Genomic DNA, 72,089 nt, shown 5'->3' on the forward strand with positions numbered 1-72,089 from the left:
CCCTAAGTGGAGGAAGTGCATCAGGGAGGGCGCTGAGCAGCTCGAGTCTCGTCGCCGAAAGCAAGCACAGGCAGCGGAAGAAGTGTGCAGCAAACCAATCCCACCCACCCTTTCCCTCAACGACTATCTGTCCCACCTGTGACAGAGACTGCAATTCCTATATTGGACTGTACAGTCACCTGAGAACTCACTTTTGGAGTGGAAGCAAGTCTTCCTCGATTTCGAGGGACTGCCTATGATAATAATGATGCAGTGCTGAGGGAGTGCAGCACTGTCGGAGGTGCCGTCTTTCGGATGAGACGTTAAACCGACGCCCTGTCTCCTCTCTCAGGTGGATGAAAAAGATCCCATGGCACTATTTCGAAGAAGAGCAGGGGAGTTACCCCCCCCCCCCCCCCCCCCCCCCCGGTGTCCTGGCCAATATTTCTCCCTCAATCAACATCAACATAACAGATTATCTGGCCATTATCACTTTGCTGTTTGTGGGAGCTTGCTGTGCGCAAATTGACTGCCGGGTTCCCCACATTACAACAGTGACCGCGCTCCAAAAGTGCTTCATTGGCTGTAAAGCACTTTGATTCGTCCCGTGGTCATGAAAGACGCTATATAAATGCGGGTCTTTTAAAGCGTAGCCGCGGTCCTGTGGTAAATGAGGCCAGGCTTCCTGTATCCCAATGCTTTCCCCCCCCACTTTTGTCTCCCGACTGTTTCGAAGGTCAGTGTAGTGTGTGCTTCCCAGGCCCCCGCAGTTTAAGGCTTAAGGCACCGAGTGGCGTGGAGAGCCACTTGATACAAAATGTTTTATTTTCTTTCCCAAAAGCTCGTTAAGCCCCGTCAGCATTTGTTTAAAGCCCAGCCTCCTGCGGCTGCAATTGGTCGCTTGCTGCTTTAAGAGCGAGCAAGGAAGAGGAGGAGGAGGGCTGGGGAGAGAGAAGAAAGAACTTAAATGAGTATTGCTACCACATGGTAAATGGATTTATTATAATTCCATCTTAATTGCACAACCCTCTTTAATAAAAGAGCCTCTCCATTAGGATTTCAGCACTTTCCCTAATAGCTTTGCTATGAATGGTTTCCTTCCATTGATGTGCATGGAGTGGACTGGACAAAAGAGATGTGTATTCAAAGATATCTTTTTTTTGTTGTTGTCCTCCACCCTGTCTGCAAAAGAAAAAAATCAAGATTAGCGATGCACTGTTTATGCAGCTCGATATATCTATCTTCTGTTTTACTTCTCAGTCGTGGGCTTAGAGCTATTCGGCTGTCTCGCACTTTGTGGGCCTACTGGAGAGAGACAGTCGAGGAATGCAATTAGCCGGGTTTGGTCAGCTGCCGGGGCTGCTTTCTTCTCCTCAACAAAGGTTTAACACACACAGTGGAGCTGTCAGCTCCTTACCAGACTCCGCGCTGTACAATGGGAAAGAAAGACTTGCACCCCTTCGCCACCCCAGGACATCCCAAAGCGCTTTACAACCACTGAAGTACTTTTCAGAAGCGTGGTCACTGTTGGCAATACAGGAAACGCCAATCTGCGCACAGCAAGCTCCCACAAACAGCAATGAGATAATGCCCGGATGATCTGCATTTTTTTTTAATTGATGATGGCCGGGACACCGGGATAACTCCCCTGCTCTTCTTTGAATAGTGTTGCAATGTATTTGCTTCATGGGTGTAGGAAGTGCATCCGGGAGGGCGCTGAGCACCTCGAGTCTCGTCGCTGAGAGCATGCCGAAATCAAGCGCAGGCAGCGGAAGGAGCATGCGGCAAACCAGTCCCACCCACCCCTTCCCTCAACGACTGTCTGTCCCACTTGTGACAGGGACTGTGGCTCTCGTATTGCACTGTTCAGCCACCTAAGTACTCATTTTTAAGAGTGGAAGCAAGTCTTCCTCGATTCCGAGGGAATGCCTTTGATGATGATGCTTAAGAATTCATAGCAACACATTGCTATTAAGAACTAGTTGGTTTATTAACAAAAGGTTTAACAATCACACTACACATTACCAGTTCATCCACTAGGCTCACAACTGCATACCTCATCATGGTTGACCTAACTGACTGGGGTTTTATTGAGTCTTGTGAACGTCACGTGACTGGCTGAACCACTCACAATGCAACAGCTCTACAACTATTTTGTTGTGAACAATTAAATCAAGTGCCCCCTGATTAAAAGGGGGTGGGGAGGACACTCCAAACACTTTCAAACAAGTGGCCCCTTGTTTTTTTTTGGGGGGGGTGTTTTGAGGGCACCAATATACAAATTATACAAGTGCCCCCTGGCTAAAAGGGGGAGGGGGGCACTAAAACCGGCACAATAAACAAATTAAGCTTTAGACAAAAAACATCAAATTAAAATTTGGTTGGCGGGGGTGATGATGCATTCCAGTCCCTCCGGCATCCATCTCTCCCGGACCGTACCGGTGGACACCACGTGCTCCATCTCCAGGGACACCCTGGCCTGGATGTAACTCCGGAAGAGAGGCAGGCAGTCAGGCTGAACAACCCCCTCGGCCGCCCGTTGCCTGGACCGGCTGATGGCACCCTTGGCCGTGCCCAGGAGCAGTCCTACGAGGAGACCTTCCGACCTACCCACTCCCCTCCGCACAGGGTGCCCAAAGATCAGGAGTGTGGGACTGAAGTGCAACCAGAATTTGAGGAGCAGCTCCTTCAAATAATGGAACAGGGGCTGCAACCTCGCACACTCAATAAAAAAATGGAACATGGACTCTTCCAGATTGCAGAAATTGCAAGCTGATTTTGTGGCAAACCAGTCCCACCCACCCTTTCCCTCAAGACTATCTGTCCCACCTGTGACAGGGACTGTGGCTCTCGTATTGCACTGTTCAGCCACCTAAGGACTCATTTTAAGAGTGGAAGCAAGACTTCCTCGATTCCGAGGGACTGCCTATGATGATGACGCTTAAGAATTCATAGCAACACATTGCTATTAAGAACTAGTTGGTTTATTAACAAAGGTTTAACAATCACACTACACATTATTTACTAGGCTCACAACTGCATACCTCATCATGGATGACCTAGACCTAAGTGACTGGGGTTTTATTGAGCCTTGTGAACAACACGTGACTGGCTAAGCTACTCACAATGAAACAGCTGTACAAACCCGTGAGCATACTCACAGGTGCGTACATTACACCACGCATGAGCAAAACCGTGAATGGGTCGCGCATTGTGGTGTGGGGAGGGGCTGCTCGGCAGGGCAAGCCTTGCAGGAGACAGTGCAACTTACAGGGCGTGTTGGTCCCCTGTATATAATTGTCGGAGTATATATATTTCACTTTTTATCGTTTTTCACTGAAACCAAGGCAGAACGGGTAATTGTGGGTGTGATAAAATGTAGCAATATGGGTAAATGAATTGGGTCATTCTGAAAATCTTGACGCTGGATAAGAAGCAATACTTGGATTTATGTAGCGTCGTTCATGACCTCCGGATTTATCGAAGCACTTTGCAGCCAATGAAGTACTTTTGGAGTGTAGTCACTGTTGTAATGTTGGAAACGCGGCAGCTCCCACAAACAGCCGTGTGATAATGTCCAGATAATCTGTTTTTTTGTGATGTTGATTGAGGGATAAATATTGGCCCAGGACACCAGGGATAACTCCCCTGCTCTTCTTCGAAATAGTGCCCTGGGATCTTTTACGTCCACCTGCGAGAACGGACTGGGCCTCGGTTTAACGTCTCAGCTGAAAGACGGCACCTCCAACAGTGCAGCGCTCCCTCAGCACTACACTGGAGTGTGAGCCTGGATTTTTGTGCTCAAGTCCGTGGAGTGAAATGGATCGTCAAGCTGACAAACAAGAAACAGTAGTTCCTTAGTTTGCTACCAAACAGGAAGGCATTCCAGTAGAAGCATGTACAATGGAAAATCGTTAAGCCACTGCCTGTATCTTCAGAGAATGGTGCAGGATGGTGAAGAGATCAGAGCCCTAGAATAGTTTGTGTTCAGCCATCTGTACGATAGCCCAAGGGTCACAAGCTGAAACGGGCTGTCAAGTGAATTGTAGGCGCCACACACATGACCAAAGAAAAGGATGTATTTTTTAAAAGAAATGGGAAAAGCCCTCGATAAGTTGTCACTTTGGGAGAACAGGAAAAGCATCAAAACCCAGCCATTCCCACATTACACCAGTGGCCTCACTCCAAAAGCACTTCAACACAAAAGCAAAATACTGCGGATGCTGGAATCTGAAATAAAAACAGAACACGCTGGAAATCTCAGCGGGGTCAGGCAGCATCTGTGGAGGGAGAAACAGAGTTAACCTTTCAGGTCTGTGACCCTTCGTCAGAACTGGCAATAGTTAGAGATGTAACAGATTCTTAAGGTAGCGCCGGGGCCCTGAAAGGGGGAGAGAGAGGAAAGGACAAAAGGGAAGGGCTGTGATGGGGGGAAGGCAGGAGAGATTTGAGAGACAAGCGATGGGCCAAATTGCGATGGTAATAGCACAAGTTAGGAAACAAAAGATGAGTCTAGACAGGGTGTGAATGGCGGAATAATTATCAGCTGCCCCGGGGAACAGAGAGAAGTAAAATGAAAAGTACTTTATTGGCTGTAAAGCACTTTGAGACATCCGGTGGTTGTGAAAGGCGCTACATAAATCCAAGTCTTTCTTTCTTTAAGCTGAGTGTCCCAAGCGGGAATTTGCAGTCAACTGCTTAATTCCAGCCTGTATTAGAATCGGTTCGATTGACTCCTGTTAATGGTCTGTTCATGCAGTGTCTAATTAATTCTGCGTGGACGTTTGACTAATAAAGTAATACGTTGAACTGACGTCTCCGGGAGCTAATTAGTACTGAACTTAGCAATAATAATTATACATTAATGATTTGAAGGGAAGGCAAACAAACCTTCCAAGTTTGACAGCAGTACGGAACTACGAGGTGGTTGTACGAGGTAGGAACAAGAATCAATCAAACAGTGGCAGAGGAAACGGGACAGGCTGGGTAATTAGGCATGTTGTTTAATGTGGTGAGGTGCAAAGCTACGAAGCTGGTGAAGGGGGGGAGCAGTGCCAGTCCAAAATAAACAGCAAGTCTTCAGGACACAGCACAGCAGAAGATTCTTGGTTGAGGGTGGGGCTGGGTTTAGTTGAAAACACCTTAAACCGTCGGCACAAAGCGCAGTGATGGTGAAACGGGCCATCAAGTTTAGGATTTGAGGTTTAAAAGCAGCTTTCCCCCACACCTCCTGGGCCACAACGTCAAAATTGAAGAAATCAGCGGGCCTCAGTTTGACTGTGCCGGAAGTACTGGGCCCCGAGGACAGGGCCACAGGGACTTGGGGAGCGGGGAGCGGGGAGTGGGGAGCAGGGACTGGGGAGCGGGGACTGGGGCAGTGGGGACTGGGGACTGGGGAGTGGGGAGCAGGGAGTGGGGACTGGGGAGCTGGGAATGAGGAGCGGGGACTGGGAAGTGGGGACTGGGGAGCGGGGAGTGGGGACTGGGGAGCTGGGAATGGGGAGCGGGGACTGGGGTGCAGTGAACGGGGAGTGGGGAACGGGGAGCTGGGGGACTGTGGAGCTGGGACTGGGGTGCCACTGAAGTGTTTTCACTGTGGTAATGTAGGAAACGCCAATCTGCGCACAGCAAGCTCCCACAAACAGCGATGAGATAACGCCCGGATACTCTGCTTTTTTTTATTGATGTTGGCCAGGACACCGGGGAAAACTCTCCTGCTCTTTTTCGAATAGTGTTGTAATATATTTGCTTTGTGGGTTCTTTGCTTAAGAATTCATAGCAACACATTGCTATTAAGAACCAGTTGGTGTATTTGCAAAAGGTTTAACAATCACATGACACATTACCAGTTCATCCACCAGGCTCACAACCACCTGCCTCATCGTGATTCCCCCGAACCCAACTGGCTGTGGTTTTATTGAGTCTTGTGAACATCACGTGACTGGCCAAGCCACTCACAACTCAACAGCTCTACAAACCTGTGAGCATGCTCACGGGTGCACACATTACAGATTGGACTGCTGGGAATTGTCCACTGGGTCTGGGCCACAAGGACCGGGGGAGCAAGATTCCCTCTAATCTTTTTATGGGTGCATGGCCCATTCAGATGTCTGCACGATTTTGCCATTCAAAAGCTGGCAACTGGCCTGGGTGGGACCTCCCCACTTCCCCGTGGCCACGCAGCTTAACGGGAACATTGCTTGGGGAGGGGAGGGGGAGTGGGGGTAGTGGAGGGGGTGGCGGGCGACACAGTGTTTCAAAATCCCGGAATAATGACTCTAACCTCGACAGCTTGCCGCCTCGCTGTAGCGTATTACAACAACAACTTGTATTTCTATACCGCCTAATAATCCAAGGCACTTCACAGGAGCGTTATCAAACAAAACATTTGGCACCGAGCCACAAAAGGAGATATATGGGAAGGTGAGCAAAAAGCTTGGTCGACGAGGTAGGTTTTAAGGAACATCTTGAAGGAGGAAAGAGAGTTGGAGAGGCGGAGAGGTTTAGGCAGGGAATTCCAGAGCTTAGAGCCACGGCCCCTGAAAGCACGGCCGCCATTGTTGAGCGATTAATGTTCAAGGGGCCAGAACTGGAGGAGCGCAGATATCTAAACAACAACAGCTTGTATAGCACCTTTAACGTAGTGAAACATTCCGAGATGCTTCGCAGGAATATTATGAGACAAGAAATCTGTCAGTGAGCCACATAATGAGAAATTAGGGCAGGTGATTAAAAGCTTGGTCAAAGGGGTAAGTTTTAAGGAGCGTCTTGGAGGTAAGAGAGGTAGGGAGGCGGAGAGGTTTAGGGAGGGGATTCCAGAGCTTAGAGTCGAGGCAGCTGAAGGCAGGGCCACCAATGGTGGAGTGATTAAAGTCGGTGATGCTTAAGAGGGCAGAATGAAAGGAGTGCAGACATCTCTGATTGGGGTGGGGGGCGGGGACATTGGTGTTCTGGGGCTGGAGGAGATCACAGAGATGGACCTATGTAAAATAGAAGTTGCAGTGGAGTAAGCTATGGGCTCTAATACAAGCTCAGATTAGGACGATGTCCAGGAACTGTTTGAGTTTTGGTCCCATGGTGTATGACACCCTCTGAATGCTGAGTCTGTGCCAGTCTGCATCATACTCCAACCCAACCATCAGTCCATTTATGTTCTGCCAATTTTTCGGCTGGGTCAGCTGTTGTCAATCTTTGTGTGTGTGTCCATTTTCTATCTGTGTGGTATTTTCTGAATGGATTTCACACAGGAAAGAAATCTGATAAATATTATAACAAAGCTATTTTCAGACACAGGTTACCTTGAACCTTCCAGTCTGCAGCTGCTGAAACCCTCTGTAAATACAAGCTCTCTGTAAACGCTGCTGGCTGAAGGAACTCCAAATGCTCAGTCATCTTTTCCAGGCTCCCAGTCCATCGATAATACTTCCAGGCCACCGTATCCTCCGGTGGGGATTTATCCGTCGGAAGGCGCCATTTCTGAGTCAACTTATAGAAAATAGGTGCAAGAGTAGGCCATTCGGCCCTTCGAGCCTGCACCGCCATTCAATGTGTTCATGGCATTGATACTTTGAGGAAAATGTAACAACTTGGCTCTTTGTTTGCAAAGCTGCCCCAACCACCCCACCCCCTTCCTAAAGAAAGATCGAGCAGGACTTTTTTTTTATCCTCTCCTCATGTGTCCTGAAGTGTTGACTTATGCCAGGTATAAGAAAGACTTGTATTTACATAGCGTCCTTTATGACCACCGGACGTCTCAAAGCACTTTACAGCCAATGAAGTACTTTTGGAGTGTAGTCACTGTTGAAATGTGGGAAACGCGGCAGCCAATTTGCGCACAGCAAGCTCCCACAAACAGCAACGTGATAATGACCAGATAATCTGTTTTTGTTATGTTGATTGAGGGATAAATATTGGGCCAGGACACCAGGGATAACTCCCCTGCTCTTCTTCGAAATAGTGCCATGGGATCTTTTACATCCCCCTGAGAGAGCAGACAGGGCCTCGGTTTAATGTCTCATCCGAAAGACGCCACCTCCGACAGTGCAGCACTCCCTCAGCACTGCGCTGGAGTATCAGCCTAGATTTATGTGCTCAAGTGGGACTTAAACCCACAACCTATTGACTCAGAGGCGAGTGTGCGACTCACAGGTATGGATCAATTGGCTGTCCTTCGGTACCTCAGTCAAGTTGCCATTCATTCATCGTGTACAAGCCAATGCGTATCCGCTGGCCTGTTTGATCGGATAGCATCGCGGACAATCACAAACCTTTCCTCCCCAACATCTATGTCTTTCGGACGGGACGTCAAACCGAGGCCCCATCTGCCTTCTCAGATTAAACGATCCTGTGGCACTATTTCGAAGAAGAGCAGATGAGTTCTCCCCGTTGTCCTGGCCAACCAACACTTAAAAAAAACAGATGATCTGGTCATATATCTCATTGTTGTTTGTGGGAGCTTGCTGTGCACAAATTGTCTGCCTTATTTCCTACATGAAAGTACTTCATTGGTTGTAAAGCGCTTTGGGACGTTCTGAGGTTGTGAAAGGTGCTATATAAATGCAAGTTCTTTCTGTACACATTCGTACTTTCCAATGAGGCAGAGAGTGGGGTTGGGGGGGAAGGGACAGGGAGATTGTGGGATAATGACCAGGAGGGGGAGCCCTGATTAATTTCTCCCCTCCCTAGCTCAGGAGCACGAATGCTTGTTGTACCAGTGTGCCTGTTTAACACTATTTATATGATAATTGAATGTGACATTTTAAAACTGATTAAACTTCATGGTTTAAATGTCACTTGAATACCTTAATGTGACACTGACTGGTAACACACTCTGAAGTATCTGAAATATAAATATATTTATATACTTTAAAGGTTCTGTTGTTTGCTAGTTTCGAACAAATAATCTGTAATTTCGTGGCACTGGTCGCCTGCCTTGTTGAAACTGCTTTTTTTCTTACATAGAATTACTTAGAATTTACAGCAGAGAAACAGGTCAGCCCAACGGGTCCGTGCTGGTGTTTATGCTTCACACGAGCCTCCTCTCACCTTACCTCATCCAACCCTATCAGCAAACCTTCTATTCCTTTGTCCCCCATGTACTTATCGCTTCTCTTACGCAGTCCCTCAGAGTCGCTTATCTAGCTTCCCTTTAAAAGGCTCCCATGTTGGAGTTACTTTTAACATAAGAATTAGGAGCAGGAGTAGGCCATTCGGCCCCTCGAGCCTGCTCCGCCATTCAATAAGATCATGGCTGGTCTTCTACCTCAACTCCACTTTCCCGCACTATCCCCATATCCCTTGATTTCCTTAATATGCAAAAATCTATCGATCTCTGTCTTGAATATAAACGACTGAATCTCCACAGCCCTGTGAGGTAGAGAATTCCAAAGATTCACCACCCTCTGAGTGAAGAAATTTCTCCTCATCTCAGTCCTAAATGGTCGACCCCTTATTCTGAGACTGTGACCCCCTTTTTTTGAAGATGCTATTAACACCACGTACAATCCCCACCACTTACAATGGGAACCATCTATACCAGGTAATTAATGATAACCAATTCCATTACAATGGTAATGCTCACAATGTATTAAGCATGCCGGTTATTACAGACAGACTCAGCTGTTCGCACCTCAATAAAGTCTGATAGCCGTAAAACTCTGTATTCACCATTTTAAATGTTCTGCAAAGCACACTTCTTGTTATTCTGGTCCTGAGTAGGTCCATACATCTTATATTTGTCTTTAGCCCTGTCTGCCTTCTCAGGTTAAAAGATCTCATGACATTTGTAATGTATGTACCTGTGAGTATGCTCACAGGTTTGTAGAGCTGTTGCATTGTGAGTGGCTCAGCCACTCACATGGTGTTCACAAGACTCAATAAAACCCCAGTCAGTTGGGTCTAGGTCATCCACGATGAGGAATGCAGTTGTGACCCTAGTGGATGAATTGGTAATGCGTAGTGTGATTGTTAAACCTTTGTTAATAAACCAACTAGTTCTTAATAGCAATGTGTTGCTATGAATTCTTAATCAAAGAATCCATGAAGAAAATACATTACAACACTATTCGAAGAAAAGCAGGGGAGTTCTCTCCGGTGCCCCAGCCAATACCTAGCTCCTAACCAACACCTAAAACAGATTAACTAATCATTTATCTCATTACTGTATGTGGGACATTGCCGTGTGCAAATTGGCTGCTGTGCTTCCGACAGAACATTGAGCGGAAATGTAAAACTCGATATTTAACAGCTTGAACTCAGATCTCTTATCATAAGATTGTTTCGGTTTCATCTCCTTCAAAACAAACACTAACCTTCTGGATGATGCCATCTTTGCCCCAGTCAGGAACTGGTCCAGCTCTCTCTTGAAGACTTGGAGAGAGTCCGCACTCACCACACCAGCTAGCAATGTGTTCCAGAGGCTCGCTGCTCGCTGGGAAAAGCAGAACTGCCTAACATCCAGTCTATTCTTACTCTTCTATTATTTAAGCACATGTCCCCTCGTTCTCCCTATTCTGTAAAAGTGGATTAATCTCTCAATGGACACATTATGCAGCTCTTAAATTATTTTAGAAAAGAAAGACATTTATTTTTAATTATTTTATAGACTTCTACCAGGTCACCTCGAAGTCCACACTACTCGAAAGTAAATAGACCTCAAGTCTATTTAAGTAGCTGAGGTTCTTTAAGCTAGGAACCATTTCCTAGGGTATGGTTACAATACTCTTAGTGGTAACCCGAAATAGTTGGTGGAGAGAGGACATCGGGGTTTAATTCTAGATACTGAAGAGGCTGACAAACTCAGGTCAATCAAATTTAGGAGCTTCAACGTAACAAATCAAACAGATTATCTGGTCATTTATCTCATTGCTGTTTGTGGGAGCTTGCTGTGCACAAATTGACTGCTGTGTTTCCTACATTCCCACTCCAGGAACTTGAGCACATATATCCAGGCTGACACTCCCAGTGCAGTACTGAGGGAGTGCTGCACTGTCGGAGATGCCGTCTTTCGGACGAGACATTAAACCGAGGCCCCGTCTGCTCCCTCAGGTGGACATAAAAGATCCCATGGCACTATTTTGAAGAAGAGCAGGGGAGTTATCCTCAGTGTCCTGGCCAATATTTATCCCTCAATCAACAGCATTAAAACAGATTATCTGGTCATTATCACATTGCTGTGTGTGGGAGCTTGCTGTGCGCAAATTAGCTGATGCGTTTCCTACATTACAACAGTGACTACACTCCAACAGTACTTCATTGGCTGTAAAGCGCTTTGAGACATCCAGTGATCATGAAAGGCGCTATATAAATGCAAGTCTTTCTTTCTTCCCCCAACTTTTCTCCCCCCCTCCCTGCCTGTTGTCTTCCAATCCCATGGTAAAATGCCATGGGTTATTTTTACTGTACAAATGAGGAAGTGGGGGGGAGAGATGTGGTATCTAATGCTGGTTTCCTAATGGCAATGGATTGCTGAGCGGAAACGATGCCCAGGCAATGCCATGATGCCAGACACTCATTTTGTAAGTTGTTTCCGACCCTGGCATTTGGGATGTGGTCCACACCTGGGAAGCATGGTCATCGTGCGCTGCCCCGATCTGATAGGCTGAATAGGATGAGATGAAATAGAGTGGGAGGAGGCACGTGTGGAGCATAAACACCGACATAGACCAATTGGGCCGAATGGCCAGTTTCTATGCGATAAATACCATGTAATTTTGTCTATTCAACTCTACTTTCAGTCCACCCCCCCATCTCTCTCGACAGAAACCAGTGAACTTATAACGAGGGAATTAAGGGATATGGGGATAGTGCAGGAAGGTGGAGTTGAGATAAAAGATCAGCCATCACCATCATCATCATTATAGGCAGTCCCTCAGAATCGAGGAAGGCTTGCTTCCACTCTTAAAATGAGTCCTTAGGTGGCTGAACAGTCCAATATGAAAGCCACAGTCCCTGTCATAGGTGGGACAGATAGTCGTTGAAGGTAAGGGTTGGGTGGGACTGGTTTGTCGCACGCTCTTTCCGCTGCCTGCGCTTGTTTTCTGCATGCTCTCGGCGATGAGACTCGAGGCACTAGCGCCCTCCCGAATGCACTTCCTTCACGTAGGGCAGTCTTTGGTGTCAATGGGAATGTTGCACATTTTCAGGGTGGCTTTGAGGGTGTCCTTGTAACGTTTCCTCTGCCCACCTTTGGCTCGTTTGCCATGAAGGAGTTCCGAGTAGAGCGCTTGCTTTGGGAGTCTTGTGCCTGACATGCGGACAATGTGGCCTGCCCAGCGGAGCTGATCAAGTGTGGTCAGTGCTTCAATGCTGGGGACGTTGGCCTGGGCGAGGACGCGAACGTTGGTGCGTCTGTCCTCCCAGGGGATTTGTAGGATCTTGCGGAGGCATCGTTAGTGGTATTTCTCCAGCGACTTGAGGTGTCTACTGTACATGGTCCACATTTCTGAGCCATACAAGATCAGCCATGATCTTGTTGAATGACGGAGCAGGCTCAAAATGGCCTACTCCTGCTCCAATTTCTTATGTTCTCATTGTTTCCACATTGTTTACAGCAACAGCAACTTGCATTTATGTAGCTCTTTCAACATAGTAAATAATCTCAAGGTGTTGCACAGGAGTGTTATCAAACAAAATTTTACACCAAGCCACATAAGGAGATATTGGGACAGGTGACCAAAAGCTTGATCAAAGAGATAGGTGTTAGGTGCGTCTTTAAAAAAGGAGAGGAAGTTGGAGAGACGGATCGGTTTAGGGAGGGAATTCCAGAGCTTTGGGCCTAGACAGCAGAGGGCACGGCCGCCAATGGGGGAGCGATAAAAATCGGTGATGCACAAGAGGGTAGAATTGGAGGACTGCTGAGATCGCGGAGGGTTATAGGGTTGGAGGAACTCACAAAGATAGGGAGGGAAGAGGCTGTGGCATGACTTGATATGGGCAGCAGAGCTTTGGATAAGCTGAAGTTTACAGAGGACGCATGGTGGGAGGCCGGCCAGGAGAGCATTGGATTAGTGTCGTGCCTTGAGATATTCTCCTATATGACAGCAGCTATACAAATGTAAGCGCTTGTATAAAAGTTCAGTGCAACATGCCAGGTTGTTCTATTTATTCTAATCAGATTACAGTAACTAACTGAACGAATTGAGTTGAAAATCCAGTTGCGACCTATTAATTGGGATGTCATGATGAATTAAGACACCCTATTTAGCCAAGTATAATTGTCCCCATTAAGCAATTAAGTACTGATTTCGATATACGAGCAGTCAATAAGTGTCTGAGAAAAATGCCTGTTGAAAATCAGTTTCCCAATTAACCACATCCCTATTAATTGACACTTTGGACTTGTTCTTTAAAATGGGGATTTGGAGGTAAAAATGGTGGCAACACTCATCAGGTCAGGCAGTCTCTGTGGAGAGAGGAAGGTAGCATTTCAGGTCAATGACCTTTCTTCAGAACTGGAAGATGTTAGAGACCTGGCGGGGGTCTGGAAACAGTTGACACTCAGGATGGGCACATTCAGCTCCTGACCATGGAATAAACTGGGTGACCAAACGGTGCTGTCTGAACCCGCATGTGGGCAAGGGTGGCAGAAGGAGATCGTGCCCGCCTGCAGGGTTGGTTGCAATGCTGGAGAAAATCTGAATCTGCATGAAGGTACTACACCAGACGTAATTTCCCGAAGTAAGCGCTGGCAGTGAAGGTCTTCAACCGCCCTCGGCGCATAGCGGCAAATCACCGGCAGTGCGCCCCCTATAGAGAGTGAACGTACCACACACTGTGATAAAAGATCATAAGAACACAAGAAATAGGAGCAGGAGTAGGCCACACTGCCCATCAGGCTTGCTCCGCCATTGAATAAGGTCATGGCAAACTTTTAATTCAATTCCACTTTTCCGCCCTATTCCACATCCCTTGATTCCCTTCGTACCCAAGAATCTATCGATCTCAGTCTTGAATATTCTCATTGACTGAGCATCCACAGTTCTCTGGAGTAGAGAATTCCAAAGATTCACAAGCCTCTCAGTGAAGACATTTCTGATCTCAGTCCGAAATGGCCGACCCCTTATCCTGAGCCTATGCCCCCAGTTCTAGACTCTCCAGCAAGGGGAAACAGCCTCTCAGCATCTACCCTGTCAAGCCCTCGAAGAATTTCATACGTTTCAATGAGATCACCTCTCATTCTTTTAAACTCCAGAGAATATAAGTCCATTCTACTCAATGTCTCCTCATAGGACAGCCCTCTCATCACAGGAATCAATCTAGTGAACCTTTGTTGCACCCCCTCTGTTCCCACGCCAAGTATATCCTTCCTTGGGTAAGGAGACCAAAACTGTACACAACACTCCTTGTGTGCTATATACAATTATAGCAAGACTTCGTTTCTCTTATTGGGACATACAGACCATAAAGTCCCAGATTTGATCCATTCTTGACTCGTGTACCACTCTCACCTCGGAGTCAGAAGGACATGTGTTCCCACGCCAAGAACTTGAGCACATAATCTAGGCTGACCCTCCAGTGCAGTACTGAGGGAGTGCCGCACTATCGGAGGTGCCGTCTTTTGGAGAGAAATGTTAAACTGAGGCCCCGTCTACTCTCCCAGGTGGATGTAAAAGATCCCATGGCACTATTTCGAAGACAAGCAGGGAAGTTATCCCCGGTGTTCTGGGCCAATATTTATCCCTCATCCAATATCACTAAAACAGTTGATCATGTCATTATCTCATTGTTATCTGTGGGAGCTTGCTGTGCTCAAAATGGCTGCTGTGTTTCCTACATTACAACAGTGCCCACGTTTCAAAATTCTTCATTGGCTGTAAAACACTTTGGGATGCACTGAGGTCGTGAAAGGCGCTATATAAATGCAAGGTAGTAGGACAGGTAGATAGGGTGGTTAAGAAGGCATACGGGATACTTGCCTTTATTAGTCGAGGATAGAATATAAGAGCAGGGTGGCTATGCTTGAACTGTATAAAACACTAGTTCGGCCACAGCTGGAGTACTGCGTGCAGTTCTGGTCACATTACAGGAAAGATGTGATTGCATTGGAGAGGGTACTGAGGAGGTTTACGAGGATTTTGCCTGGACTGGAGAATTTTAGCTATGAGGAAAGATTGGATAGGCTGGGGTTGTTTTCTTTGGAGCAGAGGAGGCTGAGGGGTGACCTTAGTGAGATGTATAAAATTATGAGGGGCCTAGATAGAATGGATAGGAAGGACCTATTTCCCTCAGCAGAGGGGTCAATAACCAGGGGGCATAGTAAGTGGTAGGAGATTTAGAAGGGAATTGAGGTGAAATTGTTTTCACTCAGAGGGTGGTGGGGTCTGGAACTCACTGCCTGAAAGGGTGGTAGAGGCAGAAACCCTCACCACACTTAAAAAGTACTTGAATGTGCATTTGAAGTGCTGTAACCTACAGGGCTACGGACCAAGAGCCGGAAAGTGGGATTAGGCTGGATAGCTCTTTGTCTGCTGGCACGGACATGGTGGGCTCAATGGCCTCCTTCCGTGCTGTAAACTTCTATGATTCTATGAAGTCGTTCGTTCTTTGTGCTGAATTAACTGATCTGGGCTGGCCAGCGGTCTCTGGTCAACACATGGAGGGGGGCAGAGAGCAAGAGCTGCAGATCCTGATTGGTTTCCCAGAGACCCCCTGCTGGAAAGTGCGCGTGCGGACGACAGGTGTGGGCAGGCTCGGGGGTTAAAGGAGACAGACACCCCCTCGCCCTTCCCTTTCCCCTTCCTCAGTAACCTGCCAACAGTCGCTGTCCCGTCTCGCGCATGATAGCCAATTACCAAAGATACCAGATGGCTCCCTGGACCTGTGGAATTGCACCCTCAGCAAGAGTGGAGAGGACCAGACAAAACTATCGAACCATTAAAAAATGGATGTCATGTCAGGACAGCGTGTTGCTGCAGAATATGCGGCACTCTCTTTTCTTATCGTATAGGATTAAATTTCTTTTACCGTCTGATGAGGCACGATTCCAGAAAATATTATAATTTACTATCAAACATTGCAATCTGGAAAGAAATGCTGCACAGATTGGATTTTTGATAGCTCTGAGACTTGGAAAACCTTTTTTTTGTTGTTGACAGCCAGGTGCAACCCGACAACAGAGAGGATGCGTCAAATCCTCTCAGCGATTCTTGTAAATAGGCCGTTAGACCCGGCCTCGGAGACTGAAATGGTAATTGGAGTTCTTTTGCCAACAGTTTTGTTTTCAAATTAACTTTCTCGAAGAACTCCCTCAGCAATGAGCGTATCAATTTGTTGACAAACCTACCTAGGATGGGCAAACTAATGGAAACGATTCCTGCCTTCTGTTTAGCTGAAAGAATATAATTCGGAGTGAATTAGCATTTATATTGTGGCGGCATTAAACGCACAAAACCCTTCATCATCATTAACTTCTAATCAGGAAGTAATCAGTCCTAAACGGGGATAATATTTAATGTTTCGAAAGCATTTTGTGCTCTCAATTACATTTTGGAAGAGCTTGACACTGCATCCAAGTATAACAGTCGCATAGACATAATTCGCTAATACTTGACATCCACCTGCCTGCATTTTCTTTTACTGTAACGCCTTGCACAAGGGATGCTAGCAACAAGATACTGTTCTTCAAGCTATTGGAAGTTCCTCAGATGGCCAGGTGTGGCCCTGAGCTCGTAGCAACCAGAAGCTTCGATCCATTGATTACCTCTGGACCTGACGACTTCGACCCATACTTGGCTGGCCTCCCACGTTCTACCCTAAGTAAACAAGAGGTAATCCAAAACTCGGCTGCCCGTGTCCTAATCACCCCAAGTCCCACTCATTCATCACCCCCTGTTCTCGCTGACCTGCATTGGCTCCCGTTAAGCAACGTCTCGATTTCAAAATTCCCATCCTTGTTTATAAATCCCTCCATGGCCTTGCCCCTCCCTATCTCTGTAACCTCCTCCAGCCCCACAACCCCCCGGGATATCTTCTGTCCTCTAATTCTGCCCTCTTGAGCATCCCTGATTATAATCGCTCAACCATTGGTGGCCGTGCCTTCTGTTGCCTGGGCCCCAAGCTCTGGAATTCTCTCCCTAAACCTTTCCACCTCTCTTTCCTCCTTCAAGACGCTCCTTAAAACCTACCTCTTTGACCAAGCTTTTGGTCACCTGCTCTAATTTCTCCTTATGTGGCTCGGTGACAATTTTTAAATCTTTTGTCTTATAACACTCTTGTGAAGCATTTTGGGACATTTTTACTACGTTAAAGGCGCAATATAAATTCAACTTGTTGTTGTTGTTGGTCTGTGGTTGGCTGGGTAATCTTAGCTTCAGCAGTACCTGAGATGCTATGTTTGGCCCCGAATGCTCTTCGGGCCAGGGAAAGGCAAAACTTGAACATCGCCAGGATTCCTGCAATAAATCCAGAAAAGCAAGTTGTGAGGAGGACACAAAGAATCTGCAAAGGGATATAGACAGGCTAAGTGAGTGGGCAAACATTTGGCAGATGGACTATAATGTGGGAAAGCGTGAAGTTATCCAGGAAAAATAAAATAGCAAATTATAATTTAAATGGAGAAAAATTGCATAGTGTTTCAGTACAGAGGGATCTGGGGGCTCCTTGTGCATGAAACACAAAAAAATAGTCATCATCATCATCATAGGCAGTCCCTCGGAATCGAGGAAGACTTGCTTCCACTCCCAAAGTGAGTTCTTTGATGGCTGAACAGTCCGAGATAAGAGCCACAGACCCTGTCACAGGTGGGACAGACATTCATCGAGGGAAGGGGTTGGTGGGGCTGATTTGCCGCGCGCACCTTCCGCTGCCTGCGCTTGGCCTCTTCATGCTCTTTGCGTTGAGACTTGAAGAGCTCAACGCCCTCCTGGATGGACTTTCTCCACCTCGGGCAGTCTGCGGCCAGGGACTCCCAGGTGTCAGTGGTGATGTCGCACTTTACCAGGGAGGCTTTGAGGTTGTCCTTATTAACGTTTCTGCTGCCCTCCTTTGGCTCGTTTACCATGAAGGAGCTCCGCATAAAGCATTTGCTTAGGGAGTCTTGTATCTGGCATGCGAACTATGTGGCCTGCCCAGCGAAGCTGATCGAGTGTGGTCAGTGCTTCAATACTGGGGATGTTAGCTTGGTCGAGGACACTGATGTTGGAGCGCCTATCTCCCAGGGGATTTGCAGGATCTTGCGGAGACATTGTTGGTGATATATTGCCAGCGACTTGAAGTGCCTTCTATACATCGTCCATGCCTCAGATCCATACAGGAGGGCGGTTATTACTACAGCCCTGTAGACCATGAGTTTGGTGGTAGATTTGAGGGCCTGGTCTTCAAACACTCTTTAGTGTTTGAAGACCTGTATGCAGGTACAGCAAGTAATTAGGAAGGCAAATGGAATGTAGGCTTTTATTGCAAGAGGGATGGAGTATAAAAGCAGAGAAGTCCTGCTACAACTGTACAGGGTATTGGTGAGACCACACCTGGAGTACTGCGTGCAGTTTTGGTCTCCTTATTTAAGGCGGGATATACTTGCATGGGAGGCAGTTCAGAGGAGGTTCACTAAGTTGATTCCTGAGATGAAGGGGTTGAGTTATGAAGAAAGATTGAGCAGTTTGGGCCGATACTTGGAGTTTAGAAGAATGAGCGATGATCTTATTGAAACATATAAGATACTGAGGGGGCTCAACAAGGTAGATGCAGAGAGGATGTTTCCACTCGTGGGGGAATCTAGAACTAGGGGGCATAGTTTCAGAATAAGGGGTCGTGCATTTAGAACTGAGATGAGGAGGAATTTCTTCTCTCAGAGGGTTGTAAATCTGTGGAATTCTCTGCCCCAGAGAGCTGTGGAGGCTGGGTCATTGAATAAATTTAAGGTGGAGATAGATTTTTGAGCAATAAGGGAGTGAAGGGTTATGGGGAGCGGGCAGGGAAGTGGAGCTGAGCCCAAGATCAGATCAGCTCGAGGGGCCAAATGGTCTACTCTTGCTCTTACTTCTTCTGTTCTTAAAATGCTGGAAACACATAGCAGGTCAGGCAGCATCTGTGGAGGGTGAAAGAGAGTTAACGCTTCAGGTCGATGGTTTTTGTCAGCACTGGAAAAAGTTAGAGGTGTAACAGATTTTGAGCAAGTGCAGGAACAGGGAAAGGGGGGAAAGGGAGGAGAGGAAAGAACAAAAGGGAAGGTCTGTGATCGGTTGGAAGGCAAGAGTGCTTAAAAGACAAAATGTACGATGGTACAAAGCAAAAGGAGATAGAAACATAGAAACATAGAAAATAGGTGCAGGAGTAGGACATTCGGCCCTTCTAGCCTGCACCGCCATTCAATGAGTTCATGGCTGAACATGCAACTTCAGTACCCCATTCCTGCTTTCTCACCATACCCCTTGATTCCCCTAGTAGTAAGGACTTCATCTAACTCCTTTTTGAATATATTTAGTGAATTGGCCTCAACAACTTTCTGTGGTAGAGAATTCCACAGGTTCACCACTCTCTGGGTGAAGAAATTCCTCCTCATCTCGGTCCTAAATGGCTTCCCCCTTATCCTTAGACTGTGACCCCTGGTTCTGGACTTCCCCAACATTGGGAACATTCTTCCTGCATCTAACCTGTCTAAACCCGTCAGAATTTTAAACGTTTCTATGAGGTCCCCTCTCATTCTTCTGAACTCCAGTGAATACAAGCCCAGTTGATCCAGTCTTTCTTGATAGGTCAGTCCCGCCATCCCGGGAATCAGTCTGGTGAACCTTCGCTGCACTCCCTCAATAGCAAGAATGTCCTTCCTCAGGTTAGGAGACCAAAACTGTACACAATACTCCAGGTGTGGCCTCACCAAGGCCCTGTACAATTGTAGCAACACCTCCCTGCCCCTGTACTCAAATCCCCTCGCTATGAAGGCCAACATGCCATTTACTTTCTTAACCGCCTGCTGTACCTGCATGCCAACCTTCAATGACTGATGTACCATGACACCCAGGTCTCTTTGCACCTCCCCTTTTCCTAATCTGTCACCATTCAGATAATAGTCTGTCTCTCTGTTTTTACCACCAAAGTGGATAACCTCACATTTATCCACATTATACTTCATCTGCCATGCATTTGCCCACTCACCCAACCTATCCAAGTCGCTCTGCAGCCTCATAGCATCCTCCTCGCAGCTCACACTGCCACCCAACTTAGTGTCATCCGCAAATTTGGAGATACTACATTTAATCCCCTCGTCTAAATCATTAATGTACAGTGTAAACAGCTGGGGTCCCAGCACAGAACCTTGCGGTACCCCACTAGTCACTGCCTGCCATTCTGAAAAGTCCCCATTTACTCTTACTCTTTGCTTCCTGTCTGACAACCAGTTCTCAATCCATGTCAGCACACTACCCCCAATCCCATGTGCTTTAACTTTGCACATTAATCTCTTGTGTGGGACCTTGTCGAAAGCCTTCTGAAAGTCCAAATATACCACATCAACTGGTTCTCCCTTATCCACTCTACTGGAAACATCCTCAAAAAATTCCAGAAGATTTGTCAGGCATGATTTCCCTTTCACAAATCCATGCTGACTTAGACCTATCATATTACCTCTTTCCAAATGCACTGCTATGACATCCTTAATAATTGATTCCATCATTTTACCCACTACCGATGTCAGGCTGACCGGTCTATAATTCCCTGTTTTCTCTCTCCCTCCTTTTTTAAAAAGTGGGGTTACATTGGCTACCCTCCACTCCATAGGAACTGATCCAGAGTCAATGGAATGTTGGAAAATGACTGTCAATGCATCCACTATTTCCAAGGCCACCTCCTTAAGTACTCTGGGATGCAGTCCATCAGGCCCTGGGGATTTATCGGCCTTCAATCCCATCAATTTCCCCAACACAATTTCCCGACTAATAAGGATTTCCCTCAGTTCCTCCTCCTTACTAGACCCTCTGACCCCTTTTATATCCGGAAGGTTGTTTGTGTCCTCCTCAGTGAATACCGAACCAAAGTACTTGTTCAATTGGCCCGCCATTTCTTTGTTCCCCGTTATGACTTCCCCTGATTCTGACTGCAGGGGACCTACGTTTGTCTTTACTAACCTTTTTCTCTTTACATATCTATAGAAACTTTTGCAATCCGTCTTAATGTTCCCTGCAAGCTTCTTCTCGTACTCCATTTTCCCTGCCCTAATCAAACCCTTTGTCCTCCTCTGCTGAGTTCTAAATTTCTCCCAGTCACCGGGTTCGCTGTTAATGGGACGAGTAAAAAATCAAAAGAGGAGGTGTAAATGGGACTGGCAGAATCATTAACAGCCACCATGTGAAAATCATCATCATAGGCAGTCCCTCGGGATCGGGGAAGACTTGCTTCCACTCTTAACATGAGTCCTTAGGTGGCTGAACAGACCAATACGAGAGCCACAGTCTCTGTCACAGGTGGGACAGATAGTCGTCGAGGGTAAGGGGTGGGTGGGACTGGTTTGCCGCACGCACTTTCCGCAGCCTGCGATCAAAGCGTCTAAGTTCCTGGGCAACTCTGGTGGTGCGGCATTCCGGCCTGTCACTGTTGGGGTTGTCCATGAGGGTCCTGACATTCCAGGTCCCGAACTTCATGTTAGAGGAGTGGAAGATGCCTCTGCGTGAGTTCTTTTAACGTGGGGTGGTCGTTGCACACCAGCTACCCACACGGGCTTAGCTGAGCAAGGTCTCGGTCCAATGACAAGGGGAACAATAGGGGCAGAGATTGGTCTGAGATTGTTGAACTCGATGTTGAGTCCAGAAGGCTGCAAAGTGCCTAATTGAAAGATGAGGTGCTGTTCCTCGAGCTTTACATTGAGCTTCATTGGAACAGTGTAAGAGGCTGAGGACAGAGAGGTCAGAGGGGGAGTGGAGTGGACACCCTCAAAGAGTCCTTGAAAAATGCAACATCCCCACCAGCACCTGGGAGACTCTGGCCAGAGACCGCCCTAAGTGGAGGAAGAGCATCCGGGAGGGCACTGAGCACCTCGAGTCTCGTCGCCGAGAGCATGCAGAAAACAAGCAGCGGAAGGAGCGTGCGGCAAACCAGACTCCCCACCCACCCATTCCTTCAACCACTGTCTGCCCCACCTGTGACAGGGACTGTGATTCCCGTATTGGACTGTTCAGTCACCTGAGAACTCACTTTTACAGTGGAAGCAAGTCTTCCTCGATTTCGAGGGACTGCCTATGATGATGATGCAGTGGAGAATTAAAGTGACAGGCGAGCAGAAGCTCTGATTCACGCTTACGGACTAAACGGAGGTGCTCCACAAAGCGGTCACCCTATCTGTGTTTGATCTCCCCAGTGTAGAGGAGACCCCATCACGAGCAACAAATACAGCTATACTAACTTGCCAGGATGCCTGCTCTTGATTGGAATCCAGTGACTTCTGCTGAAAAGTGTTGGATGTTGGGTGAGGATAAGGTCAGTCTAGACCTGTGGTCGAATAGTTCGAAGATACATTTTTGGTTTCACCTGCCTTTAAAATACAGATGACAATGTTTTTAATTTGAGCTGTTACTACTTAATCTGCAGCTGTTTTCAGTTGTATCTCGCCTGCAGTTGGAGCTTGCAAAAGTCTAGAAAGGACAGGAGGTTCCGGGGATGATTTACACAGTGCACCATTTGCATTGTGTTGGTGTCTTGCGAAAACCGGGCTGATGGGCGTTGTCACTGAAGAGGAGAATAAATCAGGACAGGCAGTAGCAGTGTCGAAACAGGAGAATTCTCTGGTGCAACATTCCTTTATTAAATGGGCTAACGCCTTTGCTGAAATGCCAGAAAAGAAATTATGTATATTAAAGAAAGAAAGACTTGGAATTATATAATTCTTCCTCGGCAGTCGCTCGGCGTCGAAGATGACTTGCTTCCACATTAACAATGAGCTCTCAGATGACTGATAAGTCCGATGTGGGAGCTACAGTCTCTGTCACAGGTTGGGCAGAGGGTGGTTGAAAGGACGTTGGTTGAAGTGCCGGTTTGTTGAAGAGCTTGGGTTGTCGTGCGTTCCTTCCGCTGTTTGCGCTCGGTCTCCGCTTGCTCCCGGTGAAGAGACTCGAGGTGTTCGGCGCCCTCCCGGATTATTCTCCTCCACTTTGAGCGATTTTGCGCCAGGGATTCCCAGGTGTCGGTGGGAATGTTGAACTTCTTCAAGGAGGCCTTGAGGGTATCCTTGAAGCATTTCCTCTGCCCACCTGGGGCTCATTTGTCGTGTCAGAGCTCCGAGTAGAGCGCTTGTTTTGGGAATCTCGTATCGAGCATGCGGACAATGTGGCCTGCCCAACGGAGCTGATCGAGCGGTTTGTCGATGCTTCGATGCTGGGGATGTTGGCCTGAATGAGAACACTGACGTTGGTGCGCCGATCCTGCCAATGGATTTGAAGGATCTTGCGGAGGCAGCGCTGGTGTTGATGGAATAAAAGTCCAACTTCGTGAAGGAATCAGGTGGGCAGTTGGGGCTCGAGACCAGACCTGTCAGCTGTTAGAAAAAAACTAGCCACTGCAGCAGCAGAATCAACAACGGTCTCGAGAGGCCGACAAATCCAAAGTGGGCGACAAAATTAAACGTCATCAGAATCCAGGTAGCTGCTTGACTGCATATCTTGGAGCACGGTGGAGCCCTGTGGCGGGGTCGGGTCCCAGGAGCAGGGATGGGAGAAGCGGAGGTCGGAAGCGGCGAGGGTCGGAGGTCAGGACCGCGAGGAGCGAAGGTCGGAAGCGGCGAGGAGCGGAGGTCGGAAGCGGCGAGGGTCGGAGGTCAGGACCGCGAGGAGCGAAGGTCGGAAGCGGCGAGGAGCGGAGGTCAGAAGCGAAGAGGGTCGGAGGTCAGGACCGGCGAGGAGCGAAGGTCGGAAGCGGCGAGGAGCGGAGGTCAGAAGCGAAGAGGGTCGGAGGTCAGGACCGGCGAGGAGCGAAGGTCGGAAGCGAAGAGGGTCGGAGGTCAGGACCGCGAGGAGCGAAGGTCGGAAGCGAAGAGGGTCGGAGGTCAGGACCGCGAGGAGCGAAGGTCTGAAGCGGCGAGGAGCGGAGGTCAGAAGCGAAGAGGGTCGGAGGTCAGGACCGGCGAGGAGCGAAGGTCGGAAGCGGCGAGGAGCGGAGGTCGGAAGCGGCGAGGGTCGGAGGTCAGGACCGCGAGGAGCGAAGGTCGGAAGCGGCGAGGAGCGGAGGTCGGAAGCGGTGAGGGTCGGAGGTCAGGACCGCGAGGAGCGAAGGTCGGAAGCGGTGAGGGTCGGAGGTCAGGACCGGCGAGGAGCGAAGGTCGGAAGCGGCGAGGAGCGGAGGTCAGAAGCGAAGAGGGTCGGAGGTCAGGACCGGCGAGGAGCGAAGGTCGGAAGCGGCGAGGAGTGGAGGTCGGAAGTGGCGTAGGTGGGAGGTCAGGACCGGCGAGGAGCAGAGAGAGGGACCGGCAAGGTCCAGAGGTCGAGACCGACAAGGTCAAGAGGTCGGAAGCGGAGAGAAGAGGTGGTTGGGATGGATGAGTTTATCAGCAAGTACAGAGCCAGGGATAAAAGGGAACGGGAGGGAGGGGGTGTGGGGGTGGTGGAGGAGAGAACAAAAGGGAGGATGGTGCAAGGCAAAAGGGGGGAGGTAATGGGACAATAAGGAAACAAAAGGTGGATGCAGAGGAGGTGAAAAATATGTTCTTCGTCCAATAGCAGCCGTCGATGCAACGGACCTGACAATACGAGGTTACGAGAGAGGGTACGAAAGAAAGGTTGTGAGAGAGGTTGTGAGAGGTGCACAGGGCAAGTCTAATGGAGAGGCTGAGGGAGACGCTATGCGAAAGGTCATGAGAGAAGCTAAGAATGAAACTCCACAAGACACAGGATATCCACGTCAGAAGATCTCAAAGGTATCTATTAGCAGGGTCCTTAAGCTTCGTGCAATACTTAGTTCAGCAACGGAAATCTTTCAGAGCAACTCACGATGGTTTGTGTCTGTATAAGTAGAATTTGCAGGTACATACAGAGTGTGAGCTTAACGCTGCTTACAGTCAACGTTATGCTGTAGGTATGGGTTTCTGACTGGCACCTGTACTGTACCAAGTTATACAATGGGCTGTGCAATGCACTCTCAGGGGTGTTAACACTAGCACTGAGCCTGCAAATCCCCTGGGAGGATAGACGCACCAACGTCAGTGTTCTCGATCAGGCCAACATCCCCAGCATCGAAGCACTGACCACACTCGACCAGCTCCGTTGGGCGGGCCACATTGTCCGCATGCCCGACACAAGACTCCCAAAGGAAGCGCTCGACTCGGAACTCCTACACGGCAAGCAAGCCCCGGGAGGAAAGGTTTCAAGGCCACCCTCAAAGCCTCTTTAATAAAGTGCAATATCCCCACCAATACCTGCGAGTCCCTGGCCAAAGACCGCCCTAAGTGGAGGAAGAGCATCCGAGAGGGCGCTGAGCACCTCGAGTCTCGTCGCCGAGAGCATGCAGAAAGCAAGCGCAGGCAGCAGAAGGAGCGTGCGGCAAACCAGACTCCCCACCCACCCTTTCCTTCAACCACTGTCTGTCCCACCTGTGAGAGAGACTGTAATTCCCGTATTGAACTGTACAGTCACCTGAAAACTCGCTTTTAGAGTGGAAGCAAGTCTTCCTCGATTTCGAGGGACTGCCTGTGATGATGAGCCAAGCTGATACTGTAGCACTAAATTGGGAACTTCACTGGGAAGGCCACAGGATGGATCCGAGTCTACACCTGCTCCTACATTGCTGAATGTAGACACCTGGCCTGAAATGGGAAAGCATTCCATTCCCAGCGCTAACATTCCTTACATTAACATTCAATCACGAGGATGAACCCATCGTTCCTGACAGTCCGGTCAGACCAGCCGCGGTGCAGTGCAGCAATGGTCCGGCCAATCACACAAGCTTCTGGTTGAACTTAGACGATCTACCAGGAAGCGAAGGGCTCCGGATCGCCTCAACTTGTAAATAACTTGTACCGAAGACTTTGGTGGGGGCGGGGATGGGGGCGGGGGGGGGGGTTGGTGGGGAGTGATGTTGTGTATGTAACTATGTAATACTTGCCACCAGAGGTCACGACTGTTGGACTCCTAATGGTCACCTGCACACACGTGCAGGGCCAGTATAAAAGGTTGGCTGCCATGTTGTTTAGGCACTCTGGAGTTGTAATAAAGAAGACTAAGGTCACACTAAGTTTAGCTCACAGTACTCAGTCTTGTGGAGTTCTTCTAAAGGTTTAGAAAGATATAACTAAATTGAAGTGTGTTCCTAGTGCTCTTGTGGTGAAGTGAGCCTGTTTTCACAGTGCAGTCTGAAGATGATGTAGTTTTGTGTGTGCTGTATATATATATGTATAGATAGGCAACTCTCGATTATCCGGGTCCCTCGGGGATTGGGCTATTCCGGGTAAATGATTTTTCCGTTAGGGTGAGTCTACATTTTAAAGTTAAAACTTTAATGCATAAATACAATCGTTGGGGCGAGTTTACATTTATAAGTTAAAACTTTAATGAATCAATACAATCAGCTACAAACAGTAACAAAAGATGGGCATTACCAGCATGCATGTACAGGTTCTGTGCCTGGAACCCCCGGTGCCAGCACTGTCCCCGTTCCCAACATCAGCGGTGGCCACGAGAGACAATGACTGCAGCAGAGCGCACACACACACACCAGCAAAGCAAGGGCAGAGGTGGGTGTTTTTTATGGTGAGTGAGAGAGAGTGTGTATATATATATGCACGTATATGTGTATCTAACAACATCATCATCATCATCATAGGCGGTCCCTCGAACGAGGATGACTTGCTTCCACTCCACGAGAGTTCACAGATGTTTCAATGAAGGACCCGATGTTCCAGGTCCTGAACTCCGATTGAGGGGGGTGGAAGATGGCCGTGCGTGGATTTTTTTTAACGTGGGGTGACCGTTGCACACCAGCCACCACACGGGCTCGACAGAGCTCGGCCTTTATCCAGTGGCAAGGGTTAAACTGCACGGACCTAGTGGGTGCACATATCGCAGTGTGGGCAGGTCCCTGCTGCCCCTGGGCCCTCGGCTCTTCTGGGCCCCGTACCCTCACTCGCCGCACCTTCGCCCACGATGTTCCAGGGCCCGGCGCTCCAGCTCGATTTATAGCCCCGACCTGCGGTGGTGGTCTCACACAGGTCGGGGCGGCCCACGACATAACAACAACCGCCTGTATTTATATGGCTCCTTTAACGCAGTGAAACGTCCCAAGGCGATTCACAGGAGTATTACGAGATTTTAAAAAATTGACAGCAAGCCGCCCAAGTAGGTTGATAAAAAGCGTCTTGAAGGAGGAATGAGAGGTAGAGAGGTGGAGAAGTTTAGGCAGGGAGTTCCAGAGCTTGGGGCCTAGGCAACAGAAGGCACGGCCACGAATGGTGGAGCGATTATAATCAGGGATGCTCAGGAGGGCAGAGTTAGAGGAGGGGTGATGGGTGAGCGGGTCTTGGTGCGAGTTAGCTCACGGTCAGCCGAGTTTTGGATCACCTTTAGTTTACAAAGGAGCTCTGCTGGTCAGCCAATCAAATGTTAAGAGTAAATTTTATGAATCTTCACTCCCAACACGGAGCATCCCCCACTGGGAACACATATTGGGAAACTGTATGCCTGTCGCCACGATTTTTAATGCACTGACTCAATTGGATGGAAACTTGTGGGGGAGCGTGTTGAAATTCCCAATATCCACCCCCAGCCTGGGAGATTTATACTGAGGGTACTAATGATCAAAGTTCTTACTAGATTGTAGTTTTACCGCATGGTTTCCCATTTCGGTGCAGTTTGTCCCCCCTCACTCTGAGTTTGCGAGCACTTTCGTGTTGATACAGATTCGAACTTGCTTGATGTTGATACAGGGACAGAAAGGAAAAGGCAATCCCAGGCAAGTCAAAAGCCACAGAAGGGAGAAAACCCATATCGGGTTCTGTAGCGATTTAAAAAAAAAAGGACCAATTGGAGACAGAAAAGATTTTCCACAATATCCACATAGTTTATGTCCCCTAACAATAGATAATACAATGCATGTGTAATCGAGCTCACCTAAATATGGCCATATAAGCCCATATATTTTGTTGTGTATAACCATGCAAGTTATGTATGATGATTATTTTGTTATGATTACTTCTTCATTAAGGAGGAAGAAGTGCAATAGAGCTCCCCTAGTGGACTACTGTGGTAATGCAACTACTGATGTAAATAATAAAAGGGTCATGTGGCAAAGTCACATGATGACAAGTTCCTGTATTAAGAGCCATCTTGAATAGTGTGTTTGTTAGTGATATCGTAAAAATATATCACAGTGTGTGTAATTGTACTCTGTCTGTGTTACTTCTGTGTACACTGAAACTAGCATTAAATATAACCAGAACCAAAAGCAGACTTTGTTGCTACTCAAGCGAACGATGCATGTGTTTTTTTTTTAATTCAACACTTAGCATCAAAGAAATGCCAGCAGTGTAAGAAGAATATCACACTCTATTTGAAACCTATTAAGATTCACCATCTAAGTATGAAGTTCTGGGTTTGATTCCATAACCATTGCTGGCTTAGAATAGAACAGTTTCCTTCCCACCCACTGGAAATGGGAAGCCGCTGGGAATCGCAAACCATCAGGGAAAAGCGTGAAGGGTATAAGAACAAAAGGAAAAGATCGTCCCTCCAACTGATCTGGTCTGGCATGATGGGGTTACGTGAGCTGGGCCGAATGGCCTGTTTCTGTGTTACATATCCTATGTTAACCTATGTAATGTAACTAGATTTTGAACACATCTAATATCTTTGACTCGACTACCTTGCCTTGAAGATGATTCCCAATATTCCTTACCTCTTGAGTGAAGAAATGCTTCTAAACTCTGTTTCAAATTTGCTTTTCTCTAATTTAACGCCTCTGGTCCTACTGACCTAATTTAACTGGAAGTAATGCTCAGTAGTCACCTTATCTGTACTATTTAATACTTCATATTTCCCTCATTGGGATTCCCCCTTTAACTTGCTCATTATATAATCTGACAAGATATGATCGCAAGCATCACGAAAGGGTTGGATTCAAGCGGACAAATACATATTAGCATCTTCAACCCTTAAGCAACGGTGCACACTGAAAGGTAGTGAGCACACATTGTTGAGTATATTCCATGTTACTCCTCAATAGACTGTGCTTCCACTGTGTCCAGATTTGCAACAGATTAAAATTCCTGCTCCTATTATATAGAAGGACATAGAATGTACAGCACAGAAACAGGCCATTTGGCCCAACTAGTCCATGCTGGTGTTTCTGCTCCACATAAGTCTCCTCCCACCCTACATCATCTCGCCCTATTAGTATACCCCTCTACTCCTTTCTCCCTCATGTACTTATCTAGCCTCCCCTTAAATGCATTGATGCTATTTGCCGCAACCACTCCCTGTGGTAGCAAGTTCCACATTCCAACCACTCTCTGGGTAAGGAAGTTTCTCCTGAATTCCCTACTAGATTTATTTGTGACTATCTTATATTTATCACCCCCTACAAGTGGAAACATCTTCTCTATATCTACCCCATCAAACTCCTTGTAATTTTAAAGACATCTATTAGATCACCCCCTCAGCCTTCTCTTTTTGAGAGAATAGGGCCTGTTCAGCCTTTTTTGATAGGTAAACTCGCAGTTCTAGTAACATCCTTGTAAACATTTTTGCACCCTCCCCAGTGAATCTATGACCTTTCTATAATACGGCGACCAGAACTGTACAGAGTACTCCAAGTGTAGTTTAACCAAGGTTTGATACGTTTAGCATAACTTCTCTATTTTCCAATTCTATCCCATTATTCTAACTATTAGGAGCAGGATTAGGCCATTCAGCCCCAAAACCCGCTCTCTATTTTTCAATTCTATCCCATTATTCTAACTATTAGGAGCAGGATTAGGCCATTCAGCCCCAAAACCTGCTCTGCCATTCAATTAGATCATGGCTGAAATATACCTCAACTCCATTTTCCCACCTTTCCTCCATATGCCTTGATACGCTTACCTAAAAAATATCTATCATAGATTCTGTTATGTATGTAAATTTTATAATAGTGTAAGACTTGCCAACAGGGGGAGCACCTGTTGGAGACCCAAGGGTCACCTGCACACCTCGTGCAAGCAAGTATAAAAGGTTGTCTGCCATGCTGATTCTGCACTCTGGAGTTTGTTTAAAGAGACTAAGGTCACATAAGTTTGAGCTTACAACAAACAGACTAGTGGAGTTATTCTGAACATAACAGATTCATAGAATGGTTACAGCACAGAAGGCAGCCATTCAGCCCGTCGAGCCCGTGCCGGCTCTCTGCAAGACCACATCAGCCAGTCCCACTCCCCCGCCCTTTCCCCACAGCCCTGCTAATTGTTTTCCTTCAGGTACTTATCCATCTCAGTCCTGAAAGCTCCAATTGTACTAGTATCTGTGGCTATTTAGGGGAGAGAATTCCAGATCATTTGAGAGAAAAGAGCCCCAACCTGATTGTTAAAGCCTCTCAGTTCTGGTATCATCCTCGTAAATCTTTCTTGCACTTTCTTCAGTGCCTCTATGTCATGTAGAAGCTGCTCCAATGGGTAAATGTACCTTCTGGTGTGGCCCTGACCCATCCAGACCAGCAGGTCCTGCATGAGTTTGTGGTCTGCACTGATTCTGCGGGTATAATTTGAGATCGCGCGAGGAGTGCTGCTAATTGGCCTGTGAAAGAAAAGAAAGACTTGCATTTGCATAGCGCCGTTCATGACCGCCGGACGTCTCAAAGCGCTTTATAGCTAATGAAGTACTTTTGAAGTGTAGTCACTGTTGTAATGTAGAAAACGCGGCAGCCAATTTGCGCACAGCAAGCTCCCACACACAGCAATGTGAAAATGACGAGATCAACTGTTTTACATATTGGTTGAGGGTAAATATTGGCCAGGACACCTGGAAGAAATCCTCCGCTCTTCTTCGATATGGTGCCGCGGGGATCTTTCACGTCCACGTGAGAGAGAAGACGGGGCCTTGGTGTAACATCTCATCTGAAAGACGGCACCTCCGACAGTGCAGCGCTCCCTCAGCACTGCACTGGAGTGTCAGCCTAGGATATACGCTCAAGTCTGTGGAGTAGGACTCGGAGTGCACCACGGTTGGTGAGAGGCAAAACCCAAACAGTGCTTTTGTTCCCGTTCCTTTATTCAGTGACCTTGCTGGTAAAAGGGGCGTGTGTGTCAGGCGAGTGCTTCGGTCCAATACCGCCAGGGTAGAATAGCCTGCTGAAGCTTGCTGTTTAGATAAACCATGGCCCCTTGTGTGGTTTATTTGGAGGGAAGTCAGTTCCCATAGAATCTAACCGCACCACAGAGAGAGTCGGAGCCTTCGGGAGAGGAAGGCAAAGAATTGGGTAAAAAGAGCTCTTCCTGCAGTAACTCGTTTTTGAGTGTTCCGATTAATCCTAAAATAATCCTCATGGATTTGGGAAAGTTAATTGCTTCTTATAGATAGCTAGGAATTCCCTGACTTCAATAAATATTCTTTTAAAATAAATCTTATGCTAAGTTTTCTTTTTAACTTGTTTCAAGCAAATCCTTTCTGGCAGTGGATCAAGCCGAACATCTGGCTGCAAAATGCTGGGAGCCACCACATCAGTGGCTGGCAGAGCTCAACGTTGGGCTGGCACTCAAAACTGCCACCACAGGGGCTCCGCACCATTGTCTGCTCGCTCCTGCTGGCGCCCCCTCTCTCTTACAACGTGGAGTCACGCGTTGAGCAGGGGGTGCAGCCTATACGAAGAAAGAAAGACTTGCATTTATATAGCACCTTTCACAACCTCAGGACCACCCACAGCGCTTTACAGCCAATGAAGCACTTTTTAGAAGCGTCATCATAGGCAATCCCTCGGAATCGAGGAAGACTTGCTTCCACTCTTAAAATGAGTCCTTGGGTGGCTGTAGAGTCCAATACAAGAACCACAGTCCCTGTGGGACGGATAGTCGTTGAGGGAAGGGGTGGGCGGGGAGTCTGGTTTGCCGCACGCTCCTTCTGCTGCCTGCGCTTGCTTTCTGCATGCTCTCGGCGATGAGACTCGAGGTGCTCAGTGCCCTCCTGGCTCTTCCTTCACTTATGGCAATCTTTGGCCAGGGACTCCCAGGTGTCAGTGGGGTTGTTGCACTTTATCAGGGAGGCTTTGAGGGTGTCCTTGTAACGGTTCCTCTGCCCACCTTTGGCTCGTTTGTCGTGAAAGAGTTCCGAGCCTTTACGAAGAAAGAAAGACTTGCATTTATACAGCACCTTTCACAACCTTGGGACCACTTTACAGCTACACTTTTGAACTGTAGTCAATGCGGTAATGTAGGAAACACGGCAGCCATTTTGCCGACAGCAGACCCCCACAATGACCAGATAATCTGTTTCTGTGATGTTGATTGAGGGATAAATATTGGCCAGGGCACCGGGGATAACTCCCCTACTCTTCTTCAAAATAGTGCCATGGGATCTTTTACATCCACCCGAGAGAGCAGAGGGGGCCTTGGTTTAACGTCTCATCCAAATGACGGCACCTCCGACAGTGCAGTGCTCCCTCAGCACTGCACTGGGAGTGTCAGCCTAGATTTATGTGCTCAAGTCCCTGGAGTGGGACTTGAACCACAACCTTCTGACTCAGAGGCACGTGTGTTCTTCTTCAAAATAGTGCCATGGGATCTTTAACGTCCACCTGAGAGGACAGGCGGGTCCTTGGTTTAACATCCCATCCATAAGTTGGCACCTCCGACAGTGCAGCACTCCCTCTGTTCAGCACTGCAATGTCAATGAAGATGAGGTGTTGCATAAGCTAGGCTTGTACTTCCTCAGTACAGAAGATTACGGGGTTAACTAATTGTTTAAAACGATTGAAGGATTTGATAGGGTAGGTAGAGAGAAACTATTTCCTCTGATAGGGGTTGTCTGGAACAAGGGGGCAGCTTTTTTTATTCGTTCATGGAATGTGGGCGTCGCTGGCAAGGCCGGCATTTATTGCCCATCCCTAATCGCCCTTGAGAAGGTGGTGGTGAGCCGCCTTCTTGAACCGCTGCAGTCCGTGTGGTGAAGGTGCTCCCACAGTGCTGTTCGGGAGGGAGTTCCAAGATTTTGACCCAGCGACGATGAAGGAACGGCCGATATATTTCCAAGTCAGGATGGTGTGTGACTTGGAGGAGAACTTGCAGGTGAGGGTGCTCCCGTGCGCCTGCTGCCCTTGTCCTTCTCGGTGGTAGAGGTCGCGGGTTTGGGAGGAACAAGGTGGGTATAACTTTAAAATTAGTGCTAGGTCGTTCAGGGCTGATTATCAGCAAACCAGCTCTTCATACAAAGGGTAGTGGAGATCTGGAACCCTCTCCCCACAAAAAGCTGTAGAGGCTGGAGGTCAATTGAAAATGTCAAAACTGAGAATGATAGATTTCCATTAGGTAAGGGTATTGAGGAATACGGAAGCAAGATCGGTAGATGGAGTTAAGTTACAAATCAGCCATGACCTAATTGAACAGCGGAACAGGCTCAAGGAGCTGAATGGCCGCCTCGTTGTTTCCAGGATCTAGGCAGTGTGCCAGTCAGGACTGTGGGAACTTTGGCTGCTGCCTCACAATTGTTGGAGAGAGGGCGGAGGAGCCAGATGCCACGCAATTTATTCCAGCCAAGTTACAGGACAATCAAAAATAGTTTTGAGAGTTCTGGGTTCCATAATATTTCAATCTACAATGTTCCAGTGGGAAGGCCTGGCTGAGACCATTTCAGTACCATGTCGTGATGAACAGACATAAGAACATAAGAAATCGGAACAGGAGTAGGCCATATGGCCTCTCGAGCCGGCTCTGCCATTTAATACGATCATGGCTGATCCGATCATGGACTCAGGTCCACTTCCCTGCCCGCTCCCCATAATCTCTTATTCCCTTATCGTTTAAGAAACTGTCTATCTCTGTCTTAAATTTATTCAATGTCCCAGCTTCCACAGCTCTCTGAGGCAGCGAATTCCACAGATCCACAACCCCCTGAGAGAAGAAATTCCTCCTCATCTCAGTTTTAAATGGGCTGCCCCTTATTCTAAGATTATGCCCCCTTGTTCTAGTCTCCCCCATCAGTGGAAACATCCTCTCTGCAGGACGACAGCAGGAATCCAATGAGACTCCTGAAGACTTCAAGAGGGAACCTCAGGAGGCAATAATTGGAGTCGGAGTCTGTCCCATTGTGACTTTAATAAGTTTTTATTTCTACATGCTTCATAACCCATTAATGGCAACTCAGAATCTGCAAATGTTGTGAGGCGTCAAGCCATATTGTGAAGCTGTAATACATTTAGCTCAGTGAGAAGGTTGTGGATTCAAGCTCGACTGTTGGACTTGAGCACGTAATCTAGATTGACACTCCAGTCCAGTATGGAAGGAGTGCTGTATTGTCAGAAGTGCTGAATTTTGGATTCACTGTTAAACCAAGGCCCTGTCTGCATGGTCAGTGTAATGTACGCACCTGTAAGCATGCTCACAGGTTTGTGGAACTGTTGCTTCTGGGCCCGGCCAAGGTGGCCATTAACAAGTCCAGGCTGCGGGCGGTCGAGGGGGTCGTTCAGCCCGACTGCCTGCCTCTCTTCCGCAACTACATTCGCGCCAGGGTGTCCCTGGCGATGGAGCAGGCGCTGTCCACCGGTACGCTCGCGGCCTTCGGCGAGAGGTGGGCGCCGGAAGGACTGGAGTGCATTATCACCCCTGGCAACCAAATTTTAATTTTCACTGTAAAGTTTTATTTGGAAATTTGTGGGCTCTAGTGCCCTCGCAAAAAGGGGGCACATGATTTAATGTTCTAATTAAAATAGTTGTGGAGCTGTTGTATTGTGAGTGGCTTAGCCAGTCATATGATGTTCACAAGACTCAATAAAACCCCAGTTAATTGAATCCAGGTTCTTCACGACGAGACGCACAGTTGTGAACCATGTATGCTTGACTATATGGGCATGGTAATGTAGCCAAGGCACGTCATAGTTGAGTCCACACATGCACTTCCTGCGGAGAGTTGCCCAATGGATCGGGATCAGGTGCCGAAACCCTGTACAATTTCCCCCTTGGTAACCCAGGGTCACTGAGGCGTATTGGAGAGGCCCTATTGCTTCAGGTGAGATCATTTAATTGGTGAATAAACTCGGGATCTTCCTGTTCCATCTGGCACAATTCCGCTCTGGGAATTACTTTACCAACTGGATTGCTGAGACAGCCAGGTGCAACTTTACAGGTGAGATCAAAGTATTGTCAAGTTTTCGCCATTGTCCACATGTTGATAGATGGAGCAGAACTTTATGATGTCACATCAGGGTCAATTCAAAACAAAATGTCTGCTCCTCTGTGCCTCTGGTTAGGGGCAGCTGGGAGACACTGACAAGTGTGCTGAGATCTCCCTTTAAAACATCTAGGGGGCGAAATTGCCCCGCACCCCGTTTGGGGCGCTCAATTTGAATTAAATGAATATTTATCGCTCGGTGAGATGGGCCGCTAAATGTTGCAGAATTGGGGTCTTCATTTTAAAAAAAATGTGCGGCTCGCTGCCGGGGTGTTAATGGGGCGCTGTGAGGCGTCACAATGTCCCTCCCCTTATTTAAAGGGGAGGGCTGCTGCGAACTCTGCAGCCACTCTTGTGGCACCCGCTGGGCCACCAGGGAGGGTTTTGGCCGGGCCAATGGCCCAGCCAAATCAGCAGCCGCCATTGTCCGGCCAACTGCAAAGTCGGCCGATAAAAAAAGATGGCGGCCACTACGCTTGGCCCTTCCCCTTTAAGGGTGGCAGGGGCGCCCCAGCCACAAGAACTTCGCATCCCGCAAAGCTGTCATTGGCATCGCCCCCACGCCAATCTCACGTCCCGCGGGGCTATTTCCCCCCCCTCTTGGAATGTATAGGGGTTGCCGCGAGGCGATAAGGGGTCGGCGCGCACGGTGATGACATCACGGCGTGTGTGCCCCCCGCCCAGGGTGAAAAGTAAGGGGCGCAGTGCAAACCCGTTTTTGCCCACGGCATCCCGGAGGCGCTAACGGACCTATAAAAGGGAGGCAATTTCAACCCTTGAGGATTGTGTGATAATTTGGTCACCGTTTTGGTCATTGGCAGTTGATCCAGAATGGCCAATGAACTCCTTTAGAAAACTCAGCACCACACATTGAAAAGTTAAAATGGTCAGCAACTGATCTCTTGACAAGTGCAACTTCTTGTGGCCTGAAGAGTTCTCCTACCCTTCCTGCCTCCCCACCCCATCCCTTTCCCCACCAAACGCAATGCGCCATGTTGGGCTTGGGTTTCCACGGAACATGAAGCAACAATTACTCTTCCAGACCACTTGAGTGCGCTGTATCTAGGAAAAGGACTGAATGCCCAGAGATGGTCAGGAATTCTGCCCGGTGTAACTACAAGGCCTTATAACTTTAGCACCGTGGGCCGGATTTTTTGAGGGGTCTGCGACTGGGTTGTTGCCGTGTTTTGACCCTCCGCGGAAAAAACCCAGTCGCAAAGTCCCGGGCGCGATCTTTGGCTCCTTGTTTGCGGCGGTGCTTGGAACAGCAGCGGCGGACGTGTAACGACACGGATTGCGTTACCGTCCGAGTTTCGGCACTCACCCGACCCATGCGCTGCGCCCAGAACACCGACAGGTAAAACCTAGCGGCGCATCCCTGCCAGCGGCGGTAAGTTGGAAAACCTGCAAAAACAGGTAAATCAGAGTTATTCATTTTAAATTTCTTTCCAGCGATTTGTTAGCGAAGGGTCTTGGTAATGTAGTTTGAATGTTTTTTTTAATTTGTTTTCCCTCCTCCCCAGGCCTCTCTCACAGCGCTCCCTGGCTCCGCGCTAAAGTTGGCGAGGATCGTGTTCTTGCGGCGTGAAAATAACGCCACACCTTCCTTTGCGCAGACCCCAAAGGCCGAAAGTTAGGCCCTAACTCGGTAACAATTTACTGCAATTTTCACGTATCGCTTACGTTTTCGCCCAAAAACCCCAAAACCCGAAAATCCAGTCTAATTATGAATTTCCTTCAGTTATGTTGTTTTGGAATTACAGCACTGAGGAAGCGTGCATTCATTTTAAATATCTGGAGATAGAACTTTTGATTATAGTTGAAGCGCACTTCATTTTTCACGGTGCTTGACTGTACAATTTGCTGATGCAGCACGAAAGATCATTTGACTTGGCAGCTGGAGTGTGTTGAATTTTTAAAACATTAATATAAATTTTTATTTAAACATGTTTCCACTGAAATAATTTGTTGTTGTTGAATAAAGTCATATCATTGGGCTGCATTTTAGGCTTTTCTGTATTCGGGGCGGGAAAGTAGTCTGTGCTTTGGTATGGAAGTTTGGGCATATGGGCCTTGTGTCAGGGAGCGCCGCGCTAAGGGAGGCGTTGGACACTTTTCGTGGCGCAAGGATGGAAAACTCGCGAACTAAAGTGCCGGGCCGTGTGCGCTACGAGATAGACTTGGGGGATGGGGGGGGGGGGGTAGGGGGCAGGGGAAACCTTAAAAAAAAAAGACGGCAACATTCCCAAAACATTGCCCACGCCACCACAACACAAATCGCTAAACAAATTAAAAGCACAAACACTCGCACTTACCTTCGGAGTACTTTACCGTCTTCACCGCCGTCGGCGTGGCTGGACCGTTCTGATTTCCCAGGCGGTCATTGTGGGCGCACTTCTGGGCGGACGGGTCGGGCAAGTGGCCAAACCCCTGCCGGTGTCGCAAGCGGGGGCGTGGCACGCCCGGCGCAGCTCTTGCCGGCGGTGCTGCTCTGTGCCGCCGCCGCAAATCCTGACCCGAGGATGGCGGCAGGGCCCTGGAGAGCTCACCGCCGCCTTTCACACCGCTCCGGGGCGAAACCCGGAGAACAAAGGGCCGGAAAATGCAGCTCTGTGAATGATGTTCTTTTACAAAGATTGGGCCTTCTATTTTCAACTGTAACTTAAGCTTTTTTTTTCTCCCTAAAGTGAGCGTATCACACAGAGGCTGGTGGCGTACATGGTATTATCGCCAACGGTTTTAAAATTGGAGTCCGGCAGGTTCTCTGTCCTGCTTCGAGCTCATCCTTCTAATAACATTTACTTCAATATTCGTTGTGTGTTATTTTGATTCCATCCAGGCGTGCCTTGGGGGCACTCTTGCCTTTTGTGGCAAATGTTCCGGATTGACTGGTTCAATAAATTACTTCGAGTCATATTTATGGAAACACTTACAGTCAAATTGGTTCAGATCTACTGGAGACGCAGCTCCCAAGTGAGTGGCAATTGCAACCGAATTGCCTCGCTACTTGCTTGTGATTGAATAAGCAAACTAATTCACACCAATAAAGCATGTGTTTGAAGATTCAGCTGTTTAAGTTGTGGATTAACTGATTCTGGCGATGGTGGTTTTTTTTTGTTGTTTCTTGGCCTGCAACAATTATTGATGCTCGAGAACAACAAGAGCGCCAGCAGGATATTTTGCAATTAATATTCATGGAGGTGCATCTCGCACAAGGCTCCTTGCAAATGAGCAGTCGGGCATTTGAATAAACTGCTCGATGAACTTTGATGTTTGTTCATTAAGCAGAGTCCGCAACACTCGCATGTCCCTCGTGGACTTTCAATAACTGCTCATAATCCACCTTGGCAAGGATTGTATCTTGTTCTCCTTGTTTAGGCAAAGAGCCAAGACCCATGGTGCAGACCCCCAACTAGGCTGAAGAAAGAAAGACTTGCATTTGTATAGCGCCTTTCATAACCTCGGGATGTCCCAAAGTGCTTTACCCCCCAATTGAAGAACTTTTTCAAGTGCAGTCGCGCCTTTCACGACCACCGGACATCTCAAGGCACTTTGCAGCCAAGGAAGTACTTTTTGGAGTGTTGTCACTGTTGAAAGCAAAATACCGCGGATGCTGGAATCTGAAATAAAAACCGAAAATGCTGGAAACACTCAGCGGGTCAGGCAGCATCTGTGGAGAGAGAGAAACCGAGTTAACATTTCAGGTCGATGACCTTAACAAAGTTCTGACAAAGGGTCATCGACCTGAAATGTTAACTCGGTTTCCCTCTCCACAAATGCTGCCTGACCCGCTGAAGGTACAGTCATGTCCACTTAAATGAATAACTAATAAAAGAAAGAGAATAAAAACTCCATGAACAAATCCCTTTTCTATCTTTTCCAATGAGTGATGTCCCTGTTAAATGAATAAAATGTTTAAATGAACTGCAAAAGTCTACATTTATTCATTAACTGCCTCACTAAAGTCAATAATTGGGCTGGATTTTCGGTTGTCCAACGCCTCAGTAAGCGGCCAGAGGGGGTGTTAATGGGAGTGTTCGAGCTTAGCGACCGGGCGTGCATATTTTAGCATTCCACCAGAAATTCATTAGAAGCTCACTGGAGGTGCAAACCATTATCGTTCCGGCTGCTAACGATCGCTCCGATTCCTGACTTATTCCTGGTGCAACCCGTCACTTGCGCCCCGGTCGGTAAATTCGATGCGTGCGCCTCATTGAGCGCCCGCCAATAACAACGTCTGGAGAAACAGTCTGTAGAGGCTTGCAGAGTCGTTAACTGGTGGCCACTTAACGAGACGAGGAGGCGTTTCCCTCGGAGGTCACAGTCAGTGCAACGTTTACACAGAGCACGGTGCGTGCGCCTCCCAGTTTGCAGCGGCAGACAGACATAAGAGTCCAGCTTGAGAAAAAGTGATTTTGAAAACTTTAATGGGTGTATTACTATGCCGCGGCTTTAAAACTCAGCTTTTCCTGGGATCTGAATCAGAGTTCGGTGCATGCGCAACAGCGCAGTTAAATCTAGTGCCGGCATTTTCGTTAACGCCCCCACCCAGCTCTGGTGTGCAAAGGCTGATTTGTCGCCCCTGTTAGCTCTTCGACTAATTCTGATGAATTTCTGGGCGGGAAGCGCGAACTTTTTCAAGTCGCTAAAATTATCGCTCCGCCTGGATTAACACCGCAACAGAGGCGCAACCGAATTTCTCCCCCAAAGTGTTGAACTATTTTTGCCGATCAATGCGTTGAGCCTTGTGTAAATCGGCCAGTCACCAATTGAGTGAAGTTTCCGAGTCTTTTTTACCTCATCAAGTGTTTGGGCTCAAGCACGTCTTGGCAATCAACGTGACGAGCACTCTTGTGTCGGGTGTGAGACCCACCTCATCAGGAGCTGATGCTCCAGCTTTATGATGCTTGCAACTTGCCCAAGTTTTCGTGGCGCACAACCCTTTGGCAACAAACAGTGGCAGGAACTCTGTCTCTGTGAATAAAGGCAACACCACTTCTTAAGTAGAAGTTTCTTTCTCATGCAGATAAAAAAGAAAGAAAGACTTGGATTTTTATAGTGCCTTATATAGAAACATTGAATCAGAGAATCATAGAAATTTACAGCCCACGCCGGCCCTCAAAGAGCTATCCAGCCTAATCGCACTTTCCAGCTCTCGGTCTGTAGCCCTGTAGGTTACGGCACTTCGCGTGCACATCCAAGTACTGTTTAAATGTGGTGAGGGTTTCTGCCTCTTTCAGGCAGTGAGTTCCAGACCCCCACCACCCTCTGGGTGAGGTCATTTCCCCTCAAATCTCTTCTAAACCTCCAAAAAATTACTTTAAATCGATGCCTCCTGGTTGTTGACCCCTCTGCTAAGGGAAATAGGTCTTTCATTTCCATTCTATCTAGGCCCCTCATAATTTTATGCACCTCAATGAGGTCTCCCCTCAGCCTCCTCTGTTCCAAAGAAAACAAACCCAGCCTATCCAATCTTTCCTCATAGCTAAAATTCTCCAGTCCAGGCAACATCTTCATAAATCTCCTCTGTAGCCTCTCTAGTGCAATCACATCTTTTCTGTAATGTGGTGACCAGAACTGCACGCAGTACTCCAGCTGTGGCCGAACTAGTGTTTTATACAGTTCAAGCATAACCTCCCTGCTCTTATATTCTATGCCTCGGTTAATAAAGGCAAGTATTCCGTATGCCTTCACAGCCACTCCAAGCGCTTTACAGCCAATTAAGTACTTTTTGAAGTGTAGTCGCTGTTATAATGTAGGAAACTTGGAAGCCAATTTGTGCACAGCAAGCTCCCACAAACAGCAATGTGATAATCTATATTTTTTTTAGTGATGTTGATTGAGGGATAAATATTGGCCCAGGACACCGGGGATAACTCCCCTACTCTTCTTCGAAATAGTGCCATGGGATCTTTTACATACACCTGAGAGAGCAGACGGGGCCTTGGTTTAACGTCTCATCCCAAAGACGGCACCTCCGACAGTGCAGCACTCCCTCAGCACTGCACTGGGAGTGTCAGCCTAGATTTTTGTGCTCAAGTCCCTGGAATGGCACTTGAACCCACGACATTCTGACTCAGAGGTGAGAGTGCTGACCACTGAGCCACGGCTGACACTGATGAGATGAATCAATGAGCCTGAAATTCCGACGTTCCTGGGCCCAAACGAAGCTTCTATGGACCCGCGAAGCCGTTGGAAAAGCCGGTTTTCAGCGCGCAATGTACATGCGCTGAAAACCGGCTGTTCTGATCTGTCAAGCTCCAGCTTGACAGATCGTAGCCAGATCGGGAGCGAGGACATTTGTACGGGCAAATTTGTGATATTTACGCGTACAAATGTCCTCAAAAATCTTGCGCCTGAAAAAGCAGGCACATAGCCTACTTTTACAGGTGCAAGTGTTCACAAAAACATATAAAAATAAAGTTACGAAAACATATTTTATTGTTAAAAACCCTCCCCACAACAGTAAGTTTATTTTAAGGCATAATTAAAAAATTTTTTTTAAAAATCATGAAAATATATTTTTTTATAAGACATTAATAACTTAAATTTAAATGAATCTTAAATATGTAGTGTATATTTTCTATTTTTTATTAGTGTTTTGGGAGTTTGTGGGGGTTTCTCATTCACAGTAATAGGAGTTTCGGACTTACGAAACTCCTATTACTATGAATGAGAATATTCTATAGCTGATTGGCTGCCCAGAGCCATGTGACTCCAGCTCAAGGCCTGCGCATGTCCCGACGTGCACGTGCTGCGATGCGCAGCAAGAGGAGGCCTGTGCAGTGGAAAGTTGCGCAGGCGCAGCACCTTCAGGTAGGTGTGGATTTTTTCTCTAAAATCTAGTCGAACGCCCGCGGGATGGAGAAAGCGGAATTTCTGGGCCATTACGTAATTGTTAGAGAATTGCATGTTTCGGTTGTAAAAGCCCAAACATTGTAGGATTGAGAGGAGATCTGCGGGAGGTAAGAGGTTCACGGACATTGCAATTGTACAGTACTTGGATCGCACCTTAGCACTACTAACAGCCCTGAATGTCCACAGTGAGATGAGTCTTGATTTCAACACAATGAGGTTGCAGTGAGGAGAACGAGTACATAGATCAGGGTAACAGCAGTTAGTGTGTCAGCCAGTGGCTCAGTTAGTAGTAGCCTCACCTTCGAGTCAGAAGGTCGTGGGTTCACGTCGCACTCCTGAGACTTGAGCACAAAAATCTAGGCTGGCACTCCAGTGCAGTGCTGAGGGAGTGCTGCACTGTCGGAGGTGCCGTCTTATGGATGAGACGTTAAACCGAGGCCCCGTCTGCCCTCTCAGGTGGAGCAAAAGACCCCCGTGCCACGATTTTGAGGAATAGTGGGGGAGTTATCCGCAGTGCACAGTTTAAAATAAAAACAGAAAATGCTGGAAATACTCATCAGGTCTGTGGAGAGAGAAACAGAGTTAACGTTTCAGGTCGATGACCCTTCGTCAGAACTGGAGAAAGTTAGAGATGTGACAGATTTTTAAGCAAGTGTAGTGGCAGGGAAAGAGTAGAGGGGAGGAAAGAACAAAAGGGGAGGTCTGTGATGGGGTGAAAGGCAGGAGAGATTAAGAGAAAAAAAGGGATGATGGTGCGAGGTAAGAGGAGATGGTAATGGAACAAGTTAAGAAAAACAAATGAGCCTAGATAGGGCGTAACTGGAAATGGCAGAAGCATCAACAGCTGCTGTGGGAAAGAGAAAAAAAGAATAAAAAGAAAATTGCATAATTTAACATTGATAGATGTCCTGGAACATATTAGCTGATTAACTGTTATGGATCTTCAATCAGAACAGACTATAAACATTCATGAATACATCATGGGTAATCAGCAGCTACAGCTTGTATTTATAAAGTGCCTTTAAAATAATAAAACATCCCAATGTACTTTACAAATGAGAGAACATATCGAGTGAAGTTTAGCGAATTAAGCGAGTTGACGCTGGAATGATCGGTCGTTCAAGAATCTCGGGAGGGTTGCTGGGGCTCCAGCTCAACGTCCATCATCCATTTTCAGGGGCACAGCTTGAGCGTTTGTTTTAACCAACGTTTTGGGGATCTCAGTCTGTGATGCCATCCAACTTTGCATCAGAGCGTGACATTGCTCATTTATCATCATCAGCCTACCAATGTTCCCTTGGGTTTTGATTTTCCGGGTGCGCTGCCCCGTTAAGGTGCTGCCCCTTTAAGGCGCTGCCCCTTTAAGGTGCTGCGCGGCCCCGTTCAAAATGCCGCGCGTGTTCGCGGCTTTTCCTCTTCAAGTGCCGGTGAGCTGGCTGCGTGGGAGCTGCAGGGTACTGCCCGGCCACGCGGCTTAACGGGAACACTGCCGCCCATATTTGGTGGAGTCTTGCATTGATGTTTTTGAGGCAGGAATGTTCTCGTGATGGACCCGTGGTGTGGGGCGGTGGGAGGGGTGCGGGAGGGTGTGGTGGTGGTGGTGGGGATGGGAGGGGGGGGTGGGGGGTCCCCAATGTTGGTCGTTGAGGGAGTGTCCTTCTGACGCGGTGTGGTTGCTCATTAAAAGTATTCATGAGCCACTCATCGTTTATGCATATCAGCGATAGCACCGAATATTAATGAGGAGCCGTCTCATTCAGCCACATCTATTCATAAACTATGCGGAGCTCATTAATTATTAATACATCCTGTTTTGATGTAACAAGCAGTGCGCTTGTGCACTGGAGTCGCTAACCACAGGCCAACCTTGGTCATGTGGGAAGAGCCCACTCGCTGGGATGTTTAGTCGACAATATAGATCACTTCTTAGCAGCTTCGATTGCACCACAATTCCATAAATAGTTTGAGATAGCTGCGGAATGTTTAGGAAAAATGTTTTTAGTTTTGTGATTAGATGAAGCTTGATGCTCAATATTTTGAATATTGGGGAATGAAAAGGAGTAACCCCTATTGACAGTGCCCGTCCACCTCTGACCTTTCCCCTCGCGTTCCTCCTAAAAAAAATAAAAGACCTTCAATTATATAGCGCCTTTAATGACCACCGCATGTCCCAACGCACTTTACAACCAATGAAGTACTTTTTTGGAGTGTAGGGAAAGTAGGGAACGCGACAGCCAATTTGTGCACAGCAAGCTCCCACAAACAGCAATGTGATAATGACCAGATCATCTGGTTTTTTGTGATCTTGATTGAGGGATAAATATTGGCCCAGGACACTGGGGATAACTCCCCTGCTCTTTTTCAAAATAGTTCCATGGGATCTTTTGCATCCACCTGAGAGGGCAGACGGAGCCTTGGTTTAATGTCTCGTCCGAAATAACGGCACCTCCGACAGTGCAGCACTCCCTCAGTATTGCACTGGAGCATCAGCGTAGATTTTTAGAACATAAGAACATAAGAATTAGGAGCAGGAGTAGGCCACCTGGCCCCTCGAGCCTGCTTCGCCATTCAATAAGATCATCGCTGATCTGATCATGGACTCAGCTCCACTTCCCCATAACCCTATATTCCCTTAACACTCAAAAATCTGTCTAACGCCACCTTAAATATATTCAATGACCCAACCTCCACAGCTCTCTGGGGAGACGGTGGGCAGCAATGGTGGTCATTTTGTGCTCAAGTGGGACTTGAACCCACAACCTTCCAACTCAAGGGTGAGGGTGCAACTAACTGAGCCTCTGGCTGACACACAAACTATCGTTACCCTGACCTATGCACTCTTTCTCCTCACTTCTTCCTCACGGTATTGATTTCAAGACTCATCTCGCTGTCTCTTCAAAACTGTGGTAGTCTTCAACTTCTTCAAAAAGCTCCTTCTTCCTATGATCCGCAGATCTTTAAACTCCAAGCTTGAAGTCGCCACCCCCTGACTTACCTTGCTGTAATGTCTTGCCTCAACGACCCTGCTCCTTCCTTTGTGTTCTTCAATTAAAAAGAAAGGTTTTAATTGAGAAATGCAGGATGTTGGCCCTTGGCTCAGTGGGCAGCACTCTCGCCTCTGAGTCAGACAGTTGTCGGTTCAAGTCCCACTTCGGAGACTTAAGCAGGATCCAGGGTGACACTCCCATGCCAGTACTGAGGGGCATGGCATTATGGATCAAATGTTAAACTGAGGCCCTGTCTGCTCTCTCAAGTAAAAGGTCCCCTGGCACATAAGAAATAGGCCATCTGACCCCTTGAGCCTGCTCCGCCATTCAATAAGATCATGGCTGATCTGATCATGGAGTCAGCTCCACTTCCCTGTCCGCTCCCCATAACCCTTTAATCCCTTATTGCTCAAAAATCTGTCTATCTCCACCTTAAATATATTCAATGACCCAGCTTCCACAGCTCTCTGGGGCAGAGAATTCCAGAGATTTACAACCCTCTGAGAGAAGAAATTTCTCCTCATCTCAGTTTTAACTGGGCGGCCCCTTATTCTAAGACTATGCCCCCTAGTTTCATTGATGAAGGTATCAGTGAGTACATTTTGTAGCATTAAAGAAACTATCCATTCTCTGTCATTTCGGAAACTTTCAGGACCTGCAAGCAATGCAATGCATGACCGCTTTGTTTGTGGGATGAAAAATGAAGCAATCAGAAGAAAATTGTTGACAATCCCTAACCTGACTTTCGTTTTAGCTTGTCACACAGCTATTTCAATGAATATGGCCGACCAATACTCTCGAGAATTTAGAATCATTTCAGGTTGTCAGCCAGGTGAATTGCCTGCAGTTTAAAAATAAAAGGCAGTTGGGCCCTAAGGCCTCAACAACTGGCCAAGGTAACAATACATTGAAGTCATGCTTTCGGTGCCTGGGACAACACATTGTTCAAAGTTGTCCACATGTGAAGGCAGAGTGTTTCTTCTGCAGTAAAACTGGGCATCTTGCGAAGGCATGTCGATTGAAGAGTAAATCAACTTTCAAGGCTATAAGTAGAAATCCCCAGAGACTACATAGCATGGAAGAAACGCAACAGGATGACGTGATACATGTCATCAGAAGCACGAGGGTATCTAACAGCGATTCAAAAAGTATCATCATCACAGTAGATGTTGCAGGAACCAAGATACCCATGGAAATCGACACTGGCGTATCCGTGAGCGTAGTACCGGAATCGCTATATCGCGACAAGTTGCGTGATTTCCCACTGGAGAAATCCAAGATAGAGCTGCGAGGCTACTCAGGAGAGCAAATTCCTGTGGTAGGTCGTATCACCATACTGGTGAAATATAAGGATCAATTTCAGAGCTTGCCTCTCTTAGTAGTGACAGGAGACAAGCCTGCCTTACTAGGTTAGAAATTGACTGGGATCACTGAAGCTGGCTTGGAATGAGATTTTTTGTGTTGAAATGATATTTGCATCGAAGGATGATGTCATCAAGAAGTATCCGAAGGTGTTCTGTGAAACATGCAGTTCGATCCAAGGCTTCATGGCGAGTGTCAGGGTACAGAAGGACGCGCGCCCAGTTTATTGCAAGCCACGTCCCATACCATATGCACTCAAGGAGAGAGTTGAGCAAGACTCAAAAGACTAGAGACTGAGAACATTATCTCTAAGATGGATCTATGTGATTGGGCTACACCCATTGTTGTTGTACCTAAGTCAGATGCTAAGGGAAGGTTGTGTGGTGATTATAAAGTAACTGTAAAAGAGGTTCTAGAGGGTAATCTCGCCAATACATTGCCAAATGTAGAATATTTGTTCACAACACTGATAGGTGGTCAGATCTCAAAGTTAGATCTCGCAAATGCGTATTTATAACTTGAACTGGATGAGGAGCCCAAGTCATGCTTGACTATAAATACTCATCTAGGCCTATATCAATTTAATAGGCTACCATTTGGAGTGTCTTCCACCCCCACCATATTCCAAGGTGTGATGAACCCGATTTTCCAAGGCATTGAAGGGGTAGTATGTTATTTAGATGACATACTCATTTCAGCACCAAACAGGCAAATCCATAATAACGTTTTGAATGAAGTGCTCAAACGGCTAGAGAAGCACAGTGTACGAGTGACTGCTCACAAGTGTGAGTTATTTCAAAACTCAGTGGAGTACTTAGGGTACCGAGTAGACAAAGATGGTTTACATCCAACCAAGGGAAAGCTGGATGTAATTAGAAATGCACCCACTCCCAAGAATGTCACTGAACTTCGATCATTTTTGGGTCTTTCGAACTACAGTAGTATGAGAAGTTCTTACAAAATTTGGCTGTTACATCCACCGAATGAGCTGTTGGAAAAACAGATCCATTGGAAGTAGTCAGAAGAATGTGACGCAGCATTCAAGGAGTGTAAAAGCCAGTTGGTAGAGAGCATCATATTAGTTCACTATGACGTATCTAAGGAGATCAAGCTAGCATGTGATGCCACACCGTATGGAGTTGGGGCAGTGATCTCTCATGTACTACACAGTTTGGCAAACGAGCCAAAGGTAGACAGAGGAAACGTTACAAGGACACCCTCAAAGCCTCCCTGATAAAGTGCAACATCCCCACCGACACCTGGGAGTCCCTGCCCAAAGACCGCCCTGAGTGCAGGAAGTGCATCCGGGAAGGCGCTGAGCGTCTCGAATCTCATCGCCGAGAGCATGCAGAAAACAAGCACAGGCAGCAGAAAAAGCGTGCGGCAAACCAGACTCCCCACCCTTTCCCTCAACGACTGTCTGTCCCACCTGTGACAGGGGCTGTGGCTCTCTTATTGGATTGTTCAGCCACCTAAGGACTAATTCTAAGAGTGGAAGCAAGTCTTCCTCGATTCCAAGGGATTGTCTATGATGATGATGACTACACAGTGGGGAGGAGAGACCAATTGCAGTTGTTTCACACACTAGAATTTTTTGAGGATGTTTCCAGTAGAGTGGATAAGGGAGAACCAGTTGATGTGGTATATTTGGACTTTCAGAAGGCGTTCGACAAGGTCCCACACAAGAGGTTGATGTGCAAAGTTAGAGCACATGGGATTGGGGGTAGTGTACTGACATGGATTGAGAACTGGTTGTCAGACAGGAAGCAAAGAGTAGGAGTAAATGGGTACTTTTCAGAATGGCAGGCAGTGACTAGTGGGGTACCGCAAGGTTCTGTGCTGGGGCCCCAGCTGTTTACACTGTACATTAATGATTTAGATGAGGGGATTAAATGTAGTATCTCCAAATTTGCGGATGACATGAAGTTGGGTGGCAGTGTGAGCTGCGAGGAGGATGCTGTGAGGCTGCAGAGTGACTTGGATAGGTTAGGTGAGTGGGCAAATGCATGGCAGATGAAGTATAATGTGGATAAATGTGAGGTTATCCACTTTGGTGGTAAAAACAGAGAGACAGACTATTATCTGAATGGTGACAGATTAGGAAAAGGGGAGGTGCAAAGAGACCTGGGTGTCATGGTACATCAGTCATTGAAGGTTGGCATGCAGGTGCAGCAGGCGGTTAAGAAAGCAAATGGCATGTTGGCCTTCATAGCAAGGGGATTTGAGTACAGGGGCAGGGAGGTGTTGCTACAGTTGTACAGGGCATTGGTGAGGCCACACCTGGAGTATTGTGTACAGTTTTGGTCTCCTAACCTGAGGAAGGACATTCTTGCTATTGAGGGAGTGCAGCGAAGGTTCACCAGACTGATTCCCGGGATGGCGGGACTGACCTATCAAGAAAGACTGGATCAACTGGGCTTGTATTCACTGGAGTTCAGAAGAATGAGAGGGGACCTCATAGAAACATATAAAATTCTGACGGGGATAGACAGGTTAGATGCAGGAAGAATGTTCCCAATGTTGGGGAAGTCCAGAACCAGAGGTCACAGTCTAAGGATAAGGGGTAAGCCATTTAGGACCGAGATGCGGAGGAACTTCTTCACCCAGAGAGTGGTGAACCTGTGGAATTCTCTACCACAGAAAGTTGTTGAGGCCAATTCACTAAATATATTCAAAAAGGAGTTAGATGAGGTCCTTACTACTAGGGGGATCAAGGGGTATGGCGAGAAAGCAGGAATGGGGTACTGAAGTTAAATGTTCAGCCTTGAACTCATTGAATGGCGGTGCAGGCTAGAAGGGCCGAATGGCCTACTCCTGCACCTATTTTCTATGTTTCTATGTTTCTATGTTTCTCAGTGACAGTGAGTGTAATTACGTGCAAATCGAAAGGGAAGCTTTGGCATTAATTTTTGGGGTCAAGAAGTTCCACAAATACTTGAGTAGTCATAAATTTACCATCGTTACGGACCATAAGACCACGAGGGATATTTAAACATCAGCATCTCCCTGACAACAGAGGCAGCTCGAGCCTATAGCAGCTGGAGGGAGATTTAAACATCAGCGGCTCACTAACAACGGAGGCAGCTCGAGCCTAGAGCTATTATAGGTCCTATCAAGAGGACAAAATGAGAAATAAAAAGTAATACAATTATGACATCACAAGGATGGAGGACAGTGATTCATTCTTCCATATTAATTGAATCACTGGACAGGGAATAAACCTTAAAGAAAGTTAATAACTGATTTAATTTGATTCAATTGCTGATTTTCTAATTTTAACTTAATTTATAATTATGGTATATATTATTTAATTTTGGTTAATTATAATTCATCTTTATTATACTGATTTTACTATTGTATACTCCTTATTGTATTATTTACAATGCAATTTGAATTTTATTTTTAGGTTTTTTGCCTGTCTATCTGCGTGCGCATTTTGGCTGCTGTTCCGGACTGGAGCCTTTAACCTCTTGTTACACTTCCTTCTCACGCTTTTTCTCTCTTTCCCTCAATGGTTAAATATCTAATGTGTTGTAAAATTATTGTGAAGCACCTTGGGATGTTTTACTATGTTAAAGGCGCTATATAAATAAAAGTTATTGTTATTATTATTATTATAAGCCCCTGACAGCAATCCTCCATCCAAAGTCTTCAGTTCCAACCTTAGCTGCAGACCGAATGCAGAGATGGGCTTTGATTTTGTCAGCATAAGTGTATGGCATTGAGTATAGATGATCAGCTGATCACAGTAATGCTGATGCTATGTCTAGATTGCCATCCCCATCACAAGTTACACCCGATTGGAAAGAAGTGTTCTATTTTTCATACATTAATGAACTGCCAGTCACAGCTGAAGAGATTGGTTGAGCAACCAAACATGACCCAATTATGTCTTAAGTGTATGATTACATAGCAAATGGCTGGCCAAACCAGGTATCAGAGAAAGATATTCATCCATACTTCGTTCATAGGAATGAATTGTCCATCAATAAAGATTGTATCATGTGGGATGCAAGCCTAGTTATTTGAAATAAATTCAGGTCCAAATTATTAGGAAATCTTCATGACCAGCACCTGGGAATGCGCTTGACCAAGAATTTTGCACGCAGTTACTTATTGTGGCCAGGTCTAGATAAAGTTATAGAGTACATTGTTAGTCCGTATATAACATGTCAATCTGAAAGCAAGAAACCACCACCTGTACCATTACAGCCATGGAAATGGCCTCCCAGGGTGTGGCAAAGGATACATATCGATGTTGCTGAGCTGGAAGGACAGCAATTGTTCCTTGTGAGTGATAGCCATTCGAAGTGGGTGGAGGTGTTTCCAATGTAGAAAATAATAATAAGTTAAACACTGGACCATTTGCGAACATTATTTTCTTCATATGGCCTCCTAGAAGAAATTGTGTCTGATAATGGGCCACAATTTTGTTCAGAAGAATTTGCACAGTTCACGAGCAAAATGATGTGAAACATTCCAAGGTTCCAACGTACCACTCTGCTTCAAATGGTGCAGCAGAGCGCACATTACAAATTGTAAAACATGCTCTCATCAAGCAAATGTTGGATCCAAATCCAAAGAAATGGCAGTTGTTGTTGGACCACAAATTGGCTAATTTTCATAATTTCTTATCATAATACTCCTCATACAATTACTGGTTGAACACCAGCAGAGTTGTTTCTCAAACGACAGCCACGAACCAGATTCTCATTGTTAAAACCAAACTTGGCACAGTCAGTGGAAGAGAAATAATTAAGGCAGAAAGACAATCATGATAGAGGTAGAGTAAGAGAGAGAAGTGTGAAATTGAATCAGAAGGTGAGAGGGAAGAACCATCACCATAAATGGTTAAAGTGGCTACCAGGAAGCGTAGTGAAGATATGTGGTCCTCGCACATATTTGGTCAAGATGTTTGATCATGGACAGGTTAGGTTTGTTCACATTGATCATATTTTACCTACAGATGTGCAACGAGTTGAAAGTTGGAATGATTCGATTGTTTCTGACTCACCAGATAGTTTTGTTACAAGTAGAGTACCAGTAGTATATCCTACATCAGATGTACGAGAAATAAGTCCAAGAGAAAGCCAGAATTTAAATCTGAGTCCGAGTCAGGCAGACAAACAGTCTGAAGTTGTAGAGAGTTCAAATGTAGATCAAAGGCATCCCTTGGAGAAAATCTCTCCTCAGGCTCAGCCTAGAATGAGTCTAAGTTCGACACCAAGTTTGGAACGTTCTGTTTGAGAGCGAAGGTATCCTCTTCAGAACAGAAAACAAGTGGTTAAGATTGATTTGTAAATATGGCAAAATAAGTCCATATCTTTTGTTATGTATAACCATGCAAGTTATGTATGATGATTGTTTGTTATAAGTACTTCTTCATTAAGGAGGGAGAAGTTTAATATAGTTCCACCTAATGGTCTATATTAAGAGCCATTTTGTAAAAGTGTGTTTCTGATGTCGTAGCGAAGATATACCACATATATAAATCTCGGCTGACACTCCCAGTGCCGTGCTAAGGGAGCACTGCACTGTCGGAGGTGCTGTCTTTCAGATGAGACGGTAAACCGAGGCCCCGTCTGCCCTCTCAGGTGGATGTAAAAGATCCCATGGCACTATTTTGAAGAAAAGCAGGGGAGTTATCCCCCGGTGTCCTGGTCAATATTTATCCCTCAATCAACATCACAAAAACAGATTACCTGATCATTATCACATTGCTGTTTGTGGGAGCTTGCTGTGTGCAAATTGGCTGCTGTATATCCTACAGTACAATAGTGACTGCATTCCAAAAGTACTTCATCAGCTGTAAAGCACCTTGAGACATCTGGTGGTCATGAAAGGCGCTATATAAATTCAAGTCTTTCTTTCTTTTTCAAAATATGGTAGCAAAGATAGTAGGAATTCATGTAAGGTTTGAATGGTTGTTGGACCGGCCAATCAGTTATTGTGTTTTGGAAAGCTACCAAAAGTATAGCTTCAATTACATGATTCAGAGGTGGTTCTACAATCCAGTCCTTCCAGGAGAGGAGTGCCATATGTAGGGAGTATCTCAAGAATCCCACTATTTTCCATTTATTAACATGGCCCACAGGCTTTTGGCAGCCGACATGCTAGCCGACATTATCTCACATTCAATCCACTTGGAGTACGTGTCTACAACCACAAGGAACATTTTACCCAAGAACGGGCCTGCATAGTGACGTGTACCCTAGACCACGGTTTAGAGGGCCAAGACCATAAACTTAGCGCCGCCTCTCTGGGTACATTGCTAAACTGCGAGCATGTATTACATCTGTGAACGCAGGACTCTAAGTCCGCATCGATACCGGGCCACCACACGTGGGACCTGGCTGTCGCTTTCATCATTATGATGCCTGGGTGGATACTGTGGAGGTCATTGATGAAGGTGTCTCTGCCCTTCTTGGGGACCATTACTCGATTGCTCCACAGAAGGCAGTCTACCTGTATAGACATTTTATCTTTGCGCCGCTGGAATGGATTTATCTCTTCCTGCATTTCCACTAGGACACTGGACCAGCTCTCGTGAAGCACACAGCTTTTGATTAGAGATAATAAGGGGTCCTGGCTTCACCAGGTTTTGATCTGCCGGGCAGTGACGGGTGATTGCTCACTCCCAAATGCTTCCATAACCATGGCTAGGTCTGCGGGCTGCGCCATTTCCACCCCCGTGGTGGGCAATGGCAGCCTACTGAGAGCATCGGCGCAGTTTTCTGTGCCTGGCCTGTAGCAGATGGTGTAGTTGTATGCGGACAACGTGAGCGCCCATCTCTGGATGCGGGCCGATGCGTTGGTATTTATCCCTTTACTCTCGGAAAACAGGGATATAAGTGGCTTATGATCAGTTTCCAATTCGAATTTTAGCCCAAACAGGTATTGATGCATTTTCTTTACCCCACAAACACACGCTAATGCTTCTTTCTCACTCATGCTGTAGGCTCTCTCAGCCTCAGACAGACTCCTGGATGCATAAGCAACCGGTTGCAGTTTCCCAAAATCATTAGCTTGTTGCAATACACACCCGACACCATGTGACGACGCATCACATGCTATACCAAACGCTTACATGGATCATACAACACAAGCAATTTGTTTGAGCACAACAATTTTCTCGCTTTTACAAAGGCATTTTCTTAGCTTTTGCCCCAAACCCATTCGACTCCTTTTCGTAGTAAAGGTTCTAACAGTGTGCTGAGACCCGGTAAGAAGTTACAAAAGTAGTTCAGGAGTCCCAGAAATGACCGCAGCTCCGTCACGTTCTGTGGCCTTGGTGCGTTATCGCTTGCCTCCGTCTTCACGTTGGTGGGCCTGATGCCGTCCGGCGCAATCCTCCTTCCCAGGAACTCCACTTCAGGCGCCAGAAAAGCGCACTTCGTGCGTTTTAACCTGAGCCCCACGCGGTTGAGTCGACTAAGAACCTACTCCAGGTTCTGCAGATGCTCGACTGCGTTCCAACCTGTGACCAATATGTCATCCTGGAAGACCACGGTGTGCGGGACCGACTTCAGTAAGCTTTCCATGTTTCTCTGTAATATCGCCGCCGTTAATCGGATTCCAAACGGGCATCTGATATAAACAAAAAGACCTTTGTGCGTGTTGATGCAGGTGAGGGCCTTCGATGATTCCTCCAGTTCCTGCGTCATGTAGGCTGAAGTCAGATCCAACTTCGTGAACGTCTTTCCTCCTACCAGCATTGCAAAGATGTCGTCGGCCTTTGGTAGTGGGTGTTGGTCCTACTGGGAGAAACAATTGACAGTTACTTTGTAATCACCACAGATTCTGACGGTGCCGTCTCCCTTGAGGACTGGGGCGATAGGACTGGCCCACTCGCTGAACGCGATCGGGGAAATTATGCCCTCTCTTTGTAGCCGATCTAGCTCGTTCTCTATCCTTTCTCTCATTATGTGCGTTACTGCTCTCGCCTTGTGATGGATGGGTCGCGCCCCCGGAATTAGGTGGATCTGCACTTTTGCTCCTTGGAATTTTCTGATGCCTGGTTCGAACAGCGAAGGAAATTTGTTTAAGTTCTGGGCACACGAAGTGTCGTCAGCGAGCAATAGCACTCGGACGTCATCCCAGTTCCAGCGCATCTTTCCCAGCCAGCTCCTGCTGAGCAGCGTGGGACCATCATCCGGTACCACCCAGAGTGGTAGCTTGTGCACCGCTCCATTGTAGGAGACCTTTATGGTAGCACTGCCGATTACAGATATCAGTTCTTTCATGTAGGTTCTTGGTTTTGTGTGAACTGGAGTTAAGAATGGCCTTGAGGCCTTGTTGCACCACAACCTTTCGAAAGTCTTTTTGCCCATGATGGACTGGCTCACGCCCGTGTCCAGCTCCATTGACACCGGGAGTCCATTTAGTTCAACATTCAGCATTATCGAGGGACAATTCGTGGTGAATGTGTGCACCCCATGTACCTCTGCCTTTTCGATCTGAGGCTCTGGTTCGTCGTGATCCTCCGTGGATCTGTCCTCCTCTGCAACATGGTGGTTTGCAGGTTTAACAGGCTTTGCAGCTCGCCTGCATACTCGCTGGAGGTGTCCCATTGTTCCACAGCCCTTGCAAACATACTCTTTGAATCGGCATGAATGGAAACGATGATCACCCCCGCAGCGCCAACAAGGTGTTAATGGCCTTGCATTCATCACCCTTGATGGTGGACTCTGAGACATCTGTGGATGTGCAGCTGCAAGTATGTGTGACCTGCCCTGTTCGTTACGATTTGAAAACAACATCACTTTGTTCACAGTACTTGTAGCAGCACTTGTGTGCTGAGAGATTTGCTTCATATTGTCACTGGTGGCAATGAATGCCTGGACTATCGCTATGGCCTTACTCAAGGTTGGGATCTCTACACTCAAAAGTTTGCGAAGTATGGTTTCGTGACCAATGCCAAGTCCGAAAAAGTCTCTGAGCATGTGCTCCAAATGTCCTTCAAATTCGCAATGTCCTGCAAGACGTCTTAGCTCGGCGACATAACTCGCCACTTCCTGGCCTTCAGGCCTTTTGTAAGTGTAGAACTGATATCTCGCCATCAGAACGCTTTCCTTCGGGTTCAAATGCTCTCGGACCAGTGTGCACAAATCGTTGTACAATTTCTCCGTGGGTTTTGCTGGAGTGAGCAGATTCTTCATGAGGCCATACGTTGGTGCCCCACAGACAGGAGGAGGATCGCCCTTCGTTTGGCAGCACTCTCTTCCCCATCTAGCTCGTTGGCCACGAAGTATTGGTTGTGTTGCTCTACAAACGTTCCCCTATCATCTCCCTCCGAGAATTTCTCCAGGATGCACACTGTTCTCTGCATCTTTGGGTTCGCTATCTACATCTCGTCGCCAGTTGTTGTGTATGGAGAATGAGTCAGACTGAACACTTTGAGCTCAAAGTAAAGTGTGACCGTAGTCTTTTATTGCAGATCTCCAGAGTGCCTCTCCAACCTGTGAAGCCTCCTTAAATACCTGTGCTCCCAAGGGATTATGGGATCCCTTGGGACTCCAGGGAATGAGCCCTCTGGTGGCTGTACAGAGTAAATACAAGTTTACCGATATAACAATGTTGTCCAAGGCCGTGCCGTGGATTTTGATGACTGGGGGACAGTGCTGTGTGGCGGGGTCAGGTTGGTGGAGGACCTTTGTCTTATGGATGTTTAGTGTAATGCCCATGCTTCTAATAAACTGCAAGCGCTGGGCATTTCTGAACTTAAAGCAACAACCCAACTCGGGAACAGCAAAGCAGCATTGTAGACGGCTGGAGGCTGAGGTCCAACAAAAAACCTGCGACCTAAAGAATAGATGGTGGGCTGAGAAAGCACAGGAGATTCAGTAGCTGGCCAAGAGCCACGATGAGCGAGGATTCTTCACTGCAGTCAAGTCTAACTATGGCCCAAGCACCCAAGGCCCCACTCCACTGCTGGCCAAGAATGGGGAGACACTCATCAAGGACACTGAGGCAGTCAGGACCCGCTGGAAGGAGCACTTCGAAGATCTCCTTAATCGAGACTCTGCCTTCGACACGAGTGACCTCGACTCCACCCCGCAGCATGCTACCCGCCACCATCTCAGCAGAACCCCAGCCCTGCACGAGGTAGAAAAGGCCATCCGTCAGCTCAAGAACAACAAGGCAACGGGAGCCAATGGAATCCCCGCTTAGGCACTAAAGTATGGCAGAGAGACACTATTGGCACGAATACATGACCTCATTTCTCTCATCTGGAAGGAGGAGTGCATGCCTGGAGATCTCAGAAATGCCGTAATCGTGACCATCTTTAAAAAAGGGGACAAGTCCAACTGCGGCAACTACAGAGGAATCTCCCTGTTGTCAGCCACTGGGAAAGTCATCGCTAGAATCCTCCTCAGCCGTCTTCTCCCTGTGGCCGAGGAGCTCCTCCCGGAGTCACAGTGCGGATTCCGTCTGCTCCGGGGACCTTCACAGCACGACAACTGCAAGAGAAATGCAGGGAACAGTGCCAACCCTTGTACATGCTCTTCTTTGATCTCACAAAGGCCTTTGACACTGTTAACCGTGAGGGACTATGGAGCATCCTCCTCCGTTTTGGCTGCTTCCAAAAGTTTGTCACCATCCTCCGCCTGCTCCACGACGACATGCAGGCCGTGATCCTGACCAACGGATCCACCACAGACCCAATCCACGTCCGGACCGGGGTCAAGCAGGGCTGCGTCATCGCACCAACTCTCTTCTCGATCTTCCTTGCTGTAATGCTCCACCTCGTACTCAACAAGCTCCCCGCTGGAGTGGAACTAAACTATAGAACCAGTGGGGAACCTGTTCAACCTTCGTCGCCTCCAAGCTAGATCCAAGACCGTCCCAACCTCTCGTCGAACTACAGTACGCGGACGACGCTTGTGTCTGCACACATTCAGATACTGAACTCCAAGCCATCATCAACATCTTCACCGAGGCGTACACACACACTGCACAAAACCAAATACACACACATGCACACTCACACACACACACACACACACACACACATAACCAAACAAACACACACTCACACTCACACACACACACACACACGCATAACCAAACACACAAACACGCTCACGCATAACCAATCATCATCATCATCATAGGCAGTTCCTTGGAATCGAGGAAGACTTGCTTCCACTCTTAACATGAGTTCTTAGGTGGCTGTACAGTCCAATACGAGAACCGCAGTCTCTGTCACAGGTGGGACAGATAGTCATTGAGGGACTGGTTTGCCGCACGCTCTTTCCGCTGCCTGCGCTTGATTTCTGCATGCTCTCGGCGACGAGACTCGAGTTGCTCAGTGCCCTCCCGGATGCACTTCCTCCACTTAGGGTGGTCTTTGGCCAGGGACTCCAGGTGTCGGTGGGGATGTTGCACTTTATCAGGGAGACTTTGAGGGTGTCCTTGTAACGTTTCCGCTGCTCACCTTTGGCTCGTTTGCCGTGAAGGAGTTCCGAGTAGAGCGCTTGCTTTGGGAGTCTCGTGTCTGGCATTCAAACTATGTGGCCTGCCCAGCGGAGCTGATCAAGTGTGGTCAATGCTTCAATGCTGCGGATGTTGGCCTGGACGAGGACGCTAACGTTGGTGCGTCTGTCCTCCCAGGGGATTTGTAGGATCTTGTGGAGACATCGTTGGTGGTATTTCTCCAGCGACTTGAGTTGTCTACTGTACATGCTCCATGTTTCTGAGCTATACAGGAGGGTGGGTATTACTATGGCCCTGTAGACCATGAGCTTGGTGACAGTTTTGAGGGCCTGGTCTTCAAACACTTTTTTCCTCAAGCGGCCGAAGGCTGCACTGGTGCACTGGAGGCGGCGTTGGATCTTATCGTCAATGCCTGATCTTGTTGATAGGAGGCTCCCGAGATAAGGGAAGTGGTCCACGTTGTCCAGGGCCATGCCATGGTTTTTGATGACTGGGGGGGGGTGGGGGGCAGTGCTGTGTGGCACGGACAGGCAGGTGGAGGACCTTTGTCTTTCTTATGTTTAGCGTAAGGCCCATGCTTTCGTACGCCTCACTAAATACGTCGCCTATGTCCTGGAGTTCAGCCTCTGTATGAGCGCAGGCGCAGGCATCGTCCGTGTACTGTAGCTCGACGACAGAGGTTGGGGTGGTCTCTGTCGCACAAACACAAACACACACACCAGACTGATTCCCGGGATGGTGGGACTGACCTATCAAGAAAGACTGGATCAACTGGGCTTGTATTCACTGGAGTTCAGAAGAATGAGAGGGGACCTCATAGAAACGTTTAAAATTCTGACGGGTTTAGACAGGTTAGATGCAGGAAGAATGTTCCCAATGTTGGGGAAGTCCAGAACCAGGGGTCACAGTCGAAGGATAAGGGGTAAGCCATTTAGGACCGAGATGAGGAGAAACTTCTTCACCCAGAGAGTGGTGAACCTGTGGAATTCTCTACCACAGAAAGTAGTTGAGGCCAGTTCACTAAATATATTCAAAAGGGAGTTAGATGAAGTCCTTACTACTCGGGGGATCAAGGTGTATGGTGAGAAAGCAGGAAGGGGGTACTGAAGTTGCATGTTCAGCCATGAACTCATTGAATGGCGGTGCAGGCTAGAAGGGCTGAATGGCCTGCTCCTGCACCTATTTTCTATGTTTCTATGTTTCTATGTTTCACACATAACCAAGCATAGAAACATAGAAACATAGAAAATAGGTGTAGGAGTAGGCCGTTCGGCCCTTCGAGCCTGCACCACCATTCAATAAGATCATGGTTGATCATTCACCTCAGTACACCTTTCCTGCACACTCACACACACACACACACACACACACACACACATGCTCACGCATAACCAAACACATACTCACACACACTCACGCACACATAATCAAACACACAAATACACACACTCACACACACAGATGCATATCCAAACACGCACGTGCGCACACGCGTGCACACAAAGCGCACACATACATACGCAATTTGAAGCAAAAGTCCCTATTTTGCCAGCCTTGGGTCCTGAACAAGCCCTGGGCACAGGCAAAAAGATAATTGTGAAACTAGCTGCTCAATCTGGCTGACATGATTTAAGTGTGCGCCTTTCCTGTCTATCGATTAATCTATAAAGTGTATCTGATAGCAAAGGCAGGAGCTAATCAATCAACGGGACCACTACCATCTGTACAGTAGAAGAATCTGAGTAAACAGAAAAGCATTTATAATAGGCTTGTTAACTGCAGAGTCTCAGATGTACGCTACCCAAATTTACTATTACATTCATCACTGCACAACGAAAAAAATCACTTAGCTTTTTAAGTACAGCACCATGCATGGAGCAGGACTTGTGAATTTTATTCATTGAATGCCCAACAACCTTCTTTTTCATTGACCAATACTTATCTTTTAAACAGCCTTCTCTTTTAAGCAATACCAGATTCTATTTTGGATAGAAAGGCCAGCCCCAGCAGGAAAAGTAAATGGAAGTTGAAGTCAAATTAAAATGAAATTAATATCAGAATTAATGAGCTGTTGCATCTCCGCTCTCCGTTCCTCTTTTCTCCGACAATCTGTAGGCTCTTCTCTCGAAACAAAGCAAGGATTTTTCCCAGAGTCTTAGCCATCACATGACCAACTCTATCAAAAAGCACGTACTCTACTCACTGAACTCATTTTTGTTTGCGGAATCTTACTGTGCACAAATTGGCAGCTGCACTTGCCTACCTAACATAAGAACGTAAGAAATAGGAGCAGGAGTGGGCCATTCATTTTTTCACTCACCCGGTGAGATGGGGAGGCTGAGGGGAGACCTTATTGAGGTGTATAGAATTATGAGGGGCTTAGATAGAGTGGAGAGAAAGGACCTATTTCCCTTAGCTGAAGGGTCAACAACCAGGGGGCATAATTTAAATAATTGATAGAAGGTTTAGAGGGGATTTAAGGGGAAATTTCTTCACCCAGAGGGTGGTGGGGGTCTGGAACTTATTGCCTGAAAGGGTGGTAGAGGCAGAAACCCTCACCACATTTAAAAAGTACTTGGGTGTGCACTTGAAGTGCCGTAACCTACAGGGCTATGGACCGAGAGCTGGAAAGTGGGATTAGGCTGGATAACTCTTTGTCAGCCGGTGCGGACATGATGAGCCGAAATGGCCTCCTTCTGTGCTGTAAATTTCTATGATTCTATAATTCAGCCCCTCGAGTCTGCTCCACCATTTAATAAGATCATGGCTGATCTTGTATCTCAACTCCACCTTCCCGCATTGTCCCCATATCCCTTGGTTCCCTTAGCATCAAAAAATCTGTCCACTTCTGTCTTGAATATACTCAATGACTGAGCCTCCACAGCCCTCTGGGATAGAGAATTCCAAAGATTCACCATCCTCTGCGTGAAGAAATATCTCCTCACCTCAGTCCTAACCAGTCGTAGCAATAATGACTGCGCTTCATAAGTGATTCTTTGCCTGTGAAACACCTTGGCACATCCTGAGGACAGGAAAGATGCTAAATTAATGCAAATTCATTCTGTCTTCTTTCCTCTTGAACCCAAGCATAGAGTTATCTGACCACCTCTTTGTGAGTGACTTCATCTCCTTCATTCTCTTCAACTTCCATGGCTCAAGCCTTGTCTCTTCACCTTGCCTTTTCATCAACAGATAAATTAAAAAATACATCAGAGCTAAGTTTCTTTTTACAGTTTTCAGATCGAAGCTGTGAAAAATGTCACCCGTTCTCTCTGGCAACATCATCTGTGGAACTACAATTTTATATCCGGGGATGAAGGGGTTGACCTATGAGGAAAGGTTGAGTAGGTTGGGCCTCTACTCATTGGAACTCAGAAGAATGAGAGGCGATCTTATCGAAACATATAAGATTATGAGGGGGCTTGACAAGGTGGATGCAGGGAGGGTGTTTCCACTGATGGGGGAAACTGGAACTAGAGGGCATGATCTTAGAATAAGGGGCCGCCCATTTAAAACAGGGATGAAGAGAAATTTCTTCTCTCAGAGGGTTGTAAATCTGTGGAATTCGCTGCCTCAGAGAGCTGTGGAAGCTGGGACATTGAATAAATTTAAGACAGAAATAGACAGTTTCTTAAACGATAAGGGGATAAGGGGTTATGGGGAGCGGGCGGGGAAGTGGAGCTGAGTCCGTGATCAGATCAGCCATGATCTTATTGAATGGCGGAGCAGGCTCGAGGGGCCATATGACCTACTCCTGCTCCTATTTCTTATGTTCTTATGTAGACTGGTAAGTGTATTTATTTACTCGCTCTGTCCGTGTCAGATTCTTATCTGTGGTTCCTGCGATTGCAGAGGTAGAAAATGCAAGACAGGCCCATTTCCAGGCTGGATTTTTGGGTCGTTTGCGTTCCAGGTTTGGCCGGGTTTTGACCCTCCGCGGCGAAAAACGGGCCGGTGAGGTCTTGCGTGTCCGGATACGATCCTTGGCTCGGTTTTTGCGGCGGTGTTTAGAAGCACCGCCGGGGAGCGCTACACCGGGTGTGCAACGGCTCTCCTTGCGACACCGGCAGAAGTTTCGTCCAATCACCCGGCCCGTTCGCCCCGAAGCGCGCCCTGCGATGACCGCCAGGGAAAACACAGCGGTCCAGGCCTGCCGGCAGCGGTGAGGTAGTAAACTGCAAAAAGGTAAGTTCCAACGTATATTCTTTTATTTTTTTTGTAGCGATTTGTGTTGTAGGGGTGTTGGCAATGTTTCTTTGAATGTTTTTGTGATTTTCTGTCCCCCCTCCCAAGGCTTCTCTCGGAGTGCTCCTGGCCTCGCACTTTAGTTGGCGAGGATCCCGTTTTTGCACCGCAAAAGTCGTACAACGCCTCCCTTTGCGCCTGGCATAGGGCCCAGATGGCAAAAATGACTCCACGCAGCGCAAATGTTAATCGGGCGGTTAATTACCCGCCCTGCCTCCGCTTTCGTCCCAAAAACAGCAACGCCGAAATGCCAGTCCTCAGTGTCAACCCCAAGCACTCCCAGGTTCAGTACAGCATGATTGCAGTGAAGAGTAACGTCCGTTCCAATGATGTGCCTGAGGATTAGCCTCGGCACAGCATCACTGCGACATTTATTCTTGTTCTCGGGCTGTGGACGACACCCATCCCTCGCTGGCCCGAGGAATCGGCAGTGTGCTTTCTTCCTGAGTCAACCCTGCAGTGCGGGAATGTGGGTGGGAGGGGGGGGGGGGGAAATCACGTGTAGGCCACACTGGATAGCTGGCAGGTTCTCTCCTCCGCAGGACAGTAGTAAGCTGGTGGGGGATTGTGCCACAATCTACCATCTTTTGGTCATTTGTTTTCTGGTGCCAGCCCAAGAATCACCGGATTTATTGAATTCACTTTCACAACTTGCCGTGGTGGGATTTGAACTCACGACCTCTGGATTACTGGCCCAAGATCGTAGCAACTACATGACTATACAGTGGACAGTTTGCATCGACCTGCATCAGCCTTCCTCTGGTCTCTCTGAATGCGATTGTGACAATTGGCTCCAAAGTCGGGGCAGAATTGCATTGGCTCATGCCCATGGCGAACTGGGGTCAGGGTGAACAAACCACTAATTCTCATTTGATCAAAGACTCGAATGGTAACAATAACGATGGTGCTAGGAAGAGCGTTATCTTCTTGTTCTCCCTCAGTAGGAGCACAAAGTCAGGGAATCAGACAACAACATCTTGTGTAAATATATATATATATATATATATATATATATATAAAACATCTTTAACGTATAAAACATCCCTGGCTGGATAATCAGGAGTGCTGTGAATCGGACACATTGATCTCCCATGTCTCCCATGCCTCCCATACCTCCATGATCTGCTGTGGCTCAGTGGATAGCACTCTTGCTTCTGAGTCAGAAGGTTGTGGGTTCAAATCCCACTCCAGAAACTTGATCACAAAAATCTAAGCTGACACTCCAGTGCTGAGGGAGCACTGCATTGTCGGAGGTGCCATCTTTTGGATGAGGCGTTAAACTGAGGCCCTAGTCTGCTCTCTCAGGTGTATGTAAAAGATCCTGTGGCACTATTTCGAAGAAGAGCAGGGGAGTTATCCCCAATGTCCTGGCCAATATGTATCCCTCAATCAACATAACAAGAAAAACAGATTATCTGGTCATTCTCACATTGCTGTTTGTGGGAGCTTGCTGTGTGCAAATTGGCTGCCGTGTTTCCCACATTACAACAGTGGCTACACTCCAAAAGTACTTCATTGGCTGCAAAGTGCTTTGAAATGTCTGGTGGCTGTGAAAGTCGCTATATAAATGCAAGTCTTTCTTTCATGCCCGATTCTCTGACCCATACTCTCATCGAGCAAGACAGCCCTGGGAACAGTCTTGTTTTAACAAAATAGCCCAAGCTGAACCGATTTGTAAAACGAAATAGCTTGCCAGGGCTGGAGCAAATGGATTGCTGGTTCTGCCAACCGTTGCTTATTTCCCGAACTTAAAATGTGTCCTGATGCCTGCCAGGTTATGTGAAAGCCTTCTCAGATGTTGAAATCAATATACCAATAGATTCAGAATCAAATAATTTCTGCCTAATTAATCCTGTGATTTGTGCTTAAATTTTAATTTAATTGCCTCAGTCCCAACACGTCATTCCCATGAGGAGGTTAACTTGAAAATAAGAGGAAAATAAAATCTATCAAGGGAAAAGGAAAAGGGAATGGGGTGCACCTGAATGGAACCAAACCACGATGACACTTGTAAGGTAGTCATGAGGATCTTCGTATAACACAAGCAAAGCACTGCAAGGGGTTAGAGTATAAAAGCAACAAAGTCCTGCTACAACTGTACAGGGTCTTGGTGAGGCCACACCTGGAGTACTGCATACGGTTTTGGTCTCCGTATTGAAGGAAGGATTATACTTACATTGGAGGCTGTTCAGAGAAGGTTCACTAGGTTGATTCCAGAGATAAGGGGGTTGACTTATGAAGATAGGTCGAGCAGGTTGGGCCTATACTCATTGGAGTTCAGAAACACGACAAGGTGGATGCAGTGAGGATATTTCCACTCATGGGGGAAACTAAAACTAGGGGACATAGTCTCAGAATAAGGGGCCGCCCATTTAAAACGGAGATAAGGAGGAATTTCTTCCCTCAGACAGTTGTAAATCTATAGAACTCTCTGCCCCAGAGACCTGTGGAGGCTGGGTCATTGAATAAATTTAAGGCGGAGATAGACAGATTTTTGAGCGATAAGGGAGTAAAGGGTTATGGGGAGCGGGCGGGGAAGTGGAGCTGAGTCCATCATCAGATCAGCCATGATCTTATTGAATAGCGGAGCAGGCTCGAGGGGCCGTATGGCCGACTCCTGCTCCTATTTCTTATGTTCTTATGTACTGCCGATGCTGGAAATCTGAAATTTTAAAAACCCAGAAAATGCTGAAAATGCTCAGCAGGCCAGGCAGCATCTGTGTGGAGAGAGGAACAGAGTTAACGTTTCAGGTTGATGACCTTTCAGGAAATTGCCCCCTCGGCCGCGAGGCGGCCAGACACCTGCCGCCTGGGTGCCCCTTAAAGGGGAGGCCTTTAATGCCCTGGGCCGCCATTTTGATTTGTCAGCTGACTCTAGCCTCGGCCCGATAATGGTGTCCCTCGCGTTGACCGGGTTGCCATAGCGGTTGCCTGGCATTCCATTTTGGGTGCCGGGACGCTGGCCCGCTTGATTGCGTCCCCAGGGGCCCAGTGGCGGCCACCAAAGGTCCTGCAGAGCGCGCAGCGGCCCTCCCCTTTAATTGACGAGGAGCGGCGTGGTAGCGGGTCAGTGCTACGCGAATGCTCTGTGTGTCGCCGGCCTCGTCCACCCGGCACTGGACCCAGAGCCACGCTGCCGCCCCGAGAGCACCCCTCAAAGTAAGCAGAGCGCCAGCGACAGCGCTCCCTCTTCTCTTGTGGGGCACACGGCCCAATTTCACGTCGGGGGCGGGAGGGCCGGGCCGGGCGCAGGAAGTCCTGGCCGTGGAAGGTTACCCGAAGGGCATGTTCCAGCCTGTGTGGCATGGGAAGGAGACACCTCGGAGGAGATTGTGCAGAGGTATACAAGAGGGTAAATCTGGAATATTGCTTCAAATTAGATTGCTAGAATAGGACTAGGGGACACGAGTTCAAACTAGTAAAGGACCAACTTCTGACTGATATCAGGAAGTTTTGAATCACACTAAGGATGGTTAATACGTGGAACGGACTCCACGGTAGCGGAAGTGGAAACACTGCAATCATTTAAGAAACAATTAAATACTGGAAATGTAGGATCCTCCTGGTTGGATGAAATGGGATGGACTGAATGACCTTCCTCATCCTTAAATACCTTGTGATTTTGTGAAGTTCTAGCATCATAGACAGTCCCTCGAAACGAGGATGACTTGCTTCCACGCCAAAAAAGGATGAGTTCACAGGTGTTTCAATGAAGGACCTCATATTCCAGATCCCGAACCACATCCTGAAGGGTGGAAGATGCCTGTGCGTGGATTTTTTTAACGTGTGGTGGCCGTTGCACACCAGCCACCACACGGGCTTGACAGAGCCAGGTCTTGGTCCACTGGCAAGGGTTATCCAAGACGACTGGAGACCAGCTCTGCTGCACGGACCTAGTGCGCGCACATATCGCAGTGTGGGCTGGGCCCGTGCTGCCCCTGGGCTCCTGGCCCCCGAACTCACACCTCTCCTGGGCCCCCGTCACATCCCTCCACAATCTCTCGCCGCTCCTGCTGTACCTGCCCACGCTCCAATCGCCGACCTGGCCCTTGATGACGTCACTCTCCGCTGCCGTCGCCTTCCTGCACCAGCTCGCGCTGCTTCCTGAAGTAGTAAGCCTCCACGGCTCCCAGGCCACCGCTCACCGCTCCTTTTATGGCCCCGACCTGCCGCTGGTGTTCTCACCTGAAGTTATAATTGGTTGTCGAAGACTCATCAAACCAGGGCATCGCCTCTGCTCCTGGCTGCAGGTAGTCACTTTTGGTCTAAGCATTCCTGGCCAAACTTCTTTTGAGGAAACTATACCGGACTAGGTAATAATGCTCAGTTTTTGGGCCTAAAATTCTAGGCTTTGCGGGGAGGGGTGCAATGGTGACATGCCTACCCGGGATTTGGGCCGGACCCAGCTCTGCTGGTTTCCAGCCCCTTTATTAACGCACTCAGAAGGTTGGTACAGTTGTTGAAAATGCTACACAAGAATCGTGCCTCCGCCCTGAAATCCCACAGGGATTCTTCTGCCGTTTCTCCGCGAGCTGCGCCGATCGCCCGCTGGTTAGAGACGGGGAGAACCACCACGGAATCTCATTGCACCATGCCCATTTCTGGCATCCACCAAAAGGAGTGTTATCCTTCATAAAGGAGCTTTTTGCTTTTCTTCACCACTCTCATCACCCTCTACAGCTGCTCCACCTAAAACACAATTCGTTTTGATCCTATCCTTGATATACTGAAGCAGATTAAAAGTCAACATTTGACGAATGTTAATTGTTGGACTATTTCAATCCACTGTGCGCGGACTGAAGACGTTACAGAAAATTGAAGAGAGGTAAAACATTTTTACTGATAAAGAATTGTTTCCCTAATGTACATAATCACAAATAGGACAGTTGCTGGGCAGTAAGACCTCTCTCCAGCTCCTGGCTCTCCTTCTCCCCACAGTCCAGATGTTGGCTCTCCTCCTCCCCATCCTTCAGCTCCTGGCTCTCCTTCTCCCCACAGTCCAGATGTTGGCTCTCCTCCTCCCCATCCTCCAGATGTTGGCCCCTCCTCCCCATCCTCCAGATGTTGGCTCTCCTTCTCTACCCTCCAGATTTTGGCTCCTTCTCCTCAGTCCAGATGTTGGCCTCCCCAACCTCCAGATGGCCCTTCTCCCCACAGTCCAAATGTCAGTTCTCCTCCCCATCCTCCAGATGTTGGCTCTCCTCCTCCCCATTCTCCAGATGGCTCCTCCTCCCCGTCCTCCAGATGTTGGCTCCTCCCCACAGTCCAGATGGCTCTCCTTCTGTCCAGATGTTGGCTCCTCCCCTCCAGATGTTGGGCCCCCTCCTTCCCACCCTCCAAATGGCTCCTGCTCCCCACCCTCCAGATGTTGGCTCTCCTCTCCAGTCCAGATGTTGGCTCCTCCCCAGATGGCTCCTCCTCCCCACCCTCCAGATGTTGGCTCTCCTCCTTCCCAACCTCCAGATGTTGGCTCTCCTCCCCACCCGTCAGATGTTGGCGCTCCTCCTCCTCCCCACCCTCCAGATGTTGGCTCCTCCCCCCCCACCGTCCAGATGTTGGTTCATCTGCTCCCTCGCTCCAGCTTGGCCGTAACATCTCTGGACAAATTTCTTCTTCGGAAACTATACCAAGCGTGGTAATAATATCCAGATGTGGGCCCAAAAAACCCTGGGCTTTGAGGGGAGGGGTATGATCAGGCCACTATGGCGGTCTGTCATCTGGAGTTTGGGAAAGGACCCATTTGTGTGGGTTTCCACCCCTTTTCTTACATGCTCTCAAATCCCGACTGGAGGTGGGGTCAGTGTTCCTTGCGTCCACCCAGCGCCCCTCTCCTTAATGTCACCAGAAGACGGTGGCCTCATCTACTGGAACTCCTGCCAGTTCTGCCTCTGAAGAATCCAGCAGTCAGCCTGCCTGCATGATGCAGATGTACACAGCAATGCCAGGATGAGAGCCAGGCAAAAGCGAGATATGTCAGTTACCTAATGGCAATCAAGCGCAAAGCAAATCCACTGCCCTTGTAAATAATGACAAATTTGAATTGTAAGAACTTTTGTTAGTTTTGGTTGTGTCTGTGTCAGGCATATCCGGCACTCTTACCGTTGAGGCAAGTTGTCACTCCAACATAGACGGGCTCAGAATGGAATGGGTACACTCCCCCTTTATTGTGATATCTTCTCTACGACATCACAAACACACAGGGGCCGAAATTCAACCGCCCGAAAATGACTCTTACCGTTGGAAAGCAGTGGCCACACGTCGGCGTTGAATGGCTACCGATTTGGGATTGAATGGCCGCCGCTAGCGAACTTCTCCTCGGTGCTTTTTCCGGCAGCCCCCATTTCCGCCCCACCGCTGCCGACCCCTCCTAAGTGCATCATCAAAGCGCGCACCTTCGATCTCCCGCACCTCCATCGCAATTCAGGGCACAAAATCTTCGGGCCGCCAAGCAGCGCCCCCGACGGCTTTTTCTGTCGGTGCGCTGTGTTTGCAGTGTGTGCGATGTGACGGTGGCGGTGGTTATTCAAGGGGTACTGCCGCGGTCGCCATTTAACTTTTTGGGTGCCAGGCCGCTGGCCCGGCTCAAACCCTCCCTGGTGGCCCAGTGGACCGAATTAAATTAATCGCAGAGCTCGCAGCAGCTCTCCCCTTTAAGTGAAGGGGGGAGACGTGGTGATGCACAGGGGGCATGACATCATCAGCGCCAGGTCTGATGACAGCCAGCGGCGGAGACTCCGTCCCTCGTCCACTTCTGCCCCTCTAGTGCGCTCACCGCCGCACTACCGCCCCCATTGTGACCTACTTCCAGTCCGCTCGAGAGCAAATGACAAAGAGCTGAATTTCGCGCAAGAGGCCACCGCATCCACCACAGCGGTGAAACACATCAACAACGGGAGCTGCGACCTGTTTCGGGCGGCGGTGAATTTCTACCACACAAACTCAAGATGGCTTCAATCTGGAACTTCCTTTATTGTAGAAACAGCAGTGGCTGCATTACCACAGTGGTCCACTAGGTGGAGCTCTATACTACACTTACATCAATGTCCTTCACCTGGTATTAGGCACTGCATCAGGGGCACTTCAGACTGGTGCCCTTGCCCCTGAGAAGGACAAGAGCAGCAATGTCATGGGAACACTATCACTGTGGTGACCCTGTCCATTTGGTAGGTTAGCTAACATTATGTGCATCAGAAGAACATAGGAATATTGGGAACTGGACTAGGCTTGACTCGTACTGCCTGGGATAATACTGCCTAGGATATATACTGCCGTTCCTTCCGCTAGATCAGAATTCTGGAATTCCCCACCTAACACCATCACCAGAAGGACTACCAGACTGATTCCCAAAAAGGGCTGATATCGCCCCAAAAATGCTAAATTGGACACATCGCCAAGCTTATCGCCGACACATTGTAACCGGCGCAACTTTCAGCTCACATCGCCAAGGTGATCGCTGAGGTGATCGCCCACACATCGCTCAGCCCAACTTTTGGCACATCGCCGGCACATCGCCGGACTGATCGCTCGCCGGGAACATCGCTGGAGAATAGTTGCTATTGCCTGGCCTTCCTCACAGACCTTGGCACTACGGACGCCATTTTGAACATCGGAGGAAGAAAGGAGGCCTCTTAAACAGGGGCTTAGATAGTTTGTGAATTATTTAAGGGCTTTTTAAAGATAGATACACTTACAATTAGACGTTTTCTTATACTTACATATATAAGTGATGTTTCATACTTACTTGGTCTGGCCTGGACATTGTTTAACAACAATTGCACTAATGTTCTATTTTAACTTACATTATTGGAAGACACTGCACAACGATTGTAAAGTGAAACAAAATGGTTTTAATAAAATGACAACTTTTGAATGTAATTTTTCAATTACAAACACCAAAACACCCTCCTCCCCCCCCGCCCCAAACCCCCCCCCCCCACCACTCCCCCACATCCCAACAGTGAAACAACAACACCAACAATAAATGGGAACAATGGGAACAATATTAATAAGAGTGCACCACTCTCCCTACCTGCGGCCACGTTTCCCTCCAGATCCTGCACCCCCCCCCCCCCCCCCCTCCGCTCCCTGGTTTCATTGCCTTACCCACCCATTTTGGTCCCCGGGTACTGCTGCGAAGCCGGCGTGCAGTGGGCGATGACAAGACTTCCCGCCGTGGTGGGGGACATGCTGGGACGATCGCCTGTTTGGGGGGCTGTTGGCGGGGAACACAAAACAGGGGGATCGCCTTCCGAGTCAGGGGGTGGTGCATCCTCCTGACCCGCCCGTGTGCCGGTGCTTGTGGTCACGGGAGCTCGGGGTGCAGCGGCGTGTACCCCCAAGGACGCATGCCGCGTGGCATGGTTGGAGGCGGAGGTTTCACACAGCCCCAGGATCATCTGCTGCGTCGCCTCCGCTTGGCGAGCAGACACCCGGGAGAATTCCTGCGTGAACCCCACAAACACCTGGAGCTGCTCGCGCTGGATCGCGACAGACTCCTCGCACAGTCCTGCCAGGTGCTCCATGCAGTGGTCCAGGGTAGGCCTTTGCTCAAGCCGCTGACCCAGCCACCAATGTGCGCCTTGGCGTCGCCAACTGCTTGCCGCTTGGTGCCGCGACCTCCTCAGTTGGGATCCCCATCGTGGCCGCAGGCTCCCCGGACAGAGGGATGCAAGGGGCATCCCCCTCTGTCTCCAGGTATTCCTCCTCCTCCTCGGGCTCGGTGGTCTCCTCCTCTTCACCACCCGTGGTGAACGACACATGCAGTGGGTCAGGTCCATGTAGGCGTCTGTCCTCTCGTTGCGCCTCTGGAGGTGGTAAAGCTGCAAGACACAATTGAGATTATTCGAGCAGAAAGCATTGTTGCACCGCGCTGGCGTACGTAGGAGGAGCAGCACTCATCCCACAAATGTGACAGAGAAACATTACATATTAATGCATCATATGGTGGTATCAATGGCAGTACATCGATGTGGAATTCACTGCGCCAGAGAGCTGTGGAAGCTGGATCAGTCGCAGATAGACCGAATGATAAGGGAGCGAGGGTTTATGGGGTGCGGACAGAGAAGGGGACAATGGCCAGGTGGACTGCTCTTATGTTCTTATGTTGTCGGCCTGAGCGTGGCAGAGAGTCGCACAGAGACTGCATGCATAACATGACCTCATTCGTCTAAGATATGAGAATGAAATGATGTCACATAGCTCTTACACTGCTTGACACATTACTCACGTGGCGCATGGGACGGTCCGGCAACACCACGGCTGGTGACCGCCCGACTGTGGGCCCCCACTAGTGCTGCAGCACGTTCCTCCAGGTCGGTGAGGGTCTGTATTACAGCAGGGCCTTCCCCGGTGCACCTCTGCTGCGCCCGATTATTAGATATCTTCCTCTGCGAACGTGAATAGAGCATGGCATAAGCTACTTGACTAGGTTATGTCATTTATACACAAGCGTTTCAAATGTTATATGCTAATAGGGGTTGTGTCCACAATTCAATGACAGGAGCTGATGCCCAGAAGTGTCTCAGGCCAGACAGTGAGCAATGGCAGCTCTCCCCCAGTCCGTGCTGGGTCCCTGTGTAAGTGACAGCAGCCAGAGAGACTTAAAACGGGCACAGGTTCATGGTCCTGTCCAGTTCTTAGCGGGGATGATATACGTTATCTAAGTTAGAATAACAAGCTTACATTCAATCCAGGAGAATTACCATTATAATGATTATTATACTTAGAAAGTGCATCATTAAAATATAAAGTCGTACTTACTCTTGCTGAAGCAACGAGGGTGTTCCGGCGTTTGCGGCACTGGTCGGAGCCCCTGGGCTCGTGGGACACAGAGGATTCGACCTCGGCTATCTCGCCACATAACCTGCGGTACACCCGTGGTGCCGGTTTACCACCACGCTCCCCCCCCTCCCCCGGTCAATTGGGCCCAGTGGCAGTGCACCTCCGCCACAAGGGCCTCATTGGCCTCCTC

Source organism: Pristiophorus japonicus, chromosome 18 (assembly GCF_044704955.1).
Source record: "Pristiophorus japonicus isolate sPriJap1 chromosome 18, sPriJap1.hap1, whole genome shotgun sequence".
NCBI lineage: Eukaryota > Metazoa > Chordata > Chondrichthyes > Pristiophoridae > Pristiophorus > Pristiophorus japonicus.